At 41.0% G+C, this 54654-nt stretch overlaps 6 protein-coding genes and 3 long non-coding RNA genes across 11 annotated transcripts in view; all 9 read right to left on the reverse strand.

Moving 5' to 3' along the window:
- LOC134179746 (C-type lectin lectoxin-Lio3-like) overlaps window positions 1–1172 on the reverse strand; it is a 4620-nt gene extending 3448 nt beyond the window's left edge. The window contains exon 1 of the mRNA XM_062646696.1: window positions 1058–1172. Coding sequence (XP_062502680.1) covers window positions 1058–1118 — 61 coding nt within the window. The 5' untranslated portion in view covers window positions 1119–1172. The remainder of the gene's footprint in view (window positions 1–1057) is intronic.
- A 2209-nt stretch (window positions 1173–3381) lies between these two features.
- Window positions 3382–14329, reverse strand: LOC134179256 (uncharacterized). Its single transcript, XM_062646115.1, has 29 exons — window positions 14182–14329; window positions 13032–14120; window positions 12459–12961; window positions 12249–12397; window positions 12150–12186; window positions 11932–12087; window positions 11751–11818; window positions 11573–11675; window positions 11459–11506; window positions 11304–11396; window positions 11133–11246; window positions 10969–11054; window positions 10776–10907; window positions 9254–9335; window positions 9010–9085; window positions 8152–8568; window positions 6191–6938; window positions 5892–6136; window positions 5325–5821; window positions 5118–5266; window positions 5008–5044; window positions 4795–4950; window positions 4664–4731; window positions 4494–4602; window positions 4370–4417; window positions 4219–4311; window positions 4039–4152; window positions 3868–3953; window positions 3382–3787 (listed from the first exon to the last, which is right to left on the reverse strand). Exons 1-29 carry the CDS (start codon window positions 14294–14296, stop codon window positions 3607–3609), a joined length of 5799 nt encoding a protein of 1932 aa, XP_062502099.1. The 5' UTR covers window positions 14297–14329; the 3' UTR covers window positions 3382–3606.
- Window positions 10580–12450, reverse strand: LOC134179745 (ephrin type-A receptor 4a-like). Its single transcript, XM_062646694.1, has 10 exons — window positions 12249–12450; window positions 12150–12186; window positions 11932–12087; window positions 11751–11818; window positions 11573–11675; window positions 11459–11506; window positions 11304–11396; window positions 11133–11246; window positions 10969–11054; window positions 10580–10907 (listed from the first exon to the last, which is right to left on the reverse strand). Exons 1-10 carry the CDS (start codon window positions 12380–12382, stop codon window positions 10727–10729), a joined length of 1020 nt encoding a protein of 339 aa, XP_062502678.1. The 5' UTR covers window positions 12383–12450; the 3' UTR covers window positions 10580–10726.
- Window positions 14330–17095: 2766 nt separating the features above from the next.
- Window positions 17096–20703, reverse strand: LOC134179743 (ephrin type-A receptor 4a-like). Its single transcript, XM_062646691.1, has 12 exons — window positions 20252–20703; window positions 20041–20189; window positions 19945–19981; window positions 19736–19891; window positions 19580–19647; window positions 19412–19514; window positions 19287–19334; window positions 19129–19221; window positions 17885–17998; window positions 17666–17751; window positions 17425–17609; window positions 17096–17363 (listed from the first exon to the last, which is right to left on the reverse strand). Exons 1-11 carry the CDS (start codon window positions 20666–20668, stop codon window positions 17429–17431), a joined length of 1452 nt encoding a protein of 483 aa, XP_062502675.1. The 5' UTR covers window positions 20669–20703; the 3' UTR covers window positions 17096–17363; window positions 17425–17428.
- Window positions 20704–21147: 444 nt separating this feature from the next.
- Window positions 21148–22289, reverse strand: LOC134179258 (macrophage mannose receptor 1-like). Its single transcript, XM_062646118.1, has 3 exons — window positions 21848–22289; window positions 21299–21786; window positions 21148–21222 (listed from the first exon to the last, which is right to left on the reverse strand). Exons 1-3 carry the CDS (start codon window positions 22287–22289, stop codon window positions 21148–21150), a joined length of 1005 nt encoding a protein of 334 aa, XP_062502102.1.
- Window positions 22290–29778: 7489 nt separating this feature from the next.
- Window positions 29779–30311, reverse strand: LOC134179433 (uncharacterized). Its single transcript, XR_009969876.1, has 3 exons — window positions 30178–30311; window positions 30023–30113; window positions 29779–29963 (listed from the first exon to the last, which is right to left on the reverse strand). It is a non-coding gene; the product is annotated as an uncharacterized LOC134179433 (long non-coding RNA).
- Window positions 30312–33478: 3167 nt separating this feature from the next.
- On the reverse strand, window positions 33479–45906 carry LOC134179259 (uncharacterized). The gene is made up of 18 exons (XM_062646119.1): window positions 45841–45906; window positions 45019–45441; window positions 43766–44953; window positions 43611–43706; window positions 43309–43546; window positions 43056–43125; window positions 40699–41204; window positions 37876–37970; window positions 37707–37817; window positions 36391–36732; window positions 35111–36331; window positions 34610–35043; window positions 34384–34532; window positions 34282–34318; window positions 34067–34222; window positions 33920–33987; window positions 33637–33853; window positions 33479–33571 (listed from the first exon to the last, which is right to left on the reverse strand). Exons 1-17 carry the CDS (start codon window positions 45902–45904, stop codon window positions 33685–33687), a joined length of 5367 nt encoding a protein of 1788 aa, XP_062502103.1. The 5' UTR covers window positions 45905–45906; the 3' UTR covers window positions 33479–33571; window positions 33637–33684.
- Window positions 37512–40070, reverse strand: LOC134179869 (uncharacterized). The gene is made up of 3 exons (XR_009969906.1): window positions 39993–40070; window positions 39827–39931; window positions 37512–37970 (listed from the first exon to the last, which is right to left on the reverse strand). It is a non-coding gene; the product is annotated as an uncharacterized LOC134179869 (long non-coding RNA).
- Window positions 45907–46313: 407 nt separating the features above from the next.
- LOC134180226 (uncharacterized) lies at window positions 46314–48393 on the reverse strand. Of its 3 annotated transcripts, XR_009969952.1 has the most exons (10): window positions 47999–48393; window positions 47904–47940; window positions 47686–47841; window positions 47564–47631; window positions 47397–47504; window positions 47285–47333; window positions 47142–47222; window positions 46953–47066; window positions 46786–46866; window positions 46314–46712 (listed from the first exon to the last, which is right to left on the reverse strand). It is a non-coding gene; the product is annotated as an uncharacterized LOC134180226 (long non-coding RNA). The 3 variants fall into 3 exon arrangements; XR_009969951.1 differs by having other exon boundaries at window positions 46314–46866; XR_009969950.1 differs by having other exon boundaries at window positions 46786–47066.
- Between the last annotated feature and the right edge of the window lie 6261 nt (window positions 48394–54654).

Genomic DNA, 54654 nt, shown 5'->3' on the forward strand with positions numbered 1-54654 from the left:
TATACTGTAAACAAACAACAGGGTGCTTACCAAATGAACCAACAACTTGTCCGTAACTATGATAATCCTATAAATATTTATGTATTCTGCATGTGTTCCAGAAGGCACCCAGTCCACTATCTAAAATGCAGAGCGGCAATCTACGCAGCGCACACACTTCTCCCCCCTCCCGCGTACGAATTGCAATATTACGCCTGATAGACACGACGCATGCTAGACCAGCTGCGTGTTCCAAGCCTGATGATAGCGACCCTTCCAAATGTTTCTGTGTGGTGTGTGTGTTTGTGTGTGTGTGTGTGTGTGTGTGTGTGTGTGTGTGTGTGTGTGTGTGTGTGTGTGTGTGTGTGTGTGTGTATGTGTGTGTGTGTGTGTGTGTGTGTGTGTGTGTGTGAGTGCGTGTGTGTGTGTGAGTGTGTGTGTGTGTGTGTGTGTGTGTGTGTGTGTGTGTGAGTGTGTGTGTGTAAGCATGTTTTAGTCATAAACTAATTAATTAATACATAAATCACAACATTACTACAAGACTTCCTCTGACTAGCTTAACTCGCGCGTGCATTCGCTCAATTTATCAAGCTAGACGATATGTGCGGAGAGATCTGTTTTGGTCACAAATGGGATTGCGATCCCTTTGTCTAATTCGACTAATCACTACTCAATATTTTTCCGTGATTGCTGTCAGAGAGAACCCCAGGTTGGCTTGTATTACCAACGCGTGGGCACCTATTCCGAGACCTCGATACGTCCTGCTGTGTAACCTCACACTCGTCTGGTTGTGTACACACAACGAAAACAAGATAAACTCCACAATCTCGTCATAGATTAGCCAACTTCTAACTGCCATCTTCCTCACTTTCTGACCATCTATATCTCCTAACCAAGCAAGTAAAAAGAGATAAAACGCGACTGGATTGCTCAGTAGTCAGCTACCAAGCAAAATGATACACAACTTTTTTTGTAACAAGTGCAAACCACTTTATGGTAAATATTGCGTATATGATCCACTACAGTTTCTCTAATAGTAAATTCTAATTCAGACATGTCTGGCTAGACGTACGCTCACCAAGTGTTGCCACAGCTTGAACGATCTGGACGACGACAAGAAAGAGCGTCCGTTCCATCATGGTATCGACACTTGGACTGACCCTGGTGTGCCGCCGCGTTACCCGTATGTCGTTCCTACCACCCTCAAGTGTTGGTGCGGCTTGTGGTTTTGTTTACCTATGCATTTTGACCTCCCCGATGTAGCGGTAGGCCATACAAGAGAAGAAAACGCTTGGATCACAAGACCTCAACATCAGCATAATGAGAACGCTTAACGTTAATGTGATGGTAATGTGTTTCCTATAGGGTAGAGAGTGCGGCCAGCTCCACCTTCTTTTCATACAAAGTGATGACGTAAAGAGACAGTAAAGTATAAACAAGCCAACCTATTAACCTTGTAATGATTCCGACTGCACTAAATGTGAGTTTATTGTCTAGCTAGACAGTGATCGATGGACTAAAGTGCGCTAACGACACATCGGCTGCAGGAGTTCTTTTTTGAGAACGTATGACGGCAAGGTGCACAACGGTAATGCATACAATTACGACAGATCCCCTGTGTACATACTTAGCATCCTGCTCTGTCCGGTCTGTGGCGGTCTCCGCTTACCCCACCTAGCAGTTTCAGGCTCGTATGATCTAGCTACTCATTCAATCGTTTGAGAATCATTTAGGTCTAATGTAGGCACTAGATCTGTGTTCTCAATGCACCAACGAACGCTTGATCTCAGGAAGAACAAACAACATGCACGAAGTGACTAGAATCGTAAGCGATACGTACGGTTTTGTAGAAACGCTGCTACCTGATATTTGCACTAAACCAAGACAAAGGGCCGGTTTCCTGATATGTTGTTGTAGAGGAAACACGAGTAGAGGTCAACGCAGTTCAACTAGTTCCCGTATACGGTAATAACGGTCCCGTATGCGGTATTAACGGTCCCGTATGCGGTATTAACGGTCCCGTATGCGGTATTAACGGTCCCGTATGCGGTACCACAAACCGTACCACAAACCGTACCACAAACCGTACCACAAACCGTACACACACGATGCCACTTCGCAAAGCGTGTGTGTTTTTCTGTCTAAAGTAAACATTATCCGCATTTGTAAAAACAGCACCAATGTCTTGTAATCAAGTATCACTATAAAAAACATTTTTAGAAAATGATGGGTATGTAGGGATGGATATGTACTTAATCATGCTCATCTCCTACATCACAATCCAGTACTGTGAGTGTCACACACGACTGCTGCGTTTTAATTAATTTAGGTAAAAAGATTGTGATGTAGGAGATGAGCATGATTAAGTACATACCCATCCCTACATACCCATCATTTTCTCAAAATGTTTTAGACTTGTGTAGTTTGAAATGGAAATGACAGTCCTAGTAAACGTGTGCAGCTCGGCCGTGATTTCAATCTTTGATTGCATCTCTAAACAACTCCCACATTACGCTCAACATAAACGGAAGTACGTAGCAGCTGACGGATGTACGTAATAACACTGGTTGCATCTATAAACAACTCCCATTGCCTAGGGTTCCACGAAAGAGATACACGCTTACATGCACAGAGAGTCAGACAGGACGCCGCGCCGTTGAACATAGTCGTACATGTTCAACTACACGCAACTGTAAGCAGCATGTAGCAGCAGGTGGAAGTGGCAGCTAGGCTTCCAAACGGTAGTCACATGTACACACGTGACCGGAACAACATGACGTTGTGGAAAGCACTACGTGGAATTGCATGGCAGTAGTTGACTGATGCACGGTGACTTTGCACATTTCTAGCTGTTGGGTCAGTGCAATTCTTCACACAAGAGCGAATCGTTTGGTGTGACTCTCGTCGTTGTAGCTGCTTCGAGTGAGGCGCTAGCCTGGCTGACAAAAGTGAAATGTGAAATGTGAAAATTGAAAGAATAAATCGGGTTTTTTTACTTGCCGATAGCTGGCTTCTGAGGCGCTTAGTGTCAGCGGTGATAGTCTGGCTACCATCAGGAACGTTTGAAGTTGAGCGCTTCGTGGGTCAGAGATCTCTGTAATGAGTTCTGAGAGATCCCGTTCGGATACTTTTGTATGGGCCGCCATTTTAAGTTCTTCGCATCCCTACATAGGGAGTGCGGTAGCACTCCCTGATACTACGTACTGAATTGTTGTAAGAATTTAGGTAGAGACTAGAAAACTAGAAAGTCTTTCGAAGTAGTTAATGAAATGCGTTTCTTCAAACATGAAATCTATATAGAATAGATACCGTGACAAAGTAATAACAGATAAATAAATTAATTAACGTGTGTGTGTCCTTAAATTTTTAAAATCTCAATCTAAAGAGTTGTGGTCACGCATTACCACCATAGTATTATAATTTGTAATGCAAATTCTTTCAACAAACGTCAAATTAAAAATATTTGTCTAATTTATACTTATACATAGTGCAAAGTCTCTCCAATTACAATAATAGTCAGCTAACCAAAATTTAAAATATTTGAAAATTTTAATTATAACGCAGTCAGCAGCTATACAAAGGTGTACAGTCAATATCTTGCAAAAATACCGACGTTGTGTTGTATGATCAGTATTTTTTGTAAATGTGTTGCAAGTCTGTGTAGCAGTTTTCTGACACGTTCAGCTCGTCTCCGAGTTTTCCTTCAATTAGAGCCTCTCCATTTCTGTTACTCAAAAGGAATTCGTCAGCTGTCGCGAGCCTCTGCACGATATTTCCAAAACTTGGTCTCTCATGACTATCAGGGTGCCTGACAATACAAAAGATAGTGGAATTCTGAATACAATCGATATAAGGGCTCAATGTGATGATGATGATGTCCACACTCACCAACAGTCAATCATAAGATGATAGAGAGAACGAGAACACCCTGGGGGAGGAGGAAGACGATAGCCAATCTCAACCTTCTTCATCACCTAAAATAAACATATATTTACATAAATAACTTAATTTATAAATAATTTTTGTATTAAAAGATCCAGCTAGTGTATATACAATCACCTCACTATTGTTGATATAACCAAATGGACGTAGTCCTACCGACCACACTTCATAGAGAACAACTCCATAGCTCCACACGTCACTGGCAGTCGAGAAACGTTTATAGTTCCAAATCTGAAATGAACAGACAAGCATTAGCTCACACTCTGTAAGTCTGTTTTCTACTTTTTCGATTGCTACCTCAGGAGCACACCATTTTATGGGCAATTTCCCGCCTGTAATTGTGTAGTAAGTGTCGCCAGACACGTCACGTGCCATTCCAAAATCTGCGATCTAAACAGCAACAATATTGAACATAATTGTTAGCTATATAACGCTAGTTGATATATACCTTTGACGTCAGCTTACTGTCCAGCAGAACGTTCCTTGCAGCTACATCCTGTACATAAATTAAAAAATAATTGCATATCCATAATGATTTATTATTATTATTAATGATCTAATTCAGCACTGACCCTGTGAACGAAAGACTTGCGCGAAAGATATTCCATTCCGTTTGCAATATCACGACACATTTTCAACAGAATTTTGTCAAAACCCGTGAAACAGCACTTCCCGACGGATCTATCAAGAGACAACACAAGCTTGAGTCATGTGACTCAACAACAGTCCACGTGCTGCATACTCTAGTCTGTGTTTCTCAAGATAATTCTTCAGATCACCATTCTGCATGTATTCCAAGACCAGCATTATCTAAACAAAATTGCCCAAATATTATTCAATATTATAAAAATGTTTAGGTAGAGATAGTGTTACTGGGGATCCAACGATAACAACACCATACAGACGAATTAGGTTTCGATGACGGAATTGACCCGTGATCACTGCCTCCCGAAGAAACTTGACGCGATCACTAGCATCAGCCTCATTCTTCAGAGTCTTCACCGCCACTGCAATATTCTCTCTATCATTCTAAGTCGAGTGATCACCAATCATATTATTTGTACACGAGATGCATAGAGCTCTTACCGCTCTCCACACTGCCTTCTCTACGAAACCAAATGCTCTGCACATGCAACAACGAAGTTACAATCTCTAATCTAATTAAAACATATAATTAATTTATGTTAATTGTTTACCCGGATCCGATGTTTTCCATGTTGGTGACGTCACACCTGTAGATCTGTCTGAATCGATGCCCTTCGAGTTGCCCATATAGTTCCTGTTCTGTGGAAGCCGGTTCACAATACGTATCCTCATCCTCTGCACTCAGTAACGTTGGTAATATCTGTACACGTAGAATGTAGAGTACAATGCATTACAAATATGCTAATCAAGCTGCTAACATCTTGCTCTCCTTCTGTGACATCTGCAGCAGCCAACTCTGAGTCTTCGCCAAATGCCACATTTTGGTAACATTGTGTGTTTGCTTCTGTCGTTGTAATTGCTTGTGGTTGTTCGACTAAACTCTCGTACGCAGTCTCTGGGCTTTCAATATCAAAACCTTTACCAACAATTTCTGCATATTCTGCTGGTGCCACATTTATTAGTCTTGCTTGGTAAGATCCATCCTCGTCTCTAGTTGTTGTCGTGGCGTCATCGTTTGTTTGTTGTCGGTTACTCGATTGCAGTGTTTGTAGGTAGTCTCTAAAGGCGCAAGCTAAATATTGATTCTCACTTTCAAGCATTTGGATTAATGCTTCTGTTGGTTTGTTTATCATCGTTGGTTTTGTAGGATCATGGGAAACGGTTGCTGTAGGATCACAGTAAACGGCTGCTGTAGGATCACAATAAACGTTATTGTCCAGTGTAGCTAAGCCATGGTTATTAAAGTGGCATCCACCTATTGTAAAATTACCAACAACGCTGCTTGAATTCTAATATTTCAGAGTAAGAGTTTGAGCTGCTACTACCTGCCGAATGCGTTTGAGATGTCTCGGAACGGTGCTTGCTTTTTCTTCTTTTCCAGAAAAGACACGCCAGTATTACAGATGCGATTAACACAGTGACAGCCACTGCAGCTGCAACTCCAGCGTATAATGCGCTGTTTGATGAACTTGTTTTTGTTTCGCCCGCTACTACCGTCTTGTCTGCTGACGTTGGGGTATCTCGATCAAGAGAAGTTGGTGTATGCTCCGTCCCTATAGTTTTTGTGGAACTAGACAAAACATATTAGAAAGTGTTTGATACAGTTGATATAGAAATACTGCACCTAGCACGAGCAGTAAGCATTCCTGCCTCGCTGGTTGTAGATGTAGCTTGTCTTGTAATCTCTGTTGATGACGCATGCGTAGAAACATTGATAGACGATTTTGAGCTGACTTCAGGAGTAGTTGGTAACAAGAGAGTTGTTGGTCTTAAAGTAGATTGCGATGTAACTGTAAGAATCGTGGCAGAATTTCTAGTTGTGGTTGTAGAACGATCTCTAGTGGCTGTAAGAGATCTACTAGTGGTCGATGGTGTGGTAGACGACTTAGTAGGTATTGTTGTAGTTGCAGCTGTTGACGTGTGTAATGTCGTAGCCGATAAAGTCGTCGGTGACTGTGTTGTGTATGTAGACGGCGTGAGATCATATTTACACACGTATGGATATACAGACGTACACCTTTGATCTCTCCATGTTCCATCAGATACTATCCTCGCACAATCGCCACTGCCATTAGGCTCGCTGATCGAACCATCCCAGTTTGTGTACGTGCTTTGCGTGCCGTCACTCCATACAAACGTATCCTCCAAGACTCTATCATTCAAGCCAATCCATGCGTCATCTGTGTCTGCTGTGGATGTTCCTCTCAAAGTTAAAACTAAAGAGTTCTCGTTGTCTGATGCGATAGAAGTGAGATGCCCTCCTTTATTGATGCAGTCTGTTTCTGCCTCATCCCAAGCTTTGGGTATTGCAACAAGAAGGTAACAACTCAGTCCACTACGAGTCCAGCCTGATTGACATTGCATTGATGATGCTAGACAGCAATGAAACTTAATTAAATACATAAGACTGAGATCCATCAAGATCAAACAACGTCTGGAAAAGGGTTGAATAAGAACCCATACACATTGAATAAAAGTATGTTTGAAATTTGAATTTCAGATTTAGTGTGCTTGAATGAATCAGGTCGTACTGATTCTAAATTTTTAACTAGATCGTCAAGTGATGAATTCATAAACTGAAAGCTCAGGGGTGGCCAAGTTCGGATAAGGCAGGTGCCTTGGTGTGGCACCAGGAACGCATCCTGGTACTCAACAGAAATGACAAGCCCAACTCGGGACACACCTGCGACTAGTTTGAAAGACTGGTTTAAGGCTACCTACAAGTTAGTACCTACCTACATAGGACATACACACATTTGTACATTCATACATACATAGATACATACATAGATACATACATACATACATACATATATACATACATACATACATACATACTCATATCACAGTGTGATGCCTTGTGTTCACGGAATCACCGTTCTCAAGGCATCATGCACTGTGATATCATACACACATACATGAGTATGTATATGTATGTATATGTATGTATAAATGTATGTATGTATGTGCATATGTGTGTATGTACTATGTAGGTAAGTGTACTAGTAGGTAGCCATATCGCAGTGCTGCCTTGTGAATGTTCACGTGACATCACCATCTGCTTGAGTAGCTTCAAACCTTGGTGCCAATCTCTGCTTTGTTCGAGCCCAAGACCAGTCTCTGGTGCCACAAGTGGCACCATAGTGCCAGTTGGCCACCGCTGATTAGCAGTCAAGCGTAACTATCAAATGACAACAACCATTTTACAATCACTACCTTGTAGAGTCATAAATCTACCGGAAAGAATGAGACAATACGCATTATATGGTGTTGTTGTAGCAGGTGGGTATTCAAATCAACCAGCTAGATGCCATTTTAATGTTACATCAGCAGTATACGTACCTGAAGGTGTCAAGTTTATGTGGAGCTGTGTGTGTGTGTGTGTGTGTGTGTGTGTGTGTGTGTGTGTGTGTGTGTGTGTGTGTTTGTCCATGTGTATATGTGTCTGTCCATGTGTATGTGTGTGTGTGTGTGTGTGTGTGTGTGTGTGTGTGTGTGTGTGTGTGTGTGTGTGTGTGTGTGTGTGTGTGTGTGTGTGTGTGTTAATAAATCTAAAATTAAATACAATAATTGCAAAGTCCATACCGATTGTAGTCGGTGAGTGCGTGGTCGTGATCGGTGCTGGAGATTCACAAACGTAATAATAGCTGCTAGAGCACTTTCTTACAGCCCACTCGCTGTCCGATTCCATTCTCGTGCAGTCTAAACCATCACTGTTGGTTTGACCGTTAGACCAGTGTCTGTACGAACTATTGGTACCATCACTCCATACGAACAAGTCTTCTACAGCCTTGTCATTCAATCCAATCCAAACATAGTCTCTTCTATTCGTTCCTCTGAACGTAAAGACCACACCATTCTCGGCGTTCGACGTGATGGATACGAGATGACCGCCTAGGCTCACACAATCAGCTTCAGCAGAATCCCAATTTCTCTTGGTAGAAAAATAGCGATAGCAGCTATTGCCACTGCTGGTCCATCCTGGTGAACAACCTGGAACCTCTAATCACAAACTATTATTACAATAGCAAAACAACAAAGAGCACAAATTTGGAAAAATATATTATTGTTATTATTATATCTCCTAGCTAACTGCCAAATTGTGGATTTAGTATATTGCCTTCAGTACAGTGTAGTCGTAAAGACACACAGTGCAACATATGACTCTGAGATGCCTTCCATCTCATCAACATTACTATGCAATGGCTCATGTGAGCTGCATGGCACTACCATCTAGCAACAAAAATAGAATCTCTTGTCTACAGCAAATGCAGATAACCATTCTGTAGACACTGCAACTGATGAGTCACTCATAAAAACCATTTGTGTGACAATTTTGAGTGGGAGCATGCAATACAGATCGACTCATCAGTGCTGCCACCCCTACTCCTACTCCCAACCATGCAGCACGGCTTGTACGTACATCAAACATATTTGACTAACCAGTCAACGATTGAAGAACGAGAGCGACCAACAGAAACGAGTTTAGTGACGCAAATACCATGATGCCTCTTAAACGCTAATTATAGAATACGTCACCGCATATCAACTATGAACAATAATTGATTGTGTGTGAACTAATTAGAAGACTAATTATAGAATCATGTGACCATGTAAATATAGAAACAATGGGTTGTGAAGTAGCTAATTATAAATCATACACCATCCACTTGTTTCATTATCTCACAATTTGAATAACATTCTGCATTTCTCCAACAAGACTGGTTGCAACACCTGGGATGATATTGTTGACACTTTGCTTCCTGACACTTTCCAAACACCAAATTGTAAAGCATAAACATTTCATTTTGGCTGTACCAGTAGTGGGTCATATTTTAAAGGTGTATTCAAAACATTACTGATGGTACAAACTGTAAGACTATTTTATGCCCTCGTATGTATTGACTGGATGCCAGAACAAAATCTGCCAATACAAGATATGGGACACTTATCACAAGAGACGTGTGGATTTATATTCATAAACAATGCAATCATATGAGATTGTGCAGCTACAGCTTGATCCTTAATTGCTAAAGAAATCCTTCTGATTCACCATTTGATGTGATTAAAATCAACTATTTAAAGATGTAATTTATGTCAATTTAAATCTTTATCATTAATTGTTATTATTTTTTCGATATCCTTTAGCTAGACTATAATGCCAGAAACACACTGCTACAACAAAAATACTCAAAAAGGACCTATGTCAAGTAGATACCACAAAACGACTTAGTAAGCTCGAGATGAGCTTTATAGTTACTCTGCATAATGTCTATCATCAATAATAATAATAGCATTAAATCCAATATGGTAATGTGTAGAATTAACCAACTTAGAAAGCGTGCACTGGAGCTCTGTACCCTCCTTACGTCATTTACCAAAACGGTGACGTAGAAGAATTGGCTTATCTACTAGTACTGTACAACAAAGCCTTTCCAATTAAACTATAGCTAACTCGATTCTACTAACTAAACAGTTAATTTGCACTGTATTTGCAATTGTAGCGAACCAGGAATTCTGCTGTTCAGTCAGAATATGCGGCAATCGCATATAAATCCGCAAAAACTATTTTCTGAGAAGACAAAATGCACTGCTTGCCAGCACAACATCTAACTGTAGTAGATCTTGCTTACCTTTTTCACTATATTCATTGTTCCTTTCCAACGGCGTCCAAGCTTCTCTCTGAGGTCGCTTACAACTCTTGATCAGGCAGGGAAGTAATCCACTGGTTCAAGCACGTGTACAGAGTGATTAGTCCCGTATGCGGTACCAATGGTCCCGTATGCGGTACCACTAAGCTGTTGCAGTACAGTACTGTTTGCAATGCGCACGTTTTACGAAACACTGGAGAAAACAACATAACAAAACTGCATGGTTTAAAACCTTAAAGAGCAAGATTTCTAATTTTCAAAATTTATAAAACGTTTAATATAAATATTATAAACAAGCATTATAACCTACGTATATGATTTAAATTTATTTGATTAAATTTAGATTTTAGCTTGTATTCTGGTCTGTCTCGTACTATAGTTGTCTATTAAATATATCGAATTTTAGATACATGTCCAGCACACATCAATAACTAACTATCTAACTAAGAATAAAAAGATATCAATTAAAACATTACAGTAAGTATGCGTAGCCATACGACGTAACACAATCAGTATTTTGTATAAATGTGTTGCAAGTCAGTGTAGCAGCTTTCTGACACGTCCAGCGTGTCACCGAGGTTTCCCTCAATTGAAGCCTCTCCTTGTGTGTTAGTCAGTAGAAAGTCTTCAGACGCTGCAAGCCTCTGCATTATGTTTCCAAAGCTTGGCCTTTCATGGGTATCGGGATGCCTGACAACAAGAATTATTGACCATTATAAATCAGAGGCAAAGCATCTTAGTCTATACTCACCAACAGTCAATCATAAGATGATAAAGAGAACGAGAACATCCCGGAGGAGGAGGAAGACGATATCCAGCTTCAACCTTTTCCATTACCTGCAACAAAGAGACATTGGAATAAATACATTTATGTAAGTAATGTTTGTGATCGTTCAGATAAATATGCACATGCACCTTGCCATTGCTGATTGACCCAAAAGGGCGTTGTCCTACTGACCAAACTTCATACAAAACAACTCCATAGCTCCACACGTCACTGGCAGACGAAAAACGCTTGTAATTCCATGTCTAAAATAGACAGCACACACATCACTTCACTCACTATATAACACTACAAGCTTATACCTCAGGTGCACACCACCTTATTGGAACCTTTCCACCTTTAGCTACGTAGTAGTTGTTGTCAGAAACATCACGTGCCATGCCAAAATCTGCAATCTAAACAACAACATTAAAAGTAATTTTTCTATTAACATAATATAATTCCCATTGATGTTTACCTTGCACGTCAGCTCTTTGCCCAACAAAATGTTTCTTACAGCTAAATCCTACGAAAAATAAGTTTTGTCACTAGAATTTCTAAACGCAGACTTAACTAATAGATCAAAACTGACTCTGTGAACAAAAGACTTGCGTGAAAGATATCTCATTCCACTTGCGATATCACGACACATGTTTAGCAGCGTTTTGTCGAATCCGGGACAACTACACTTGCCACTATATAAAAAGCACTCAGACTATTAACTAAGTCCAGTATAAAACAACATGTTTACGACACGTTTTGTGACATACTTCAAGCTTTGGTTCACAAGGTAGTTCTTCATGTCACCATTCTGCATGTATTCCAAAACCAGCATGATCTATTGTTATTATAACAAACTTCCATCAATATTATATAAAACGTATAATAATAATAATAATAATAATAATAATATATTATGGAGGGGCATAACGACACAATATATTAAATTACAGGAGATCCAATAGTGACAACACCATGGAGACGAACGACGTTTCGATGGCGAAATTGACCATTAATCGCTCCCTCGCGAAGAAACTTGACGCGATCATTAACATCAGCTTCATTCGTCAGAGTCTTGACCGCCACTGATAACTTCTCTCTATCATTCTAAAACCAATCGTTACTCACCACACAGTAATAACTAAATCTCTACATTACATCGAGTTTACCACATGCCACACTGCTTTCTCTACAACGCCAAATTCTCTGCGCACAAAACATGGCAGTCACTATATAAATTACTACTAATTATATTGTTAATCGTTTACCCCGATCCGATCTCTTTTCTGTCGATGAGGTCACGTCTGTCGATGTGTCTGAATCGTCGTCTCTCAAGTTGACCGTAGAGTTCCCGTTCTGTAAAGGCTGGTTCCCAATATTTATCATCATCGTCTGATTTCATTGACGTTGTAAATGCCTGTACACGTAAAGTTGATTAGCGAACAATACAAGAGAACTACGGTAGACGATTTGCAAACGTTGTGCTCCCGTGTTGTGGTCTCTACATCATTCACATCAGATTCAGTGTCTGCGTAACACACCGCGTAGACTGCCATTTGAGCATCGACACTTTCGCTTACAATTTCTGCATGTTTGACGTCTCGTTCTGTCCAACATTTGTCACTAATGCGTTCGTATCTATCCTCATTTGTGGTGTTTACGCCAACGCAATTGCTCGTTGATCGATTGCTTGATTGCCTTTTTTCCAACTTTTCTGTAAAGGCGGGCACAAGATATTCACTCTCATCCACGAGTGATTCGATTGGTGCTTGTGTTGGTTTGTTCGCCATCGTCGTTATAGGCTCACAGTAGAGTTCTACCTCCACTGTTGATGCGTGTTTCGTAAAACGAACGTTTGCCGTTGTACCATTAGAAACAGATTTGCTTGCATCTTGAATTGGTGCTTGTGTTGGTTTGTCGATTATTGTTGTTGTAGGTTCACAGTAAACGTCCTCTGATTCGCGTTTAGTAAAGCGGGCGCCTGCAATTGTAAAATAGGACAGAATCACAATACGAATAATCTTTACAATAAAATGATCAAACTACTAGACCTGACAACTGTAGTTGAAACGCCTCAGGATCCTGCTTGTTTGCTCGTCTCCGCCAGAAGAGAAAAGCAAAAAGTAAAGATGCGACTACAACGATAACGACAACGGCAGCAGCAACTCCACCGTACAATGTACTGTTTGAAGAAGTTGATTTGTTTGTGTCTGCTGTTTTCGTTGAAGCGGATGAAAGTAGCGTTGACGTAGAAAGACTGCTGTTAACGCGAGCAACAGGTGCTGTTGATATACGAGTTGTAGATTTATCTGCTCTTGAAGACTCTCTTGATGACGCATGCGTAGTTGGAGTTGTCGTGGACTGTTGTGTACTGACTTCAGGACTGGTTGGCCGTGAAACGACTGTTGTAACTGACGTGGATCCCTTTGCCATTGACACAAACGTAGACATAATAGTAGACAATTGTGTACTGCCCTCAAGAGTAGTTGATGATGCACCATTTGTCGATACTGTCAATTTTGTTGTAATTGGCAAAGGTGCGGTAGGTCTACTAGTCGTAGCACGAACTGTAGTGGCTGCAACAGTGGTCAGAGATGGGGTAACCAAACTTGCTGTAGAAGGAGAGTTTGTAATAGAAGACTTGCTAGTTGGTGCAACATCACTTGTAACAGCCAAAGTAGTAACTGATGTCGTAGCTAACAAAGTTGTCGGATTTTGTGTGGTATATGTAGGGAGCGTGAGCTTATACTTACACACGTATGGATACAAGTCTCCGCACTTCTGATCTTTCCACGTTCCATCAGATGCTATTCTTACACAACCTGCACCACCAAAGTCATTGGGTTCATTGGTTCCAGTGTTCCAGTTTGTGTATGTGCTATTTGTGCCGTCTATCCATACAAACGTATTCTCAACAACTTGATCATGCAAACCAATCCATGCGTCCTCTATGTCATCTGTGAATGTTCCTCTCAAGCTTAGAACAAAAGAGTTTTCGTCGGCTGATGTGATGGATGTGAGATTTCCTCCTTTACTAATGCAGTCTGCCCTTGCTGCATCCCAAGATTTAGACACTGTAACAAGAAGGTAACAACTCAGTCCACTACGAGTCCAGCATGACTGGCATTGCATGGATGACGCTAGAAAACAACAACATTTTAAAATAATATTTTAACAATGTCAAATGACGAAATGTCACACCAGTAGTAAGAGGTGGAGAATGGGTGGTCAGCGTTGGAGTTTCACAAACGTAGTAGTACTTGGTACCCTTGTCAGAACATTTCTTATCATCCCACTGGCCGTTTCCTTTTTTCATTTTCGTACAATCTTGTGAGTTTCCGCCGTTGGGCTGATTGTCATTCCATTGTCTGTATAAACAAGTCGTATCATCACTCCATACGAACGAGTCCTCCACACTTTTGTCATTCAATCCAATCCAAACGTCTTCATTTGCATTTTTTGCCAAGCTATAGACAAAACTGTTCTCAATGTTCGACGAAATGGATACCAGATGTCCGTCTTCATTTACACAATCAGTTTCAGCATCATCCCAATTTTTCTTAGTAGAAAACAGGCGATAGCAACTATTTTCACTAAGATTCCATCCCAACGAACAATTTGTTGCGTCTATAAAATTGCCAATACAGCAACGAGACAGTACAATTCTACATGCATCCTATTACGGCGTGGCTATAGCATGGTAACGGTCACGGTCGGCTTTGCATAAAAATTGCAACATACAGGTCCGAAAGAGTTACAGTTTACACTTCCTGACAAAAGCATGAACCTTCTAACGCAATGGCTTACGTGAGAGAACACGGCACGGTCACGTACGTACTAGATACCTAAAACCAACTTCTAGCTGTTGTCTGCATGTATAGCAATTGCAAGAACGACATTGCAAACAACTGTTTGGTTACAAGTTAGCACATATACGCATACAAATACACACAAATTTGACTGACCAGACGACGCCTGAAGACTAAGAGCAATCAACAGGTACATATATAGGGTTAGCGTTAGGATTCAGCATCATCCCACGTTTTTTCTCGATAAAAAGCGACAGCAGCTAGTCATTAGACGTCCATACATCCTGTTACACAACTCGTAGTTTCTACTCACCAACTTTCATTTTATGCATACACACACACACACACACACACACACACACACACACACACACACACACACTATATATATATATATATATATATATATATATATATATATAGAAATTAGCATCAAAACAACACACAGCATAATTCTACAGCCTTTTATGTAATGGCTCATTCTGCCATTGTCGTTCAAAAGTTCGATTTGCGCTTTACAGTTTGGAAAGAGCGTTTGTCTACAACGACCATTCGATTCAGACACAATGGCTCACGTGAGTAAGGCGACACAACCATGTAGCAGCCAATTCTAGCAAATTCTTGTCGCCTCTAGCCATTATGGAGACAACACTGCAACTAACTGTTTAGCCACGAAAATCAAAAACCAGTTTGACGATTTTGATGTACTAATGACCAAACAGCAGCGCGCTAGTCTTCACTAATCATGCAGTTAGCACAGCTAGTCACTCACATACACAAACACGACTGACCAGACGACGCTTGAAGAGTAAGAAGCACCAACAGAAAAAACAAGTTTGACGCCCCGAAGTCCATGACACGCCCTAATCTAATTACAGAGTCACATGATTATGTAACCGATCCAGCCAGCCAGCCTCCTCACGTCACTGGCAAGCAAATATAGCGTTACTATATTTAATGCCAAATCTAAAATAGACAGCCAACACATTAGTTCACTCAACGAATAACATTTTACACGTACTGTACCGGTTTACACCCTATATCGGATTTTCCCGCCGTTTGTCATGCATGCAGTTGTCGTCTGAAACGTCACGTGTCATGCCAAAATCTGCAATCTAGACGCCAACATACATTAAAAGTTATATTTATTAGATAATAGATATATATCTTGCCTGTTTAATAAAAACTTTTCTGGCAGCCAAACCTACACGTAGAAACAAAACTCGTTAATTTTGTGGTAATTTAATGTTTTTGTTTATGCACTCTCTCTGTGATCAAGACTTTCGTGAAAATATTCAATCCCACTTGTGATATCATGATGCATGCAGTATCAGTAGCCTCTCGGTAGCTAAATCCCGAAAAACAACACTTTCCGCTACTCCCACCAAGAACAACCAATCCGTGAGTCACGTGACCCAACGCACCACTCTTGCTGCATACTCTGTCTTGCTACTATTATTTTTATCACTAATATTATATATAAAATAGTAATATGATAATACATAAAAGTGTGCACAGAAGCTCTGTACTTTACCTATTATAAATCTAAGTTATTTTGCTAAATGATGACGTCAAAGTGTACTCAATATCTACCGATCGAGGAACAAACAAACTTAAGTCTACGGCCTAAATACATTCTAAACAGTCTGCATTGTACTTGCAATTGTAGCTATTGATTGAATCAAGTCTGCCGTTTTTTACTTAAAAACAAGTTAATTAGTTATATGCACCAACAGAACATCAATCCGCAAACAATCCGCAAGACTTCACGACTTACAACGCAGGTATATCTTTAGTACATATTTTGCTCACCTCTCAGCGATGTGCACTGCACGTCTCCAGTTTCTCGCTGAAGCTACAGCCTTACTTGGCTAGATAACGCAGTGTCTAGTGCAGTCAGTCCCGCATGCGGTACACTAATGGTCCCGTATGCTATGATGCCGCTACTAAATGCAATATAGTGTACAGGCACTCTGTTCGCAAAATCACGTTTTTTGCACGTTTCAAAATGCTATACAAAACAACATAGTAAACATGTAATGATTTAAATTTAAAAATAAAATTAATTAATAATGTATTTAGATATTAAAATTTTAATTCAAATATTATAACTTGTGTACAAAATATTTTGTATCTAAACACAGTTTAGAATTCAGTTTTTACTTCAAATTATTACGTGCTATATAAAACGGTTATATTAAATAGATATGTTTAAATTGCAAATGTATACATTTGTATATATTTTTTTTCACAATTTCTTCAAATAACAGATATTATACTGTACCGTAAAACACAATTTGATTTCTTATAATTTTATTAGATACTTGACTCTGTTTTGAAACTAAATTTAGAACCGTTGATGTCAAAACTACAAAACGTGTCACACTCTTCTTAAACGACTGTAACTAATTTAACGTAAACGCACTAATTTTACAATTATTGCCACTCTCTAATACCAAAACCTTAGTTTGCCATGTAATGCAATTTCTTCTACTAAACTTTAACTAGATTTACGATTTATCTAATTTCAGACACAGCATAGATGATGAAGTACTTTCACAGCCCAATGATTAACTAAAAAACAAAAAAGGTATCGAAACATTACAGACAAATTGAAGTTGGTATATAGCCATACGAAGTCAGTATTTTGCATAAGTTTGTTGCAAGTCTCTATAGCAGTTTTCTGACACGTCCAGCATGTCTCCGAGGTTTCCTTCAATTGAAGCTTCTCCTTTTCTGTTAGTAAGAAAAGAGTCGTTGGATGCTCCAAGCCTCTGCACTATGTTTCCAAAACTTGGTCTTTCATGGGTATCGGGATGCCTGCCAATACACAATAATATATACTCAAAAGCAAAGCATGTTTGTTTGACACTCACCAACAGTCAATCATAAGATGATAAAGAGAACGAGAACATCCAGGAGGAGGAGGAAGACGATATCCAATCTCAACCTTCTCCATCACCTGCAACAACGCAGACATTCCAATAAATACATTCACGAGTAATGTTTGTGCTACATAGTTCAGTTGAATATATATATATATATATATATATATATATATATATATATATATATATATATATATGCACATGCACCTCGCCATTGCTGATTGACCCAAAAGGGCGTTGTCCCACTGACCACACTTCATACAGAACAACTCCATAGCTCCACACGTCACTGGCAGACGAAAATCGTCTGTAACTCCATGTCTAAAATAGACAGGACACACCTCACTTCACTCACTGGATTAGTAGCCTCGTCCCCAGACTCTCTCGCGCTAGTCTTGTTCGGTGCCGGTATGACAATTCCAGGCGCGAGAGAGTCTGGGATCATCCCGCTTACTTCCTGCCATGTGCCATATCTCCTTACTAAATGCTCACTAAGTTGTCACCCCAACGTCATCAACTGTTACCCCGAACGTCATCAAGTGTCCCGTAACTTCAAAATCAGATTAGCGTTAGTCTAATCCAATAAACGTACCACACGAGATGCTATGGCCATTGTTTGGTGTTTGTGGCATATCCAGCACTTGCAGACAACTGAAGCACGTTGAAAAGGTAAGACTATGGAGTGTTGGTTACGAGTTTCGTGTAGGCTTGTAGTCTGAGATCTACAATTGGCGGAGTGATGACCTTGTAGGTAGATCACACGCGGCCATTACCGTTTGCGCGCAGACTAGATTGTAGCAAAAAGCGCGCAATGGCAAGGGAAGGGGTTGATCTTGACATGAAACTACCGTCTACCCTTCGAGAAGTCTTCAAGTATGAAAACAAATACATCTTTTCGCGAAAGAATAGCCCTGGAAGGTTCAAGTTGACCCTCCAGACGGTAGTTTCATGTCAAGATCAACCCCCTTCCCTTGCCATTGCGCGCTTTTTGCTACAGAGTCTAGTCTGTGCGCAAACGCTAATGCCGCGTGTGAACTACATAGAAGGTCATCACTCCGCCAATTGTAGATCTCAGACTACAAGCCTACACGAAACCCGTAACCAACACTCCATAGACTTACCTTTTCAACATGCTTCAGTTGTCTGCAAGTGCTGGATATGCCACAAACACCGGTCATACCATCCCGTGTGGTACGTATATTGGATTAGACTAACGCTAATCTGATTTTGAAGTTACGGGACACTTGATGACGTTCGGGGTGACAGTTGATGACGTCGGGGTGACACTTAGTGAGCATTTAGTAAGGAGATATGGCAGGAAGTAGGCGGGATGATCCCAGACTCTCGCGCGCCTGGAATTGTCATACGGGCACCGAACAAGACTAGCGCGAGAGAGTCTGGGGACGAGGCTACTGGATTAGCACATTAAATAGAAAGTTAATAACTTATACCTCAGGGGCACACCACCTGATTGGAACTTTTCCACCTTTAGTGACGTAATAGTTGTCGTCAGACACGTCACGTGCCATCCCAAAATCTGCAATCTAAATGGAAATATTAAATAGATAAACATTTTTCCAGTAGCAACGTATTTCCAGCCCATGTTTACCTTGCACGTCAGCTCCTTGTCCAGCAAAATGTTTCTTACAGCTAAATCCTACACGAAAGAACAGTTTATGCAATTCCTAACGGCAGACTTACAATGGTCCAACGCTCTAATAGATCAACACCTACTCTGTGAACGAAAGACTTTCGTGAAAGATAGTCCATTCCTCTTGCCATATCCCGACACATAGTTAGCAGCGTTTTGTTCAATCCGGGAAGACAACACTTGCGACTACACGAAGGTTATATAATAACTTCAAGTCAAGTACAACATTATAAGACACGTCCTTGGCGTACTCTGATCTTTGATTCACAAGGTAGTTTTTCAAATCACCATTCTGCATGTACTCCAAAACCAGCATGATCTATTGTTAGTAATCAACTTCATCAATATTATATAAAACGTATAATAACAATAATAATAAATAATAATAATAAATAATAGTATATTACAGGAGATCCAATTGTGACAACACCATGAAGACGAACGACGTTTCGATGGCGAAATTGACCATTAATAGCTCCCTCGCGAAGAAATGTGACGCGATCATTAACATCAGCTTCACTTGTCAGAGTCTTGACCGCCACTGCTAATTTCTCTCTATCATTCTGAAACCGATCGTTACTCACCACATTGTTTCTCTATATTACATCGAGTTTACCACATGCCACACTGCCTTCTCTACAACACCAAATTCTCTGCTCGGGAAACAAGACAGTTAATATAAATTACCACTTATTTAATGTCAATCGTTTACCCTGATCCGATCTCTTTTCTGTCGATGAGGTCACGTCTATCGATGTGTCTGAATCGCTGCCCTTCAAGTTGACCGTAAAGTTCCCGTTCCGTAGAGGCCGGTTCCCAATATTTATCATCATCGTCTGATTTCAATGAAGCAGTAAACATCTGTACAAACAGATTCTATTAATGCATAATACAAGTAGAACTACGTTAGACGATTTGCAAACGTTCTGCTCCCTTGAAGTTGTTTCTGGAGCATTCACATATGTGTCTGCATCACATAACGCGTAGATTGCCTTTTCAGTATCAACACTTTGGCTTACAATATCTGCATTTTTGATGTCTCGTTCTGTCCCTATTACTGCTCGTTCATATTCGTTCTCATTTGTGGTGTTTACAGCAACCTGATTGCTCGTCTGTTGATTGCATGACTGACTTTTTCCCAACGTTTCTGTGGAGGCAGGCACAAGATATCCATTCTCATTCACGGGTGATTCGATCGGTCCTTGTGTTGTAGGTTCACAGTAAACTTGTACCTCCATTGTTGATCCGCGTTTTGTAAAGTGACCGCCTGCCGTTGTACCATTATGAAAAGATTTGCTTGCATCTTGGATTGGTGCTTGTGTTGTGTTGTCGACTATCATTGTTGTGGGCTCACAGTAAACGTTCTCTGATTCGCGATTAGCAAATTGGGCGCCTAAGATTGTAGAATTAGCAACAACGCTGCTTGCATACGATCCATCTAGAGTAGAACTTGTTTGTTTGTTTGCTCTTCTTCGCCAGAAGAGAAATGCAAAGATTACAGACACGATAAAAACAATAACGGCAACTGCAGCAGCAATTCCGGCGGATATTGTTTTGTTGGAAGACTTTGATTTGCCTTTGTTAGCTAGAGCAGTAAGTGTTGTTGATACACGAGCTGTAGATGTACCTGATTTTGTAGCCATTCTTGATGAGGCAAACTTCAAAGTCGTGGTAGACAGTTGTGTGCTGGCGTCAGCAGTCGTCGGCGATGAGGTAGATTTTGGCATTAAATTAAATCGATTGCTTGGCGTCGCAGATGTCGACACTGTCACTGTGGTAGGCAACTGTGTGCTGCTTGTGGCATGTTTTGAAACAGTCGCTAAGGCTGACGTAAATTGTGTTGTAATTTCCAATGGCACGGTAGTTCTTCTAGTCGTAGGATGATCCATAGTGTCTGCAACAGTGGTTGGGGGTGAGTTAGACAAGATTGCTGAGGAAGGAAAGTTTGTAATAGAAGACTTGCTAGTTACTGCAAGCTCACTTGTTCCAACCGAAGTAGTAGCTGATGTCATAGCTGACAAAGTCGTCGGATTTTGTGTGGTATATGTAGGGGGCGTGAGCTTATACTTACACACGTATGGATACAAGTCTCCGCACTTCTGATCTTTCCACGTTCCATCAGATGCTATTCTTACACAATCTGCACCACCAACGTTATTGGGTTCATTGGTTCTAGTATTCCAGTTTGTGTATGTGCTATTTGTGCCGTCTATCCATACAAACGTATTCTCAACAACTTGATCATGCAAACCAATCCATGCGTCCTTTAAGTCATCTGTGAATGTTCCTCTCAAGCTTAACACAAAAGAGTTTTCGTCGACTGATGTGATGGATGTGAGATTTCCTCCTTTACTAATGCAGTCTGCCCTTGCTGCATCCCAAGATTTAGGCACCGTAACAAGTAGGTAACAACTCAGTCCACTACGAGTCCAGCATGACTGGCATTGCATGGATGACGCTAGAAAACAACAACATTTTAAAATAATATTTTAACAATGTCAAATGACGAAATGTCACACCAGTAGTAAGAAGTGGAGAATGGGTGGTCAGCGTTGGAGTTTCACAAACGTAGTAGTACTTGGTACCCTTGTCAGAACATTTCTTATCAACCCACTGGCCGTTTCCTTTTTTCATTTTCGTACAATCTTCTGAGTTTCCGCCGTTGGGCTGATTGTCATCCCATTGTCTGTATAAACAAGTCGTACCATCACTCCATACAAACGAGTTCTCCACCGTTTTGTCATTCAATCCAATCCAAACGTCTTTATTTGCATTTTTTGCCAAGCTATAGACAAAACTATTCTCAATGTTCGACGAAATGGATACCAGATGTCCGTCTTCATTTTCACAATCAGTTTCAGCATCATCCCAATTTTTCTTAGTAGAAAACAGGCGATAGCAACTATTTTCATTAAGAGTCCATCCCTGTAGACAACTTGCAGCTTCTAGTAAAATTGTCATTACAGCAGCGAAACAACAAACAGTATACAACTATATATGCATCCTATTATAACGGAGTTATACATACATACATACATACATACATACATACATACATACATACATACATACATACATATATATATATATATATATATATATATTTATCTAGATATATATTTTTTACAATGGTTCATAATTGAATAAAGATATAGTCCCACCACCTAAAGGTGAGCGCATAATACAACTCTAAACATACATGTATGAGTCCCATTTATCAGAAACAGAGCTAACAGCTAATAACGCTAAAATCATTTTTGAATTATATTTCCACAAACAGACAGATAAACGTTCATGTAAGTAGGTTGAAGCCTTGCTAATAGTAAGTCCACTGGTGATGGTAGTCTTCCTAGCGATGTCTTTGAGTACTTCGAGGCTGGATGAAGACCATAGACCAAACGTCTCTACCACTAGAGGATAGAAGAGAGAACCAGTACACTCAACGTTCAAAAGATGGCGATGATCTTTTTCCATCTCCCCTGCTGCTGCAGCAGTACCAGCTGTGTTGGCGGAAAAGATAATATAAGATGGTTGAAGAGAATTTCTGACAGAGAGATCAAAATATGCGGGACGACCTTGCAAAAAATCAGGGTGAAAGACGTCTCCTGGTCTTGATTGATTCTCACTAGTACAGCGTTGTTCACGTCGAGTTATATGTATATGTATATATATATATATATATATATATATATATATATATATATATATATATATATATATATATATATAGTTATAGCATGGTAACAGTCAAAGTCGAAGTAAACGCACAATATATGTTTGCAACGTAGAGATGCGAAATATTTTCTGTCAACACTTAATGACAAATGAACCTTCTACGGAGTAACTCACGTGAGTGAACATGGCACGGGCACGTCCTACATAGCTAAACAGGCTCCTGTTGTATTCAGCTTTCGCAAGAACTAAATTGTTCAACATTGCAACCAACTGTTTAGTCACAAAAATCGTAGTAACTATGTCAAGCGTCAATTCGTAACGTAATACACATCAACCAGCAGTATGCTGAGGTTTAGTACTGTTAATTAGCACATTGGAGAGACAAATAAAGGCATGTACGGTGGGGTGCTTCCCGAGACTGAAAGTTTATGTTGTTGTATGTCTCAAAGAAACTTTACACGTATGCCGTAAGTGTATCTAAATCAAGGATTTTGACTATTTCTGCAATAAATTATTAATTAATTAACTAATTAGAATAGAAGAAAACCTTGACAACTGTAGCGGCAGTAGAGGGAACCTATATCTCATAAGACACTAGCAGTGCAAAACAATTAACTTAAGCAAATCTATTCTTAACTTTTGGTACTAAATTCTAACCTGATATCATATATCATGAGTAAGAACTGGCAGATTCGCCAAAATCATTAACACTGTTAATTAACTTAATTAAGTAAATGCTGTCCTCAACAATGTCTACTTCAACATCCGATCTCGCACTTTTGCATCTATTATCGCTAAGTGTGTCTGATGACTTCTCTTTGTCGTCTGTGTCTTCACCACACACATTGAGCTCATCACAAACAGTCACTGGGCAGACTATCCGCCGCGGATATTTGATAAAGAACCTCTTGATGACATCATCAATGTCAACTTGAAACGTGTAATGAGAATGAAGCAAGGCTAGCCCGTTTAGCCGTTCTTGACCCATTGTTGACCTAATGTATGTTTTTAGTCTCCGCAAAGCACTGATGCTTCCCTCACAAGAGCAAGTAATAACAGAAAACGTTGCAACTAAATACAACAATTGACAAATACAAGGAGCCATTAACCGCTGCGCCAGCTTCACTGTGTCAAAGACGTTGTCAGGTAGGGTCTCAGGAGTGGCTGATTTAGTCGCGTGGGGGTGCTTCCCGGGCATAATGGGAAGCATGCCAGGGCCGCGCCTGAATTGTGATCGAGACTTATGAATTCTGTCACACCTAAAGTTCAGCACACATTGGAGACATATAAATAACTTTTGAATGGATTTCACTAGCTGAAACTTTACTCACTTTCACGAGAAGTCACAGCAATATTAACCTAGCTGTCTAGGTATATTTAGAAACATGCAACGATAACATGCTTCAAACCATGCATCTACTATAGCTTCATTCACACTCCTATATGTTTCATGTTTCCCTAATCCTGACTAGCCTCGGCCTCCCAGACCCGTGTAGCGCCGATTCAACTCCACTGGTCGGGGATGGTACCGCCTCTTCTCGATATTGCGGTTGGTCCTAGTACCCGCATTAATAAACCTAAAGTGTTCAGTTTCGTAATGCATACCTTTCCAATTACAGCTGTAATCAGCGAAGACATTTCATGCCTATCTGCTGTCTACCAAAGACTACACCGTACACAAACGATGACTTGTATTGCGCTCTTCACACAAACTCACGTCCCTACACGTCGTGGCTTGTATTCTGCGCCTGTCAACGGCAGTAACGACACCTACTAGTAGAGCCGTTTGTTCTAATTTACGAACCGATGCATCGATCGACATCTACACTAGCTAGCCAGCTGCATGCTCAACGACTTCATGATCACGTCTACTAGACAAAGGCTTGCGTTGAATTCACGGCGAAGTTTTGTCGCGATTTCGCGGCAAGTCACATTGAATCCGGATGAGTCACAGCGGATGCGTACATCGCGAATTTTCATCGCGAATTCGCGGCTCCACGCACGACTAACAGCGACTGCAGCGGATTCACGGCGATCAGACACATACAAATCGCGTCCGCAGCACCATTAGTAACAGAAAGTGTTTCCTAACGTCCCGTTCGCGTTCCCTACTAACACACAAATAATAACACTGTAGCTACTGTAAACACAAAGGTACTGTGCAGCGGGATGCGACACGGTGTTCTAGCGGGACATGTTTTAGTCGTTCTTGTATTACAGCCGTAAGTGAAAAGGTATGCATATATGAAACTGAACACTAATGCTGGTCTTAGAACCAACCGCACTATATTGAGAAGAGGCGGTACCATCTCAGACCTGTGGAGGACGATTTTGAATCGGCGCTACACGGGTCTGGGAGGCCGAGGCTAATTCCTGACCCACATGCGGAAACCCAGACAACACTCCGCACTGTAATGCTACGTGCATTGTATTATGCATGTGCATACCATGGGTATATATGTCTATACCTGATATAGTTAGGACGAAGTGGGAAATTCTGAAAACTCAAGAAACCTCTGCGTGGCAAATTGCAGTGTCCGCCCTATATATATAGTCGCCTTGCGCCATGCACGCTTTCATGCACAGATTCTTTGAATGGACTTCATGCAGTCCCACCAACCGTATCACTAAAACTATTCAAACATGCCAAACAATATGCTCTCACTTTACAATTTCCAAAATCGCACTAATCCTGTCCGTCCGGAGCGATCTTGGCATCATTCGAAAGAGCAGTTAGCCCGAATTTTTGCAACAGTAGACCGAGCCTTGTACTGTACACGTGGGTACACAGGACTTAACTTACACGGGTAGATGAGGGTTTTGTATATATCAAGGTCTATACTATCTAGCTAGTCTCGTAATACAACTTTATTGTTAGGGTATGTAATTCTGGTGTGTGTGTGTGTGTGTGTGTGTGTGTGTGTGTGTGTGTGTGTGTGTGTGTGTGTGTGTGTGTGTGGTGTGTGTGTGTGTGTGTGTGTGTGTGTGTGTGTGTGTGTGTGTGTGTGTGTGTGTGTGTGTGTGTGTGTGTGTGTGTGTGTGTGTGTGTGTGTGTGTGTGTGTGTGTGTGTGTGTGTGTGTGTGTGTGTATCCGTGAATCATCCGTGCATCCGCGTTTTCCACGCTGCCTCGAGATGTCTCGTCTAGCCACCTCGACTAATTGCAGACATCCGCTATTTAAGTCCGCAAGTACGTACCCATACCTCGTAATGAGCTATATCATTTAATAAATATGCAGAAACCGTACCCTGGCGTTTGTCTGCACGCAGCAGCATCCTCTAGAGCTAGACGACTCTAAGAAATCCAATACCAAGACTGTTGCCGTGAGCCCAAGAATACAAAGGTTTTTGCCGATTTTCAAGTAACGCAAACAGAAAGAGTATCTATCAGTTGTTTGTTTCATGTCACTAAAAGACACTTCCGGATCCACTAGATAGCTGACGTATACGATGGCACGACCAGGTGACAGCTAAAACAGCTTCTTGTCGTTTATACAGCAATTACGGGACAACACTGCAACCGTCACAGTAATCGCGATAACGAGTCTGACGATTTCAAGCTTCTCTAGGTAATACAGATCAAAAAGCAATGCCGTCTGGAGTCCTAGTGTAAGCATGCACATACACATACACAAATTTGACTGACCTGACGACGTTTGAAGAGTAAGAGCAACCACAAGCGACAACAAACTCGATGCACCGAAGTCCATATCGTGACACGCCTAGACTCTAATTATAGAGTCACATGACTACCTACTAGGGATGCGCAGAATCTAGAATAGCGGCTCATGCAAAAGTATCCAAATGCATCCAAACGCATCCGAACCGGATCTCTCAGACTCATTACAGAGATCCCGGACCCACGTAGCGCTCAACTTCAAACGTTCCTACTGGTAACCAGACTATCACCGCTGACACTACTAGTAGGCGCCTCAAGAAGCCAGCTATCGGTAAGTAAAAAACCCGATTTATTTTTTCACATTTCACATTTCACTTTTCACATTTCACTTTTCACATTTCACTTTTCACATTTCACTTTTGTCAGCCAGGCTAGCGCCTCACTCGAAGCAGCTACAACGACGAGAGTCACACCAAACGATTTGTTCTCGTCCGAAGAATTGCACTGACCCAACAGCTAGAAATGTGCAAAGTCACCATGGATCAGTCAACTGCTGCCATGCAATTCCACGTACTGCTTCCCACAACGCCATGTTGTTCCAGTCACGTGTGCACATGTGACTACGCCTAGCTGCTGCTTCCACCTGCTGCTACATGTCGTGCTGCTTACAGTTGCGTGTAGTTGAACATGTACAGTACCACTATTTTCAACGGTGCGGCGTCCTGTCTGACTCTCTTTGCATGTAAGCGTGTATCTCTTCCGTGGAACCCTAGGTAATGGGAGTTGTTTATAGATGCAATCCGTGTTATTACTTACATCTGTCAGCTGCTACGTACTTCCGTGTATGCTGAGCGTAATGTGGGAGTTGTCTAGAGATGCAATCAAAGATTGAAATACCGGCCGAGCTGCACACGTTTACTAGGACTGTCATTTCCATTTCAAACTACACAAGTCCAAAACATTTTGAGAAAATGATGGGTTTGTAGGGATGGGTATGTAGGGATGGGTATGTAGGGATGGGTATGTAGGGATGGGTATGTAGGGATGGGTATGTAGGGATGGGTATGTACTTATGTCATTTATGCCCATCTCCTACATCACAATCTTTTTACCTAAAGAATAAAAAACATTTTGAGAAAATGATGGGTATGTAGGGATGGGTATGTAGGGATGGGTATGTACTTAATCATGCTCATCTCCTACATCACAATCTTTTTACCTAAATTAATTAAAATGCAGCAGTTGTGTGTGACACTCACAGTACTGGATTGTGATGTAGGAGATGAGCATGATTAAGTACATGCCCATTCCTACATACCCATCATTTTCTCAAAATGTTTTTTTTACTTTTTTTACAAAACATTGATCTTGAGAGGCGATCCAATTTCAACCTTCAACTCATGCGCAATAAAGCAGTCGATCATTTTGATATAATATATATATATATATATATATATATATATATATATATATGAACCTAAAGAAAGTTTGTCCCACTGACATAGTTCCACGCAGAAAATGATGGACGTAACACACACACACACACACACACACACACACACACACACACACACACACACACACACACACACACACACACACACACACACACACACACACCATTATTATTATATTAAGTCATGCACAACCAAATCATTCTGGTTCGTCAGGTCTCTTGTAAGCACCGGACCACATTCCGGCTTGTGTGCTGGCCCAAGCTTTAGTGTGCATGCATGCATGACCCTTCTCAATATCTGTTGTACCTGCCAATAATAGTAACGAACGTTGTCTGCTGTGCTCTATTATGCAGTCTGTGACTAAGAATAGATAGACAATCAGATTTGCTGTACTAAATACAGTCAATTGAAACCCGTCAGCAAACATCACGCATACCTCAGAGTCACGTGGTTACTAAACATGTCATCTGAACTTTCAGTCTTCTATTGCTGTATTGTTCTACCGCCTGTAGTGTCTGAGTTTTATAAGAAGAAATATTTGGTGTACGTAAATTGCATACGGAGGCCTTTTAATTAACATTAGTGCATACCAGCTTATGGCTGCATGGAACATGAGTGGTTTCATTACCACAGATTTACATTCATATCTACGACTGCGTACAGAAGCACACGTTCTGGCGAACCTGACAATTAACGCACAAGTTCTAATTAGGAAGCCTTGGTATGCCATTTGCTATACAATTGTCAATTTTGTCTTTAACCCAAAAGTCAGACACAGCAGACACCCGTGTAAAACAAGACAGCAAAAAAGAGCAAACGTACATATGACAATGTCGTGTTTAAATAAAGACTATAACCGAGAAGGGTCATGCACTGTGAAACAGGAAATCCCTAGAACAAACGAACTCAGTAGTAATTAATGTTTAATTAATTTATAAATTTAAATTAGTTTGGTAGAAGTAAGATATTTGCTTGCAATTTGTTTCAAAGTTATTATTAGCTATTCTGCTCTTAACAGACGAACAGACAGACAGGCAGACAGACTGACAGACAGACATACAAACAGTAGTATTTAGTTGCTTTGCTTAGGTGGTGTATAATAGTTTGATGTTTGAAGATATATGTATTGACAAACAGACAGACAGACAGACAGACAGACAGACAGACAGACAGACAGACGGACAGACAGACAAACAGAAGACACACAAACACTGACAGAGGCAGACAGACTGTCTTCTGAGCAGTTGTTAGCTGGATAGTTTAGTTTTGTTTGCGGTCTTGGTGGTCGCTGGATATTCTTTTAGTTATGATATGTGGATGTTTTAGTGTCAATTTATAAAAATGCACTGCCATTGACAGACAGACAGACAAACAGACAGACAGACAGACAGACAGACAGACATGCAGACAGACAGACATGCAGACAGACAGACAAACAAACAGACAGACATGTAGACAAACAGACAGACAGACATGCAGACAGACAGACAGATTATTTTATTGTTGCAGATCCTCTACTTGTACACATCCTAAACTTCTATGATAAACCAGTCCTTCACAGCGAAATACTCTAAAAAATTAGTGGACTTGGATCTGTACACTAAAGTCAGACAGACAGACAGACAGACAAACAGACAGACAAGTTGTTTCACTTTTACAAATCCTAGTGACTGAACAGTCTGCACTGTACTTGCAGTTGAATGTCTGCTGTTCACTGAGAAACAAGTTAAAATGCGCCAACCGCATGTCAATCCACAAAACTATTTTCTGAAATGACAAGATACACATCTGCGAACACAACGTACTAGAGCGCGGCCCCGTTCCTCGGACACCATCACATTCCGGACGCGAGTTCTCAGTTATCCGTTTTTGAACGCAGTCCCTACTACATCATAAATATAGGTATCCAAGTTGTAATTTAGCACACCAAAGAGAGCATTGTACCTCTTCTCTATTTAGAGTGAGACCGAAAACTGTGCGGAGCCTTGCATACCCCGTTCATCGGACAAACGCATCGTTCACCGGGCAGTAGCGTCTAAATTGCACACACGCATCCTTCAGCCTAGTTACTTATATATCGCTAATCAACGACTCTTTACCTACAAATCGTGTTGTTACCCTGCATGTCAGCCAAAATCTGTATGAGTTACAGACAGTCAAACGCCCGTGGTAACGGCCCCAATCGTCGGACACCCATTTTCTTGCCTTCCTACCTTCTCAGCAACAGCTCTAGGTTTCAAATAACTGAAGTTGATTAAATTCAGCTATCTGAAACGCTGCAGAACGCAGAACACTTGCCTAGAGTGCTTGATGGAAATTCTGAGTCATTTCTCCTGCAACCACGCCCCCACTAGGACGTGTAAAAGATGTTGCTTGAACGAACTAGCCGTTCAACAAAGAAGACGACAACCGAAACCGATGAGAGGGCACGACTGAAGTGCTAAAACGCCCTTTTATCCTTTGCAAAGAAAGTCGATCGCTGCGTAGCGCTCGTTGACAAGGACTTGACGTTATCTAATTCAACTTTACCTAGGAGAAGCAGGGGTGACGGTTCTAGCTGCTCTGATAATAAACAAGTTCCTGCATTTGGTACAGCTGGTTGTACCAACGATGACATGCTGCACTTCGTGACGGTGCAAGGTCAAGCAAAGGTAGATATCAAACTGAGATAGAAACACGTCCTATTCAGAACCAAGTAACAATTTAGGGGCCTTGAAAGGAAAGCACGGGCTGTTCCTGTGCGAGTTGGGAGAATGTGCTCACCGCAAAGCTCGAACATGGATGACGTGATCGTCTGCTACATCCGGTGCATCAAGCCTGTGCAGTTGTGCTGCAAGACACTCAGGAGTTCAAATTCTTACGCTGGGAATACTAGACAGCACCGGAGGGCTAGTAGATGCCAACAGAGTGAGCTTGTCAGCAGAGAAAATTCAGCAGTTTCCGCTAATAACCGTTGCTGAATCAAATATAGGTCAAACGAATTGGGGGCCGTACGATATTTCCTTCCAACTCTCTCTCATGACATTATTACTTGCAGACTGCTGCTGCAAAGAAAAGAACGAGTGTCCGACGAAAGGGGCGTTACCGCGACTCAATGAGCGTGCGCTATCTCTCCTGGAGAGTAGCAAACGTAGACAGTGATAGTGTTGTTGTGTTAGCTAGTCACCTATAAACCTATCTCAGGTGCGAAGTTGCAGAATTGTCTTTGCATTTTCATGGAGGAGGTCGTGTCCGGTGAATGATGGTGGTGTCCGATGAACGGGGTCGCAGAGAAGGATCACGTTTACCGTCCTAGCATAACAGTTTCAAGCCTTTGGAAGTCCCGCGTCAGGAATCACAGTCTCTACTAATCCTTCTTACTGTGGGCTTTAACAAAGCTTAGTCTTACTTCGTTTACTTCTTGCACGGCTGTCCGATGATTGATGGTGTCCGATAACAGGGGCGTCGCTCTACGTCTAGTTATCTCTTTCCTACCTTCTATGCGATGTGCACTATCCATCGCCAGCTGCGTCCACAAAAGCCTTAATTGGCTAAGTAGCAAAGTAATTCGGCAGGCCACTGATTCAAATACCAGTCTTCAGAATTTAGTCCCGTATGCGGTACTAATAGTCCCGTATGCGGTACTAATAGTCCCGTATGTTATGATACCGCTACAATACTTTATAGTAGTCTATTAGTACTATCATTCGGTTTGCAATGACACTTCAGTGACGGATCTTTCTCCCATTCGCTATAGCCTGTGTGCTGTACTCTACTTGTGTAGTGCGTAATGCACGCTACAGAGGTATGCGGTACCGTGTCTATTCTGTTGCCAACTTGCAATAGTTATAACGTTGATCTACAGTAGATATTCAGTTTTTCATGGCTAAAAGAAAGTTCCAGCAACAGTTTATCGGTGCATGATTTACTGAGTATACCGTCAGCTAAGAGAAGGGAGCCCGAACAGGGTGCCTTAGACTGTTAAATTCTAAGTGAGTATAGCAGTGAGTCCCTTACTGCCTGAGCGCGATACTCACTTGGAATTGAACAGTCTAATGCAATACTCACTTAGATTTTAACAGTTTGATTCACCCTGTTCTGGCGCCCTTCTCGTAGCTGACGCTATACTCAGTAAACCATGCACTGATAAACTGTTGCCGGAACTTTATTTTGGCCACGAAAAACTGAATATCTACAGTAGGTCAACGCTAGATTAGTTGCTGGTCTGGCCAACAAACGGTCATTGTCGGCATGTACGTATATACTGTGCTGCTATGGCATAATCAATAGTTAATCGCACAATTGATCACGCCATGGCATCGCGGTACATGCTGACAGTGCCCGTTTGTTGGCCAGACCAGCAACTAATTTTAGAACCAACAACGCTAGACTTGTTAAATTTGTAGGACATAGAAGATCGTCTAGAAAAGCGTTGTCAGCTGAAGAATGAGATGACATAATCTGGCAGCTGATTGTTACCAGAAAGCCCGACAAAAACGTGCAGTTACCAGTAAATACATACAAGGATTAATATTATTATTAATAATATTGACTTGTGACGTCATAGAGTTTTTGTAATTTCTGCACCCTTCCTTTCCTAAATCCTGGATCCTACACTGCACGTTTGGCACATTTTACAAAACGCTGGCAAAAACAACATTGCAAACATGCCGTAATTAAGACTCGACTGCTTTTAATTAATTGATGTATTATAAAATTTATCAAATTTTTGATACAGCATAGATGGTAAAATAATGACATCGCCCAACAATTTGCGTAAAATAAAAATTAATTGAAACATTATAAGCAGCTTGGTTGAAGTTGGTATGTACCCCTACAGCGTAACAAAGTCAGTATTTTGCATAAATATGTTGCAAATCCGTGTAGCAGCTTTCTGACACGTCCAGCATGTCTCCGAGGTTTCCCTCAATTAAAGCCTCTCCTTTTCTGTTAGTAAGAAGAATGTCGTCGGATGCTCCAAGCCTTTGTACTATGTTTCCAAAACTTGGTCTTTCATGGGTATCGGGATGCCTGCCAATACACAATAATATATAATCAGAAGCAAAGCATGTCTGTTTGACACTCACCAACAGTCAATCATAAGATGATAAAGAGAACGAGAACATCCTGGAGGAGGAGGAAGACGATATCCAGTTTCAACCTTCTCCATCACCTGCAATAAAGCAGACAGTCAAACAATACAAAAGTAATGTTTGTGATAGTTCGGTTGAATATGCACATGCACCTTGCCATTACTGATTGACCCAAAAGGGCGTTGTCCCACTGACCACACTTCATACAGAACAACTCCATAGCTCCACACGTCACTGGCGGACGAAAATCGTCTGTAATTCCATGTCTAACATAGGCAGTATACACATCACTTCACTCATTAGATAACACTTAACTACGAACTTATACCTCAGGGGCACACCACCTTATTGGAACTTTTCCACCTTTAGTAACGTAATAGTTGTCGTCAGACACGTCACGTGCCAAGCCAAAATCTGCAATCTAAACAACAATATAAATAGATATACAACTCTTTTTAGTGCAACGTATTTCCAGCCAATGCTTGCCTTGCACGTCAGCTGCTTGTCCAACAAAATGTTTCTTACAGCTAAATCCTATACGAAAATCAGATTCGTTACTAGAATTCCAAAAGAGCAGTTCTCTAATAGATCAACACTGACTCTGTGAACAAACAACTTGCGTGAAAGATAGTCCATTCCACTTGCGATACCACGGCACATGTTCAGCAGCGTTTTGTCGAATCCGGGAAAACAACATTTGCCACTACATAAAGAGCACTCCTAATTTAATCAAGTAAGGCAACATGTTTACGACACGTTTGTGACATACTCTGAGCTTTGATTTACAAGGTAGTTTTTCAAATCACCATTCTGCATGTATTCCAAAACCAGCATGATCTATTGTTATTAACAAACTTTCATCAATATTACATAAAACGTATAATAATAATAATAATAATAAATAATATTATATTACAGGAGATCCAATAGTGACAACACCGTGAAGACGAACAACGTTTCGATGACGAAATTGACCATTAATCGCTGCTTCGCGAAGAAACTTGACGCGATCATTAACATCAGCTTCACTCGTCAGAGTCTTGACCGCCACTGCTAACTTCTCTCTATCATTCTAAACACAATCTCACTCACCACAGCAATAATTAAATCTCTATATTACATCGACTTTACCACACGCCACACTGCCTTCTCTACCACCCCAAATTCCCTGCACGCAAAACATGGCAGTCACTATATAAAATATTAACAATGATTCTGTTGTTAATCGTTTACCCTGATCCGATCTCTTTTCTGTCGATGAGGTTACGTCTGTCGATGTGTCTGAAGCGCCGCCTCTCAAGTTGCCCGTATAGTTCCTTTTCCGTAGAGGCCGGTTCCCAATATTTATCATCAGCGTCTGATTTCAACGAAGCAGTATATGCCTGTACAGGTATAAATAATATTAATATAACGCAAAATATACAAGTACAACTGCGTTAGACGATTATATATAGCAAACGTTTTGCTTCCTTGACGTTGTCTCTGGAGCTGTGTCGACGTCATATACAATGTTTCTAAAACCACGTTGCGGTTTAAGAACGCGATTGCTCGTCGGTTGATCGCATAACTGCATCTTTTCTGTGAAAGAAGAAGGCACGAGATATCCACTTTCATCTTCGGGTGATCCGATTGGTGTCTGTGTTGGTTCCTTTCCCGTAGCTTTTATAGGCTCACAGTAAACTTCAACCTCCATTGTTGATCCGCGTCTCGTGAAATGAGCGCCTACCGTTGTACTATCAAGAGCAGATTTGCTTGCATTTTGAATACGTGCTTGTGCTGGTTTGTGCATTATCGCTGTTGTAGGCTCACAGTCAACGTACCTTGATCCCTGCATAGTAAAGCGGACGCCCGAAATTGTAGAATTGCCGGCAACGCCGCTTGCAGACGAGCTTTCTAGAAACATTATAGTAGACTTACAATAGGAATGATACTTTAGAGTAAAATTATCAGTCTACGAGACCTGCCAGCGCCAGCTTGTTTGCTCTTCTTCTGCAGAGAAGAAATCCACAAATTGCAAACGCGACTAAAACAATAACGGCAACTGCAGAAGCAATTGCAGCGTACATTGTGATGTTTAAAGAACTCGATTTTGCTTTGTTTCCTTCTGTTGTCTGGTTTGTTGTTGTTTTTGTTGTTGTTGTTGTTGTTGTTGTTGTTGTTGGAGTTTCGTCATCACGAAGAGTTGCTAACACTGAGTGTGTAAAATTGACAAAACGAGAAGTTTGTGTTGAGTGTGACGCGAAAGTAGGTTTTGTAGTCGAGCTTTGTGCAGAGCTGCTTGTTGAAACTAATAGAGGTGTTGATACAAATGATGTAGAAAGATTCTTGTTAGCACGAGCAGTAACTGTTGTTGATACACGATTTGTAGATGCATCTAATTGTGTAACAATTTTTGATGAGGCAAACATTGTAATCGTGGTAAAAGGTTGTGTGCTGGCGACAGCAGTCGTCGGCGATGAGCTAGATTTTGGCATTAAAGTAGATCGTTTTGTAATCGACTCAGATGTCGACACTGTTGTAGGCAACTGTGTGCTGCTTTTGGCAGTTTTTGAAACAGTTGCTGATGCTGACGTAAGTTGTGTTGTGATTTCCAAAGGCGTCGTGGGTCTTTTAGTCGTAGGATGATCCGTAGTGGCTGCAACTGTGGTTGGAAGTGTGGTAGACGAAGCTGTAGAAGGAAAGTTTGCACTAGAAGACTTGATAGTAGTTGTGGTAGTTGCACCTGCTGACGTGTAGGATATTGTTTTTGCTGGCAAAGTTATCGGTGTCTGCGTTGTAGAAGGCATGAGATTGTATTTACAAATGTACGGATATATTTTTGTACATTCTTTGTCTCTCCATGTTCCATCATATACCATCCTCACACAGTCACCACTACCATCGGGCTCGTTAATTGAATTATCCCAATTTGTAAATGTGCTTTGCTCGCCATCGATCCATACAAAAGTGTTCTCAACGTCTTTGTCATTCAAGCCCATCCATGCGTCGTTGCTTAATGAATTGAATGTTGCTCTCAAACTTAAAACCAAACAATTCTCGTTTGCAGATATGATAGACGTGAGATGTCCTCCTTTGTTATTGCAGTCCTTTTCTGCCTTATCCCAACTTTTGGGAATTGCAATGAAAAGGTAACAACTCATTCCACTACGAGTCCAGTCTGACTGACATTGCATCAATGACTCTACACAACAGCAACAATTTTAAATAATTTTACAAAGTCATAATTGCCAAAGTTTACACCATTAGTAAGAGCCGGAGGATGTGTAGTCAGCGTTGGACTTTCACAAACGTAGAACCTCTTGTCAGAACAATCCTTATCATTCCACAGACCATTTCCTTTTGTCACCTTCGTGCAACCTGATGTACTACGACTGGGCTGATTTTTATCCCATTGTCTGTATAAACAAGTCGTACCATCACTCCATACGAACGAGTTCTTCACAATTTTCAATCCAATCCAAACGTCCTTTCCACTCTCTTTTGCCAACTTATAGACAAAACTGTTCTCAATGTTCGACGTGATGGATACGAGATGCCCGCTTTTCGTAACACAATTAGCTTCAGCATCATTCCAATTTTTCTCTGAAGAAAATAGGCGATAGCAGCTAGTTTCACTAAGACTCCATCCCGATAAACAACTTGTAGCTTCTAGTAAAATCGTCATTACAGCAACGAAACAATGAACAGTACAACTATACATGTATCCTATTAGGGCGTGGTTATATATATCCAGAGATATATACGGTTTAAACAGCATGGTAACGGTCACGGTCGAAGTAGACGCACCATATAGGCTATCCGAAGAAGTATAGGAGCCTTCTACGCAACGGCTCACGTGAGAGAACATGGCACGGCCACGTACCAACTAAATGAGATTCCTGTTGTTTGTAGTAATCACAAGAACTAAGTTGTCCGACATTTCAACCATCTGTGTGGTCAGAAGAATCGTAATTTGACTACAATTAGTAATACAGCTCAACCAGCAGCCGAATTTTAGCAAAGTTAGCACATACGCATACAAAATACGTACACACAAATCTGACTGACCAGACGATGCTTGAAGAGTAAGAGAAATCAACAGAAACAACACGTTTGACGCACCGAAGAACATGACACGCCTTATATATACGCACTCTAAAATCACGTGATTACCTTACTCAACAGACACGAACGAATTATAATGCTATTCATTAATTAAATTACGTCACTTAGTTCTATATACAACATGAAATATAAAATTAATTGTAAATATATGTTAACTTTATAAACTCTTCTAGACATTGTTATGAACTAACAATGTAGTAATGTTATCAAGCTAGAGCAGATGTCTTTTGATAAATTCATAACCGATTTGTCTTTCACTTACAACAGATAGCGTTACAACAAACAAAGCCACCTCACACTCCTCAGACACTGTAAACATGTTGATACCAACGTGTGAACCATTTTGCATGCAAAATTGTTACTGAACATTATTGTTACCGTGAAACGATATTACAATGTTTGTTGTAGGCTAAATACCGACAGGTAGTTCACAATATACTTTGTGAAGGTACCTTTGATGCTAATATTGTACATAGATGTCTCGATCAAAAGCAGATCAACAAAGTAGAAACCGTCTGCACAGTATGCAACACCACGATTTAAGTATTCTACATCGACACTCACTAAATTAAAATCAAAATGTCTTGACAACCTTAAATATCTATAGCTTTGTTTACATACAAAACGTTGTCACAGTCTCAAGACAAACCCATTGCGGCATGTATAGTGCTATTCTTGTATGTGGTTTAACTTGTTCAAGTCTGCATCTTGAATTTCTAGTAAATACAAATAAGTTACATTTGAAAAGACACATCTAAGCCGACAGAATTTGAAAAAATAATGTTTGGCGTTAAATAATAAAATGTCGCACATTAATCCATTAAATTAGACAACAGGTATGTTGGTAGCTCGATCTTACAATAGTTACGTCGTTGTTTCAAAAGCAACGATGTAAACTAAGGAGTTTAGTCAACCTAATTACTGTCTACAAACATTAGCCTAGATATGTTCAAGATCATTCCACACACATTGTATACGATTTATCATAGTGAGTGTGCAGAAATGCTTTCTCAAACAGCTACATAAAAATCGATTGGGCGTTTGCATGCTTTGCTCTGCTTTGTCTGTCTGTCTGTCTTCTAGGTCCACTGTGGCCTCTTCCTATCAAGCTTTACCACCAAAGCCCAAGTAAAACAGCGCAAAAATAGAGAACAACAGTATTATGATGATTTTATCTCATGTCTATATATATATAAAGAAATTACAGCATCGATTGTCCACCGAGATTGCCAGTGATAGTGCTGTACTGATATTATTATTCAAGCACAGTCTGATAGAGATGCAGCACGGTTGAGATCTCTGCAAGGACGAGAGACTGGTTCATAGCTGGATGTCATCACCACTTCTGCTAAGCACGCTTTAAAAACAAACGAACTTGTTTAGCGTCTTACCTGAGGTTGGGAGTGGCTCTACCTTTCACCAATTAGATTAAATGGTGTGACCTTGTGGTCATGACTTGGATGAATACGAATACCATCTTTTAACATGTAAATATGGGGGTGGACATGTCTGATCTTACGATTCAGTCTTGAATGGGTGAAGTCAGTACCTGTCTGACCTTCACCTTCCCAATCAAACAAAACCAAGACATCACTACATCAATACCGAAGACCATCCAGACATTACAATGGTTGATCCAAATACTGGACAGAATTTGGATCTTGATGTCTCACTTGGTCATCCATAGAGTCAGAACATTATTAATTAAGAGGGCTAGCAGGAAAATGGTCATGCTGCCACAATAAGAGAAGAAAAGAAAATAAAAAATAATTAGAACAGCTTGTTGCAGAAGGATGTGTATCGAGATGTGTTACTCTTGTGATAGAACATTTGGGAGGTGGGGCACAAAAGCAGAGAATTCTTTGCAGCATTTTTCACAACAGTCCGTAAACCTAGAAGCCATGTTCGTGGTGTATCGGAAAAAAATTATTTTCTACAATTCTACAGATACAATGCCAAAGTTGTCCTCAGAAACTTATAAAACTGCTTCCTAATCATGATGATTTAGATAGATTTATTGACTTTGACATTCAAGACCAAGTCCATTAGTTTGTTGTTTGCAAGGACTGGTTTGCTTTACAAATTCCTATCATATGTATGAGTAGAGTCTATGTCTATATATGAGAATAAATTATCTGTCTGTCTGTTTGTCGGTCGGTAATCTGACGTCCCACTGTCTGTATATCACAATGGCCCACATATAATTAGTTAGTCTGGTAGCTTATTCCGTGTTTGTGTACCCTAGTCCCTAAAGAGAACTAATTTGGTGTGACTAAAATACAACATAACACAGTCTATATAATTAGAACAAATTGATGTTCCAGATCCGCACCAGGTGGAGTGATTAGAGGTAAAGTGTGCATAAAAAGACAATTGAAGTCTAGACTCTATGTACCATACTTACCGGGCATCATTATCTATGTATCTAGACAGCTGCAGGCTCGTATGTGAACAAGAGCTCAGCTAACTATTAGTCTATGCTAGCAACATATCAATCTCTTAAATTTATAGTTTTCTACTGACTTGGAAAATTATTCTACGCACTATTTGCAACCATTAATTTAGTGCTTACTCAACGCTAGGCACCATCCATCTGTACGTGGTGTCGAAGGTGTAGTGACCGCTAACGCCGTTGTAGACCTCTTTGTTCAGCTAACGAAATGATTCGATCGCTATTCTGAGAATCAGAGTTTAATGTAGATCATACATCGTCGCAGATAAACAACGGAAGCTGATACCGAGTTTGAGATTGTACTCAACCACCGAGTCCCAATTCTACACGGCCCCGTATTCAGTGCAAACAATCCCGTTTGCACGACAATGAGTCCCGTATGCGATACAAATAGTCCCGTACGCGATACCACTTACAGTCTGTATCGTTTATAAGGTGACCGGATAAGGTAGTACATCGGATATTGAAATAAGATGTTCAATATTCATAATCAAAACATTACTCACTTAATACATATTATTATTATATACAATAATTACCGGTTATTGTAGTATACTGCTTATAATGGAGGATTTTTCTATGCAAAAGGACCTTTTCCAGTACCTATAGTATACAATACAGTAATAGTGGAGTCACATTCTGCACACTTACTTCTTTCAATGAAAAGAACAATACAATACATGTACTGTACGTCTATATACATTTTCTTCAGTAAAACATTACTGATTTGAGAAGAATTGAGTGAGCGGTGTTTGCTGTGCTCTCGAAGCCTTCTTAGACAGGAGGAAGTTCTCAATCTCCGCAACATGGTGGTGAAGGCAATCGTCAGCTTTTCCAGCATACAGACCACAACGCAATGCATCCAAAGCCTGGGACAATTCCAATGTGGATGGTTGGAAAGCTGCAATGGGACTGGCACCGCCCTCGACATCATCATTCTCAGATTTGGCTTCAGCTTCAGCGTTGTTGCTGGTTAACTCCTCGGCAATCACCTGCACAATTTGCTCTGCGTTTCAGATGGCTGCATGTAGACGGGTGCATCCTTGTCAAGTTCTGAAAGTTCTTGGATGTTCTGGGCAAGCTCAGACTGGACTTCAGGGACAGTGTTGTCCTCAGTGGCTTGCATCTCAGCAGAGAACCCAGCCTTCCTCCAGCAATTCTGAACAGTGGTCTCTGTCACAGACTGCCAAGCATCTTTTACATACTGGAGGCAGTAGAGCATGCTGATGTTCTTCTTCAGGGCCTTAGTGTCCAGCTTTTCAATGGTGGGATTATCAACTAGCCCGCCAACTTTCCTCAGCATCAGGCGGCGGTAGTTCAGCTTGAATGCGTTAATAATGCCAGCATCACATGGCTGAATAATGCTGGTCGTGTTGGGAGGGAGAAACACAACATTGACATGACCAAGGCTGTCTTGAATTGCTTCACACTTGTGTGCTGGACAGCTGTCTATCAACAAAAGAACTTTCTTGCCTTTGCGGCGAAACAGCCGATTGAACTCAAGCAGCCAATCGCAGAAGACAGTCTTTGTCATCCACTCTTTGTTGTTGCTTGTTCAGCTACCACCAAGAGCGTTAGCTGGAGTGGTGTGAGCAGCTGCCACAGCACGAGGCATCGTAGCGGTTCTAATGCCATGTAGAGGCAGTCTGGTCCCATCCATGCATGCTGCCACTGCAAACGTAATGCTATCTTTCTGCACCTTGCTGCTCTTGACGTTCTCACTCACCCGTGCAAGCGTTCTACGAGAAAGAGCTCTCCAAAACAGACCCGTCTTGTCCATGTTGAACACGCAAGAGGGATCGTTACTCACGCTAGTAAACAACTCTGGCCAGACACCAGCAAAGAAATTCCACGCAGCAGCGGCGTCTGTATAGCAGACTCTCCATGATGACGTTTGGAAGTTATGCTCCGTTTCTTTAGGAACAGCTGAACGTAACTCTTCCAGCCAGCGTCACTCGATGGAACATCTTTAGCATCAGCAAGACCAGCTCGTTGCAGTTCTTCAGCGATGGCTTTACCCTTTGTGATAAGCAAGTCGTAACTGATGGAGTTCAGGGATTTGTCCTTTCAGGCGGCGTAATATGCTTTCATGCTCTTCTCCAAAACATTGCAGCGTGTGGACCGGTTTCTCTTTACGCTCCTTGATCCCTTGGAAGCTAGTCCCAGCAAGAAATCTTTCTTGCTCAGAATGGTCGACACTGTGGGCTGGGAGATGGAGAAATGATGAGCAATGTCTCCTTGGCCGGCTTTCGGGTTTTTCTCAGCATATTCAAGCACTTCAAGCTTTTCTCAACAGTCAGACTGACTCTCTTCTGAGCCATTTTGACGACAAGAGCAGCGTACCAACAGGATTCAACCAGCAAGAAGAACTAGCGAGCGAAAAGAAACCTCTATTGTAACGATGAGATTCCAAAGAGCACTTGCGAACTGTAACAAACAAGTGTAACAAGCATGTGCCTTGCCCGCATGCGCTAGATTGTGCAACACGTCGTATAGTAAGAGTCGACTTGCGATGTAAGAGTTGTACAACTTTCGACCAAGGAGTCGTATGACTCGTGATTGTCTATAGTAATTACCGCATATAATAATAGAAACTCGACATTCAAAGACCCACGCTATAGACGATACAGACTGTACTTACCAAAGCCGTTCTGAGCTGTACAAAGCTCTAGACGGCCAGAGCCGTCTAAAGACTCTCGTACCCAGGCCATCATATGCATGCGCGGCAGCAAAAAAAAGCTTCGTGTACACATTAGTTTTGCAGAAACATAGTTTGCAAGCAACCACTAGAATAAGCTAGCCAGTGCTTACTCAAACATATGTACCATCCATCTGTACGTTGTATCAAAAGTGTAGCGGCCTCTACAGAGCCGTATATACGGCTCTGGCTTCTAGAGCCGTTGTAGATCGACTTCGACTTTGTTCAGCTAACGAAATGGTTTACTATTCCGGGAATGAGAGTCTAGTGTAGGTGCTATATCGTCGCAGATAAAATGAAAAATAGCAATGGTAGCAAATACCTCCAAAACCGTACAAAATTAGAACAAAATGCTCACCATCGAGTCCCAGTATATGCTACGCTACAAACGGTCCCGTATGCGGTACAAACAGTTCTGTTATCGATACCACTTGGTTACCAGAGAAGTACGACTTTGTTGCTTACCGTAGCCTCGTACCCAGGTCTTCGTAAACTATTTCTTGGTTTTCTCTTAAACTTTTGATGAATTTCGTGCGAGCCTCGTACCTAGGATTTGATGCGCGGCCAAAGGCCTCGTGTACACATTGTTTTTGCATGCTTGCATAAATTATCCTCAAATCGTGGTAACATACACTCGTATACAAAACTGACGTCTGAAACACGGATTAAAGTCGCGTAGTAGTAGTAATAATAGCGCGGCTGGTGAAAGAATCGTATGTGGCTGTGAAGTATAAGCACACAAATCTGGTGCATAAACACAATATACTAATAATGGGTTATTGTCACAGAATAAGAATAAGTATCATGACCGTGTACGATGTTTACACGGTAATTGATATACGTAAAAATCATAATACGATACTTGGTATATAATTGCTATTGCATGCAGCATGCAATCTGTCACATGTTGTAAATGAAGTTCTCTGACTCACTTGCCGCAGTTTCCTCTCGCCGAGCTGCTGATTCATAAAGTACATTCATCTTGTCAGCTCTAGAATCTTTATGAGACGCAGCCATTGCAAGATTTTCAGTCATGCGATTACGGAACGCCATGCGGCTATAGAGTGAATTCAACTGCAGATCGTCTGATGTTTCTACATCCATTGAGTAAAGACCCTTTTTCTTCTTTTTCTTCAATATTTCTAGAACAACAACAAGTATCTTATATACACCATAAGCAGCTCCAGTTTGCGATATAGAAAGTACTTCCATCGCACAAATTGTTGCTCTTTTCATGTCGCCTATTTGAGATAGTTGCCGTACCGGTAAACCCTGCGTCATATGCTGACCCACATTTAGAGCCTAGAAATACGGTTTGCATATGATTTTTCTATATATTATGTAAGCAAAGCAAAAGCAACCTGCCGCATGTGATCGAATTGTTTTGTTAAAATCCGACTTTCTTGCTCTTCTTCTCCGGACAATAAATACGGAGATTATAGCCGCAATTACAACAAAAACTCCGATGGCTGCACCAACTGCTGTGTATGTTGTATGGTTCGAAGAACTCGATTTTGTTTCATGAGCTATTGTATCCAAGTCTGTTGCCATTAGTGTCGTTGCCTCACGAGTTGTTACTTGTCTGGAATTGCTAGACCTAGAAATTTGTGTTGTGCGAATTTGTGACGTGAATGCAGATTTTGTGACCATCGCTTTTGTAGAATCACGAGGCAAGACAGAAAAAATTGTTGAGCCCATCAGTGTAGAAAGACGGTCGTTAGCGCGAGCAGTAGGTGTTGTTGACATACGGGTTGCCGATGTTGTAGCCTCTTTCGATGACGCGCGCGTAGAAGTTGTGGTGGACAGTTGAGTGTTGACTTTAACAGTGTTTGGCCATGAAGAAGTTGATGTAGATCGAGTTGCAATTGACACAGACGTGGAAGTCCTAGTAGGCAATCGAGTACTGCCTTCAGCAGTAGTCGGTGATACAACAGTCGTCGCTAATGACGTCGATTGCGTTGTAGTTGAGGCAGACGCAGTGGGATTTCTGATAGTAGAACGATCCTCAGTGGCTGCAATTGTGGTTGGAAGTGTGATGGACAAACCTGATGCAGTAGAAGAGTTTGTACTAGAAGTCTTGGTAGTTGCACTTGCTGACGTATAAGGTATTGTTGTAGCTTGCACAGTTGTCGGTGTCTGCGTTGTAGAGGGCATTAGGTTATACTTGCAAATGTACGGAAATTTTCTTGTACATGCTATGTCTCTCCATGTTCCATCATATACCATCCTTATACAATCACCATTACCATTGGGCTCGTTAACTGAATTATCCCAATTTGCAAATGTGCTTTGTTCGCCATTGATCCATACAAATGTGTTCTCAACGTCTTTGTCATTCAAGCCAATCCATGCGTCATTGCTTTCTAATCTGGATATTCCTCTTAAGCTTAAGACCAAACAGTTCTCTTTCGCAAATGTGATAGACGCGAGATGTCCTCCTCTGTTATTGCAGTCCTCTTCAGCCGCATCCCAAGTTCTAGGCATCGTAACGAGAAGATAACAGCTCAGTCCACGACGAGTCCAGCCTGACTGACATTGCATTGATGACGCTAGAAAACAGCAACAATTTTAAATTATTTTACAAAATGACACGTAAAATGACTAAATTTCACACCAGAAGTAAGAGGTGGAGGATGGGTGGTCAGCGTTGAAGTTTCACAAACGTAGTAGTACTTGGTATTACATTCCTTATCATTCCACCGACCGTTTGCCCTTTTCAGTATAGTGCAATTTTCTGAGCTAACGTTGCTAGCTTGATTGCCAGACCATTGTCTGTATAAACAAGTCGTACCATCACTCCATACGAACGAGTTCTCCACAATTTTGTCATTCAATCCAATCCAAACGTTGTATCCTCCTGTATTTCCTGACAAGTTATAAACAAAACTGTTCTCAATGTTCGACGTGATGGATACGAGATGTCCGCCGCCTGTAGTTACACAATCGGCTTCAGCATCATCCCAAGTCTTCTTAGTAGAAAAATGGCGATAGCAACTATTTTCATTGAGACTCCATCCCGATAAACAACTTGTAGCGTCTAATAACATTGCCATTACAATAGCGAAACAACAAACAGTGCACAACTATACATGAAACCTATTATATGGTGTAGTTAAAGTATGGTAACGATCGCAGTCGACCTAAACGCACAACATAGGTTTTCAACGTCTGTCTACACTTCCTGAAAAATGAACCTGCTACTCAATAGCTCGATCACGTGAGAAACATTAAACGGTCACGTCCTCTAGGTAAAACAGACTCTTGTTGTCTGTAGCAATCGCACAATAACGACATTTCAACAACTGTGTGATTACAAAATTTATAATTCAACTACTCTATCTAAGAGCCAATTTGTAATACAGATCAACCAACAGTATGCTAAATATTTAGCTAAGTTAGCACATACGCATACAAAACGCACACAAATTTGACTGACCAGACGAAGCTTGAAGAGTAAGAGAAATCACTAAAAACAACATGTATGACGCACCGAAAAACATGACACGCCTTACTCGCTCTAAAATCACGTGACTATCTAACTACTCAACGTCACACACGAACTAATTATATAATCATGTCACTGCACTAATAATACAAATAATTTACTAGAATCAATTTGTAAACATTTTTTATAAACTCTATAAACTTTACAAAGATTATCATTAATTAGCAATGCAGTATAATGCTATCGATAGCAGATCTGTTAAATAAATTCATACCTAATCCGTCTGACCGTTACAGCAAACAAAGCCATAGCTTACAGTCTTCCATGCGGATACCAATTTGGTGTTGTTTGAACCTTTTTTGCGTATAAAAATTGTTTCTAAAGTAATAATTACAGTGTGCTTGCAGACTTTAATTTCAAGTCATCGCGGGTACCAGTGCTACGTACTCAAAATCATCATTTGATGTAATAGGTTGTCGTAAAATGCAAACTTTTCTAGCAAAAATCAAGCTAATCGGCAAACTAAACGAATAATTCATTCAACTGGATAATGTCCAATTGTAGATACAATACTAATAGTGCACTAGTTAGTTTTAGTGCCCATTATTCAGTAGCAAAAATAGCAAAGTTTTACAAGATCCATTCACACATTGCGTACCAGTTTATATACGATGTTTCACAATAAGTATTTTGTATAGATGTGTTGCAAGTCTGTGTAGCAGTTTTCTGACACGTCCAGCTTGTCTCCGAGGTTTCCTTCAATCCCTTCCTCTTCTTCTCTGTTAGTCAAAAGACATTCGTCAGACAGTCGAAGCCTCTGTACGATGTTTCCAAAACTCAGTCTTTCATAGGAATATGGATGCCTGACCGCAGAGAACACAGTAGTAATTAATTGCACAACCAGGACCTACATATTATGTCTGTACACTCACTAACAGTCAATCATGAGATGATAAAGAGAACGAGAACATCCCGGAGGGGAGGAAGGCGATATCCAAGATCAACCCTATTTATCACCTGTGCCGTATAACAGTCATTCAGATTATATAACTGCTATTTGTAAAAAAATTATTTTGCGATTGCTTTTAACCACAAATAGCAACCTCGTTGTTTGTCATCTGATTGTAAGGACGTAGTGCTAATGACCACGTTTCAAAGAGGACAATTCCACAGCTTCACACGTCACTGGCAGACGAATATTGGTTATAATTCAAAGCCTGTTCAGAAGCAGACAGCAAACACATTAGTTTACCTACCAATAACATTTACCTATTTATACATCAAGAGCACACCATCTTATTGAGACTTTCTCGCCTTTTTGTCGTGTAGCAGCTGTCGTCAGACACGTCACGTGCCATGCCAAAATCTGCAATCTACACGTCAACATAACTTAGAAATTCTATTAATTAGATAAGTGTAGTTGATATTTATGTACCTTGCAAGTCAGCTCTTTGTTCACTAAAATGTTTTTTTGCAGCCAAATCCTACATGTAGAAACGAAATGTTATTTGTGATGATTATAAAGTTTTAATTGTTTCGACACTTACTCTGTAAACAAAATACTTGCGTGAAAAATATTCCTTTCCATTTGCGATATCACGAAACATTTTCAGTAGCGTTTTCTTAAAACCCAAAAGCAACACTGTCCGCTACGCCTATCAAAAACAACGATTAGATCATGTGACACAAGATTCTCGCGCCACACTTGCTGTACTCTGGTCTCTGTTCCTCAAGGTAGTGTTTGAGATCACCATTTTCCATGTATTCCGAAACCGACATTATCTATAGAAATAATGATTGTATTAATAAACATTGTACAAACATTTAGTATGTTACCGGAGATCCAACGGTGACAAGGCCATAGAGACGAACGATATTTTGATGGAGAAATTGACCATTAATTGCTGCCTCATGAAGAAATTTGACGCGGTCATCAGCATTGGCTTCATTTGTCAGACTCTTGACCGCGACTGCCAGCTTCTTTCCATCATGCTAAGGTCAATTGGTATACTCATGTATACGACATTGATTCTATCAAATTCGATCAAGCTTACCACTTTCCACACTGCTTTCTCTACAACGCCAAATTCTCTGTGCACAAACAATGCAGGTCCAATGCTATTTTAACATTATTATGTTAATCGCTTACCCTGATCCAATTGCTTTCCTGTCAGTGACGTCACTTCTGTCGATCTGATCTTTCCGCTGTTCAAGTTGACCGTAAAGTTTCCATTCTGTGGAAGCCGGTTCCCAGTATTGATCATTATTATTATGTGTCGTGCTCAACCAGATCAGTGTGGTTTGTAAAGTCTATTACAAGTACCGGAAGCAAACCCTGCTTCAGAAGTACTTAGACCATCACGGCTGTCTAGAAAGAAGACATAACTTTACAAAGGATCCGAGTAGATCCCAGAAGCACTGTTTTCTGTAAGTGCTGCAGGTTGTGATGACCTGGAATAATGTCCAGCCACCGTGCAATACCTACGTGCACTGTGCCCAAAGCTCCCAAAACCACCGGAACCACCAGTGTCCGACAATGCCACATGCGGCTTATCTCCACTCGCAAGTCGCTGTACTGGCAACAAACATCCCAGTGAATGATGGAGGCCACCTGATTGTGTCAATCAGTGTAGTCCGTCAGTGCCAAAGCACTACAGCCTGCCACAATGTGATCGATTGTTTCCAGGCCTACACTGCACATGCGGCAAGTAGGACTGACATCACGATGTAGAATCTTGCACTCATAGTACCGAGTCCGAAGAGTTTGGTCTTGAGCAGCAACAACCAGTCCTTCAGTTGCAGCGGGAAGATTCGCTGCCTTTAGCCATCCGTAGGTCTCTTTCATGTCCACAGGCGGTTGCTCAGTGAGATGGCGATACTGCCCGTGCATAGGCTTCCCACTCCAGGACCGCACACGAAGATAACTATAACATGTACGATAATGTCTCGCATCTGTTTCAGGCGCTTGCTCGAAGCCACCTTCAACCAAGATGGATGCATTCCTGTGTAAGTCCTGCGACTTGTCGTCCAAAGCAAGACTCCTCTGCAGCTGTGCAGTAAAGCAACAAGCCATGCGCTTGATCGAGTGTGAAGATTTTCCAGAGTCACACTCCCGTATCATCTGCATGAAAGGATCAGAACTGTCAGCAAGGTAACAGTTCAGCCCCACAATACAAGATTGATATGTCGACTCAATCTGTTGTAACCCCCTACCCCATCACTGCAAGGAGCGTACAGTCGGTCAACGTCTGCAGCAGGATGGTGGACACCGTGCATAGAGAGGAGCTTTCTGGTCCGTCGATCGAGCTGCTGCAGGTCCGTGCACCCCCAATGAATGACGCCAAACCGTAAGTGAGAACCTGTAGTGCAAACCCATTGATGGCTAGAATCTTGTTCCGACCATACAACTCAGTCCGGAGAACCACCTTCACTCTGTGGAAGTACTCACGATGGAATCTCTCCCGCATCATGCTGTGCTGAATACTGTTACTCTCATCTACAACCAAGTACTTGTAGACTTGACCCGGTTCCAGACAGTTGATGGTGTCCGTTTTTCCTACCGTCACTCCAGAGTTGTGTCCAGATAGCCTGCCGTTGACAAAGTGTGCAACAGCACATTTGTCCAGACCAAACTTCATCTGGATGTCATCAGAGAAGGTACGAACCGTGTGCAACAACCCATCCAACTGATCAGAGTTTCTGCCATACAGCTTCAGATCATCCATGTAAAGTAGATGACTGATGAGCTGACGTTTGGCAGTCTCACCATTCCCAGTGGTCATCCGGTAGCCGTAACCGGTTCTGTTCAGCTCATTACTCAGAGGATTGAGAGCCATACAGAAGAGAAGTGGAGAAAGTGAGTCACCTTGGCAAATACCCCTCCTGATCTGCATAAGCCTTGTCTTGATCGTACTGTTCCTGCAAGAAAGCACCATCGATGTCCTTCAACTCTTCATCACACGTGACAGAAACCCGCACAAGACTGGACTGATCTTATGCAGCTGAAGGCATTGGAGCAACCAACTGTGTGGCACGCTGTCATAGGCTTTCTGGTAGTCCACCCAAGCCATGCTTAAGCTCTTGTGCCTGGTCTTACAGTCTTCGGTAAGCAGCTTGTTGATCAACAGCTGATCCTTTGCACCAAAAGATCCCTGTCGACAACCCTTATGCTCCGGAGCCATGAGATTTCTCTGATCCAAATGCCCTGCAATCCTCTGCCTGATGACTGACCCAGAAACCATTATTATTGTAGTTTACATTTGGTGACGTTGTGTATGTCTATGAACGTAAATGTATTAACATGTACCGTATATGCACGACTAATTTAGTCGAGTTGATAACGTTTTGCTTCTTTAGCGTTGCCTCGGAAGCAGGCAACTCAACCTGCGTGTCAAATAACTTATTCGAAAAACCAAGATGCATTTTCTCTTTTCTCCCTCTTTGAAATATGTCTACAAGAGCGCAGGATGAGTATCCCTAGTCACATCAGTTGATCTTTGTGTTGGGTTTCCCATCATTGATAGGGTAGGATCACAGTATACTTATATGTTCATTGCTGATCCCTGTTTAGTAAAATGAGCGCCTGTCATTACACTGTTTGCACTTTGAGTTGATGCTCGTGTTGGTTTCCTCATCATTGATGTTGCAGAGTCACAATAGACAGTCACATTCATTGCTGATCCGCGTTTAGCAAAGTGAGCATGTGAGTTTGTAGAATTAGCAACAATGCTGCGTGTGTATGGTCTTCCTAAGATAAAAATAAAATCACAATATTAATTATTAATTAATAAAATCATCAATCAGCTACCTGCCAAATGTGTGTTATATATGTACAATACTGCTTTTCTTGTATGTGGTTTAACTTGTTTAACTCTGCATCTTGAATTTCTAGTAATAAGGCTAAGTTGTATTTGCAAAGACACACATAAGCCAACAAAATTAAAAATATTAATTATTGGCGTTTAAAATAAATGTTGCAGCTTAATAAATTCATTGAATTAGTCTGACAAGTATGTTGCTAGCTCAATCTTACTTACATAGTTGTTTGCAAAACGAATCACTACGATGATGTAAAATAATGAGTTGACTAAACCTAATTACTGACTACAAATAATCATGAGTCTAGATATCTAAGGTCACCCCACACATATTGTATACTGTTTAAATGTGCAGGGATGGTATCTCAAACAGCTACCTAGACTACAAATCGATCGGGCGTTTCCTCTGCTCTGCACTGCTGTCTGTCAGTCTGTCTGCCTGTTTGTCTATCTGTCTGCCTGTCTGCTTGTTTGTGTGTCTGTCTGTTTATCTATTTGTCTGTCAATACATATATTTTCAAACATTGAACTATTATACACCATCTAAGCAAAGAAACTAAATACTACCCAAGCCAATAGGGCTTGGTTCTACTTACTACTATTTATGTTTATGTGGCTGTCTCTTGAAACAATCTTCTTTATTTTTCTGTTAATCACTCATAGCATTCAATCGTTGTAGACACACAAAATACACAGATCTACAGTATGTCTTGAAGGTCGATGCATTTGGCTTTCCGTCTTTGCCCCTTGATAGCTGTGACAGCTTCTTCCAATAGTCTTCAGCTTTCTCTCCCCAACAGCCAAAATGTTCGAAGAGTATAGGCACAAAAGTTGGTCGAAACCTCCAGGCAAAAGCTCCTGGTCATACATTTTTATCTTCAGATTTTCTCTTCTGGTTGCCGCTGCTCTCTGACTTGTAGCTGATAAAACTTCTATGCCATTACTCCAGAGATGCGCTAGAGAAATATCCAATTCAAGATCCACCCCCGATGTTGAATCATATACGACTATGTCTGATCTGTCTTCAGAATTGACATACCTTCCTCTGGGTTCTTTTACGTGATGTAATTGCAGTTGACTCAAACAGTCTGACCATGCTGAAACCATGTTGTTATGGCTGATTACCGGGCCTCTCCCAGTCTTACATGTTATTAGGTGGCATCCATCTGAGTCTAATTCTTTCCCACGATCACACTGACCAGAAGCCAAAGGCATTTGGCAGCCCAGTCTCATCAACGATGCCAAACAGAAATCGCACGGAGATTATGCATGCCATGATGATGATGGTACTGTCAAAAGCCACGCTCCTGCACCTTTGTCTTGTAAGACCTTCATTCGAGATTGGTCTCTAGTCGAAGATGAATTCTGAATAAAACCATTTCACAGAGATTTAATGTACTCCTCAGTCAGCCTGTGTTGTAGTTGTTTCCTGTCGTTGATAACTTCTACGAGAGTTTTGTTTTGAGGCAAAACATTGCACAAATCTCTGCTGTTGGAACTATTTGAATGACGTGAATTCTCATCATCAAGCAATCTCTCAGCATCAGAAATTCGTTTTGCTATTGTATGCAGGGTTGAAGCCCAATTAGACAGAAATGCAAATGGTGCTGTAGATGTTAAAGCTGTGAGACCAAATCCTCCATGTCTTATTTGTCTGTCTGTCTGTCTGTCTGTCAAATCTTTTATATTTCATACATATGAACTATTACAAGCTATAGATACGAAAGTCCGTTATATATCAATTAGACACACACGGGTCTTCTGTCTGTCTGTCTGCCTGTAATCCGACGTCACCCGGACCAGTATATCACTCTGGCCCATATTAACCAAATGGGTGTTCCAAAATTCAGAACTAGGCGGCGTGAGTAAAGCCAATCTACCCAAAATTGAGGTAGTCAACTGTGTGTATATGCAAACACGATTGGGATAGAATGTGCCGTCTAATACCAATTTAGGCTGTAGCACGCTCCGTCACAATGGATATACTTGGTGGTTGTGTAGTAACTCCTGGCCTGTGTATGAATGATTATTGCTATGGTGTCAGGCGTCAAGGGGCGCGAGTCAGACAGACAATGAAGCAAACTAGATAATAGATGACATTGGTATCATCTGGTCATAATTACATGATGACACCTACCTAGTCTCGCGTAGCCAGACCCTTTCCCGCAGTATGACGCGGTGGGAAAGAGTCTGGCCATGCGAGACTAACCATCTCATTGCCATCATTCTATCTAGTCGCTAGACAACTCGCATTACTTGCAACTGTAGTGAACAAAACGAGCTGGCAACATAGCAAGCTTTACATAAATTTATAGTTTTTACTGATTTGATAGAGTGCACGCACTGTTTGTTTACTCAAATATATGCACCATCCATCTGTACCTGTGTCGAAAGTGTAGCCGCCTCTACAGAGCCGTATATACGGCTCTGGCCTCTGGAGCCGTTGTAGATCGACCTCTTTCTGCTAACGAAATGGTTCCTTATTCCAGGAATCAGAGTTTAGTGTAGGTGCTATATCGTCGCCGATGAAATGAAAAAGTTAACAACGGTAACAAATTACGTACAAAAGCAGAAGAAAGGCCAATATCAAGTCCCCGTATATTTACGCTGCAAACAGTCCCGTATGCAGTAAAAGTAGTCCCGTATGCGGTACCTAGTACCGTATGCGATACCACTTGCTTGCCAGAGCCGTACGGCTCTGTTGCTTGCCATATCCTCGTAAAAAGCTCCTCATAAACTATTTCTCTGGTATATCTCTCAACCTTTTGATCAATTTCGTGCGAGCCTCGTACCCAGGCCTTGATGTGCGGACGAAGAAGTCCTCGTCACATTGTTTCGCATGCTCGCATAAATTATCCTGAAATCGAGGTAATACATACTCGCATAAAAACCTAACGTCTGAAACTTGAAACGGATTAGAGTGGCGTAGCAATAATAATGGCGGTTGATGAAAGAAATCGTGTTGTGGCAGTCCAGCAAGCACACAAATCTGGTGCCTAAGCATATCATTAATATTAATTAAATGGGTAATGTTAAAAAATCAGAATAAATATTATAGACTGTACACAATTCTTACACGGTAATTAATATACGTTGAAATCATAATACCGTACTTGGTATATAATTGTTATTGCATGCAGCATGCCATCTGTCACGTGTTGTAAATGACGTTTTCTGACTCACGTGCTGCAGTTTTTTTCTTGCTGATCTGATGATTCATAAAGTACATTTATCTTGTTAGCTCTATAATCTTTATGAGACGCAGCCGTTGAGAGATTTTTAGTCATCCGATGTTGCAACGCCATGTCGCTATAGAGTGGATTCAACTGCACATTGTCTGATGTTTTACATCCATTGAGTGAAGATCCTTTTTCTTTCTTTTATTCAATATTTCTAGAACGACAACAAGTACCATTTATACACCTTAAGTAGCTCCAATTTGCGATATAGAAGTACTTTCATTGCACAAATTGTTGCTATTTTCATGTCTTCTATTTGCAGGAAAAGTTGCGTTGTACCTCTAAAATCGGCTGAAATTGTAGAAATACTGCTTGCATATAATTTTTATGTAAGTTATACGTAAAAGCCAAAGTCACCTGCCGAATGTGATCAATTTTTTTAGAATCCTAATTTCTTGCTTTTCTTCTTCGGACGATAAATACGAAAATTATGGACACGATTACAACAAGAACTCCGATTGCAGCAGCAACTGCTGCGTATATTGTATGGTTTGAAGGACTCGATTTTGTTTCATGAGCTATTGTATCCAAGTCTGGTGTCATTAGTGTCGTTGCCCTACGACTTGTTGCAGTTGTTTGTCTGGAACTGCTGGAGCTAAAGGTTTGTGTTGTGTGAATTAGTGACGTGAATGCAGATTTTGCGACCATCGCTTTTATAGAATCACGAGGCAAAACAGACATAATTATGGAGACAATCGGTGTAGAAAGAGGGTCGTTAACGCGAGCTGTCGGTGTTGTTGACATATCAG

Source organism: Corticium candelabrum, chromosome 5 (genome assembly GCF_963422355.1).
Source record: "Corticium candelabrum chromosome 5, ooCorCand1.1, whole genome shotgun sequence".
In the NCBI taxonomy this organism is placed as follows: Eukaryota; Metazoa; Porifera; class Homoscleromorpha; order Homosclerophorida; family Plakinidae; genus Corticium; species Corticium candelabrum.

Coding starts and splice junctions, on each gene's coding strand:
- LOC134179258 (XM_062646118.1), bottom strand. CDS start 22,289: ATGACAATTTTACTAGAAGCTGCAAGTTGTCTACAGGGATGGACTCTT. Junction 21,787..21,847: donor TTCTCCACTTCTTACTACTG/GTGTGACATTTC, acceptor GTTGTTTTCTAG/CGTCATCCATGCAATGCCAG. Junction 21,223..21,298: donor TTGGAACAAGTGAGCTTGCA/GTAACTAGCAAG, acceptor CCACTGTTGCAG/ACACTATGGATCATCCTACG.
- LOC134179745 (XM_062646694.1), bottom strand. CDS start 12,382: ATGAAATCAGACGATGATGATAAATATTGGGAACCAGCCTTTACAGAA. Junction 12,187..12,248: donor AGAAAAGAGATCGGATCGGG/GTAAACGATTAA, acceptor TTTTGTGCGCAG/AGAATTTGGCGTTGTAGAGA. Junction 11,397..11,458: donor GCAAAGAGCTGACGTGCAAG/GTAAACATCAAT, acceptor GTTGTTGTTTAG/ATTGCAGATTTTGGCATGGC.
- LOC134179743 (XM_062646691.1), bottom strand. CDS start 20,668: ATGATAGTCGACAACACAACACAAGCACCAATCCAAGATGCAAGCAAA. Junction 19,892..19,944: donor AGAAGGCAGTGTGGCATGTG/GTAAACTCGATG, acceptor GATCGGTTTCAG/AATGATAGAGAGAAATTAGC. Junction 19,335..19,411: donor GAAAGTCTTTCGTTCACAGA/GTAGGTGTTGAT, acceptor TCTTTCGTGTAG/GATTTAGCTGTAAGAAACAT.
- LOC134179259 (XM_062646119.1), bottom strand. CDS start 45,904: ATGTTTTTCGGTGCGTCATACATGTTGTTTTTAGTGATTTCTCTTACT. Junction 45,442..45,840: donor TACTCTTCAAGCTTCGTCTG/GTCAGTCAAATT, acceptor CAATGTTATTAG/ACGCTACAAGTTGTTTATCG. Junction 37,971..40,698: donor ACGCAGAGCAAATTGTGCAG/GTGATTGCCGAG, acceptor TGTATTTACTAG/AAATTCAAGATGCAGACTTG.
- LOC134179256 (XM_062646115.1), bottom strand. CDS start 14,296: ATGAAAAAAGGAAACGGCCAGTGGGATGATAAGAAATGTTCTGACAAG. Junction 12,088..12,149: donor AGAAAGCAGTGTGGCATGTG/GTAAACTCGATG, acceptor GATTGGTTTTAG/AATGATAGAGAGAAGTTATC. Junction 6,137..6,190: donor ATGCTTACTGCTCGTGCTAG/GTGCAGTATTTC, acceptor TGTTTTGTCTAG/TTCCACAAAAACTATAGGGA.